At 45.9% G+C, this 72,089-nt stretch overlaps 1 protein-coding gene across 4 annotated transcripts; it reads right to left on the reverse strand.

Moving 5' to 3' along the window:
* Nucleotides 1-10,813: 10,813 nt before the first annotated feature.
* LOC122686638 (guanylate cyclase soluble subunit beta-2-like) lies at nt 10,814-46,464 on the reverse strand. 4 transcript variants are annotated; one of them, XM_043891820.1, is made up of 13 exons: nt 46,111-46,464; nt 42,319-42,418; nt 41,066-41,262; nt 39,953-40,064; nt 38,197-38,285; nt 36,495-36,711; nt 32,867-33,121; nt 31,727-31,875; nt 30,840-30,986; nt 26,762-26,916; nt 23,612-23,763; nt 21,166-21,258; nt 10,814-12,063 (listed from the first exon to the last, which is right to left on the reverse strand). In XM_043891820.1, exons 1-13 carry the CDS (start codon nt 46,375-46,377, stop codon nt 11,918-11,920), a joined length of 2,079 nt encoding a protein of 692 aa, XP_043747755.1. In that variant the 5' UTR covers nt 46,378-46,464; the 3' UTR covers nt 10,814-11,917. The 4 variants fall into 4 exon arrangements, with proteins under 4 accessions (XP_043747755.1, XP_043747754.1, XP_043747756.1 ...); XM_043891819.1 differs by having other exon boundaries at nt 38,182-38,285; XM_043891821.1 differs by lacking the exon at nt 30,840-30,986 and having other exon boundaries at nt 38,182-38,285.
* Nucleotides 46,465-72,089: the final 25,625 nt, after the last annotated feature.

Here is a 72,089-nt window from a genome sequence, read left to right on the forward strand (position 1 = left end):
TTGTAAAAAGCAAAAGGAAAACAAAAAATGAAGATTAAGTTTCCATTTTCAGGAAAAAGTAGGAGGGAGTTAAAAACAACAAAGCAGGTGGTTGGGCTAGAAAAAGCGGGGAGCAGTTAGGAGGGAGAGGAGAGGCGAGTGCCTGATTGCAGGTGTCAGAAGTCAGCAAAACGCCTTTGTGAAAGGGGTGAGGAGCAGAAGCTAAGCCTCCTGTTTACAGCGGAGGGACGACGTAAAGCAGGGCAGCAAAAACTCCCCTAGACTCAGTTTAGTTGTGTAAAGTATAGAGGTGATGGGGTTTTAAAAATCACACATTTGCAGGGAACGCCCTACTTACATGCAGCAGGGGAAAAGATGGATGCTTTTTGACATAGGGAACAGACTTGGGGGCACAGCAGGTGAAGAAGAGAGTGGGACTAACAGTAGCATTGCCGTATATACAGTGCCATGTGAGAGACGGCAGTGAGAAGTTGCTACAGAGAACAGGGAGTTCAGCCTGGTGCTCTGTGACCGAGGGGTGGGGGAAAATTGGGGTGTGGGGGCATTGGAAGGGAAGGGGGATGTGGGTGGGAGGTTCAAGAGGGAGGGAATATATGTGAACTTATAGCTGGTCCATGTTGCTGTAAACCAACATAACACTGCAAAGCAATTATCCTCCAATTTGAAATACATTTTTTTTTTAAAAAGAAACCAAAAAAGATGCTTTTTTTAAAACCCCATAGCTGCTTATCTTCACTGGCTGGGGAGAAGACATTAGTATCTATAGCCAGCAAATAAACCTTGGTTCATAACGACAATTCCTACTAGGCTAGGATGTGGTCTGCAAATTTCTGGTCCAAGAAAAACTCACCTGCCTCAAAGGTGAGACATCAAAAAGAACAAACCCAGCTTTTTCAAAGATATAAAACCAGAAAAGATCAGGAAAAGTAAATGGCAGATAAAATATTGCCAGAGAGCAGATGGAAAAACAGTAAAATATTTTACTACAAATGTAAAATATTTAATGAAGCAGTTACAACTACAAAGGCTGGGCACAAAACAGAGACACAAATCTATTGGCAGTGATAACAAGGAAGAGACGGTGTGTGAACTGGCCAGGTCCAGGATAGAAATGGGAGGAAAAGAAAGAAACAAGGGTGAATTGGAAGGAAAGAGACAAAAATAAAAGTAAGGAACTTAGAGAATCAAAATGAGAAAAACCAAGCAAAATGAAATGGATATGAGTATAGAAAAGTTATTAAACAGGACACAAAAGGTGGGCATAATAGTGATATAAACACCTGGTAATGTGTACAATTGAAAAAAAAACTTACGCAAAAATATGATCAAAACATTACCAAATGTGAGAATTCCCTGGCGGTCCAATGGTTTAAGATTCCATGCTCCTAATGCAGGGGCCTAAGTTCAATCTCTGGTTGGGGAACTAGGATCCCACATGCCTTGGGTGCCCTGCCTGCCAAACGATAAAAAAAAAAATTTTTTTTTTAAGTTACCAAATAGACTCCAGCAACTCAAAAGAATTAACTCAATGTGACAAAGTGGGGCTTTTTTCAGTGCAAAGGTAGCTCTGTTACCAAAGGTGGGGTCGGGCTGCTCGCCACTCAAAAGCTAAAAAACAGGCAAGTTTAGTGGAAAGGAAAGTTTGCTTTATTTCAGAGGCTGGTGACCAGCCTCCTGGTCTGGCCAAAGGCCGACTCCCCAACTCCCCACCCCACCCTGACAACCAGCGGGCAAGAGCTTTCATAGACAGAACAAAGGGAGGGGGCTCCATGCAGAAGCAGCAGTCAGCTCTGACCGTCATCTTGAAATTGGTCATCAGTGGTCTGACCAGCATCACCTTGATTGTTTTAAGTACAGTTAGTCCTCAGTTGCAGGGTTGGTTGGTTCCCATTTCCTTGAGGCCAGTTTTTAGAATTGTGAAGCTTGCGTCTTGGCTCCAGCCTGGTCATCCATGTCGTTAACTTCTTCCACCTGGTGGGGGTTTCAGTCTCCAGGAGACAGCTCACAGGATGTGGCTCAGAATATTCTCTCTAGCCCTTGAGAAGGAAGGTCCTTGACTTCTCTTACTGACTAAACTATTATTCTTCTGTCCTGTTTGGCCGCTTCTCCTTATTTCTGCATTTTCTTCTCTGATTAAACTTTATTCTTTGGCTAAAGTTTTTCCACAGACAAAAGGTAGGCTGAGGACATAGCGGAGATAGCGGGGAGGGCCACAGGGCCCTGCTCTGTCTCAGTTCAGCATTAGGAAGTCTAGTTATATGAATTCACCATATTAATGATCAAAGAAAAATATGTACTAATCTCTCTAGATGCCTAAAAGTAAAATTCAGTGTCCATTATTGATGTAAATTCAGCAATTAGGAGCAGATGTGTTATTCCTTAACACAAACCAAATTGAAAGTCTGCGTGTTTAAAGGAGAAATGCCAATAGCATTCCTATTAAAGTCAGGAATAAGATGTAAATTATAAACAGCAAAGAGAAATTAGACATATAAAAATTGAAAAGTAATCATAATTTTTGTACTTGGATAACACAAAGGGATCATCTGAAGAAAATTCTAAAAAGATTTCAGCAGGGTGGCTTAATAGAAAATCAATATACAATTTTCAAAAGCTTTCATGCATTTAAACAACTTGTTAGAAGATGTAACCCAAGAAAAGACTTTTTTATACTTACTTTAACATTTTTTGGTACTTACTGTAACTGAGAATAAACCTAAGAAATGTTCCAGTGTGTGTGCTGTCGTGTCCAACTCTGCGACCCCATGGACTGTAGCCCACCAGGCTCCTCTGTCCATGGAATTTTCCAGGCAAGAATACTGGCATAGATTGCCAAAACATTCCAGATCTATATGAAAAAAGCTTTTTAAATTGATCCTGAAAGATATAAAAGCAGACTTAAATGCAGAGGTACACCATATTCTTGAATAAAAGGAGTGAATTTCATAAAGATGTCAAATCTCCCTAAATTAAATGTCCCTGTGTATAATAGTACCAAGAAAATTTTGTAACTAGTAACTACATGTATGCATAAGAACAAATTCCAAGTGGATCAAAGATTAAATACTAAAAGTAACAAATTTGGAAGACAAAATTCTTTATTGCAAAAATCAACATAAGCAAAGTTCAAAGACAAGTGGGAAAAAATACGTGCCTCATATCACTCAGAAGTGATTTTCTAGAAACTGAGATGTAAAAGAACAAGCTGATAGAAAAATGGGCAAGGAAATGGACACTAAACGAATAGAAATAAAGCAGATTGCAAATGCATTTTTTGACTCAGTTTCAGTTCTGGGAAATTATATACTTGCAACAACATAAAAAGATATACAGGCAACAAGATTAACCATTACATCTTTGGTTGAAATAAAAGACTGGCAACAACCTGAATGTTCATCTATGAGGGGTTAATAAAATAAATCACATGTACCTGCATATTAGTGTGTCCCGTTTATCAACTGCTATGTGACAAAGGACCTCAAAATATAGAAGTTAGAACAACAATGTCTTCTCTCAGGGTTCCATGGGTTGATGGGGCTCAGCTGAGAATTCTCACTTAGGAATTCTCATGGAGAACAGCTGGTAGTTGAGCTGGAATCATGAGGTCTCCAGTTTCCCCTGCCCTGTCTGGGGTGTGAGCCAGCATGGCTGAAATGGCTGGGGACCAGCCGAGCATCTCTGTTCAAGGTCCCTCCACATGGCGAGCTTGGGCTGCCTCACAGCATGCAGGTTTCAGAGGCATCAGACTTCTCCCCGGGGACTCCTGACTCAAGTGATGGGAGGCAAGAACAAACAGCTTCACTCCTGACCTACAAACAGCCTCACTTGCACTGTATTCTGTTGGCCAAAGAAGTCACTAAGGCTACCACATATTCAAGAATTTACCTCTCAATGAGACGAAGAATTGGGGGCCATCTTTAATGTGCCATGATGAAATCATGCATGCGTGCTAAGTCACTTCAGTCGTGTCCGACTCTTTGTGACCGCAGGACTGTAGCCCTCGGGCTCCTCTGTCCATGGAATTCTGCAGGCAAGGATACTGGAGTGGGTAGCCATGCCCTCCTCCAGGGGATCTTCCAGACCCAGGGATCAAACCCTCATCTTCTGCATCTCCTGTATTGCAAATGGATTCTTGACTCACTGAGCCACCTAGGAAAGCATATGCAGTTATAAATCGTCTATATACCAACATGGAAAAACTCTGGGTTTTGTTGTTGAGTGAAAAAGCTGAGTGGAGAACAGTGTAAATAGTATCTTTTGAGTAACAGGAAGTGGTGGGGAATGCAAATGCCTCTGTGTGTTTACTTCTGTTTTCTTAAAATAGAAACAAAGCAATAAAATAATGAGAACAATAAATGCACAGGTGGGGAGATAGAAGAGGGGCCTCATAATGTACGCCCTCTACATTATTTCGACTTTTGAAGTGAATTGACAAATAAAATACTTGGATCTTAAATCCAAAGCTGCTCAACCTTGCTCCTTAGAGTGCTGGAGCTACATCAGAAAGTAACATCGGGTCCTACTTGTTTTATATTCCTAGATATTTTCAAAGAATCTTCTCTTTTAGTTACCTCCACAATAATTAAAATCAACTCAGAAAATGGTCCATCAGTTATGGCTAGTTACAGCTGGTAATATTGCCTACAAACTGTCATACTTGCACTGGCCTGAGGTTATGGCCATTGTCCTTCATCGTCAACCCCAAACTACCCTTTAAAGTGCAATTTAAAATGTTAAAATTGTCAAAGGGGAAGATAGCCAGCGGTGTGCTGGCTTATGAAAGCCATTTGCTAAATATCCACGGTTTCACAAGCCACTTGTTAAAAACAATTGGTAGCTTAACATCAACATGATGGCTGATTCCAGTATATAAAGAAATGAGTTTCGGGCTGCATTGAGTGTTATGAATGAAAAACACAGGGAAGCGTATCAGAGAAGGAACTGGAGGGCGTGCTCACTCATACCTGGCAATCAGGCAATGTGGCACATGAAAAGAATACAGTCCTCATCAGTGAGGCAAGATTTCCACTTTTTTCCTGTTTTTTAAGAAACCATACAGACATAGGCTGGACAATGATTTTTTTTTTTAAGTTAACTTTTATGGCATAGTTAATGTGCATGGCACTGTGTGCTTTGCTAGCATTATCTTGCTAATGATCATAACTTTTTGATGTAGGCAGTGTGATGGTTGCCATTCTTCAGAGAGCAAACTGAGCATCCAGAGGCGGGAGGTGACAATGAGCAGCAGAACCAGAATGCAAATCTGGTGGCTTGGCTCCATTCCCCCTCACTTCAATATCTCACTTGAAAGCCCATTACATTATAATTTGGAAAACTCAAACACATAAAGGAGAAAAATAAAGTCACCCATAATTCTTGTTCCTAACGATGACCACTATTAACATTTGATCTAAATCAAGAGGCTTCCAACCATTTCTCCACCCTGGTCCATCTGAGAACTGTGACACTTCCATGAGTAACCATGGCTCGGTCTAAATAGATTTTCTCCAGGGTATGAAGACAGAAATCTGAAAAATCCCACATGTGGTTTTTATATGGTCTGCCCCATCTCATTTTATTTCTTTCAATAAAGAGCATGGTTTTTCAAAGTTCACATTGCCCATGATCATGTGTGAAGAAGTTTGATATGTTTTTATTAGGATGGTTAATGGAAAGCTTTCCTGCACTGTTGCAGGCAAGTACTGATTTATCGGTACTTTCATTGGCCAACAATTTGCTTTACCTCTCCTAAGATGCTAAGGTGGGGACTTCCTCGTGGTCTGGTGGCTAAGACTCCATGCTCCCAAAGCAGGGAGCCTGGGTTCAATCCCTGGTTAGGGAACTAGATCCCACATGCTGCAGTCAAGACCCAGCACGGTCAAAAAGATGCTATAATAGAGTATGCACATACATACAGTCACAATACATATGTTACCTGAGAATTTGGTTAATATATAAATACACACACAGATGTTTTGAAAGAGCTGGGTCAAAACCAATTCTGATTTTGCCAGTCACAATCACTTTGAAATAGTCACAATCACAAGATTATAATATTTTCAAATGTGTTAAAGAGAAGGAAAGGTAAAACCAATTCCTTTTTAATCAGAGGATTTTAAATTGTTTTCTGTCATAAGTTGATAGCCACAAATTTTGAATGGTTTTCTAAATGTGTTTCGATATTTGGGAAGCTAAACTAATGATTTTATGTGTGTGTGTAAATTTCTGATGCTCATTAATCACAGGCAAATTCATAGACTTCAGGTTCAATTAATTATCCCTGGAAATTTGGGCATCTTGACCTTTCAAAATGGCGCTTGTTGAAACTGAGAAAGTGTTAGAGGCTGCTCTGTAAACTGATAGTTCTTTTGGTCAAATGCTTAATTAAAAAAAAAACTTCTTGATGTGTGAAAAACTTATAATGACAGTTTTCTTTGTGGAAAGATATACTAATAATTAATCACAGACGTTAACCAATTGAATCACATTAGTTATGATGATATATTTTGAGGCAACCTCTTGATTTATTTCTTGATTTAAAATTTTTTGTTTCTGATTTTTAATTGGTTTTCCCGTTTTCTTTGCTCTGATTTTTTTCCTTTTAGTTTGTTAGTGCTCATCAGGCCTTCCTATGATGGGAGTGGCTCAGTCTGGCCGGTTCCACCCACGAGTTGATATTCTCCTTGCTTTGTTGAGCTCCTGAGCGATCCATTTCTTGAATGATTTGTGACTGGCCTCCTTTTTGCTTGTCAGTAGTGTTTTCAACCCTTTTGAATTCAGGCCTTGAATTGAAGAAGATACTTTAATGATGTTTTTCATTCCTGCAATGCAAGTTTATAAGAGTATTTCCTAACAAATGTGTTCAATAGAGATGAAGAAAGTCAAACTAGCTTTTCTGTAAGCGGAAATTTTTTCCTGACAAAGCTAATGCTCTAAATGATTTCGGATCTCCTTAAAAGTTTTTCTACCCTTGAATAAGATAAAACAAGTCACGATTGGACTGGTGTTTATTAGTCGCTGGCAAACTAGTGGACGTTTCTGGACACGCCCTGCTTTGTTTGATTGATATATTCTATCTTGGGACCTCATTAGCATTTGTTGATCTGAGAAAGCATTAGAGATTCCCACATAAACCTATTTTGTTTATTTTATCCTATGCTTAGTTTATAAAATGCCTTTTACAGAAGATAAAATGTCTTTCCTTTTTCTCAGTTCCAGTTGGCATCAGCCTAGCCTAGTCTAAGGCCCTGACGTAGTGGGGGAACACACAGGCTGTGAAGTCCACAGCCTCAGTCCAAAGCCTGCTCTGAGTTTTTTCCTCCAGGACACTGAAGAACAATGGCCAGGATTTGGGGACACCTGACTTTTTGGTAATATGGTTCAATCCAATCCGGTTTGGGACACGTTGAGCAGTAAATCTCACAGCATGTTTCAGGCTCCAGACTAACCATTTGTTTAAACAGCTGGATATTTTAGGGGGAAAATTCAACTTCAATTTGTTTTTTTAGGTCTCTCCTGTGTATGTGTGTGTGTGTGTCTTAGTCACTCTGTCGTGTCCGACTCTTTGCAACCCCATGGACTGTAGCCTGCCAGGCTCCCCTGTCCCTAGGATTCTCCAAGAAAGAATACTGGAGCGAGTCACTCCAACTCTATGCGTGTGACTTAGGTGCTTCCTAAGGGTGCACAAGCTCTTGTGTGTCTGATGTGTTAGGAAGGTACAAACCACTGGCCAAGAGCTAAGACCAGAGTCGGGCAGGGCCAGACCTGAAGCCCAGTTCTTAACTCTGTACCCATTTCCCCATCTGTAACGTGTGGGTAATCGTGGGCCAACCTCACACACACACGATCATACTGGTGCCCAGCAAGTAACAATTACTGGCCCAGTAGCCGCCACGATGATATTACCACCATAGTTTCCTGCATAAGTGCCTGTGTTTAACGCTGACCATTGACCGGAAGCTGCTCCATCAAGTAGACACCAGGCCATGACCAGCCCCTCTTCTCCTTAAGCCCACTACAGCCCTCTGTACAGGGGAAGCCAAACAAGAGAAAATACGGCGAGGCTTTGCACTTGGAAGCTGGAAAACAGATGTGCAGAGCAGCACCTCTGTTTCAATTGCACATGTGACGGGTGGGCTGATGGCGCCTTTACAAGGATGAGTTAAGTGGTTCGCTGACATATCATTATCACGTTTTGAAGCTAAACCGCCACGGGATCCATGAACTCTCATCACACAGTTAATTATTCCTGGATTTCTCTGTGCTCTTGAAACATATTCTGTTTATTTAACCATCCCCTGGGAGTGCAGGCTGCCTTTGTCCCCATGACACAGCCAGTGGTGTAAAACCCCTGCATCTGTCAGATTTCTGTGTGTGCAGCGTAATTGCCTGATTTCCATTTGAAAGTACAGCCCTGACGTTACCACCGTACAGACCCACCAATGATCACAATGATGTCCCGACACCTACAAGGGGACAGGGGTGCGGGGGTGAGGGTGGGGGCCTGATGCCATAACAAATGTGCACCAGATGAATGCTCGCCTTCAGATGGACCAGGTCTGAGTTTACAGCTGCAGATGAAGTGTGCCTTGGGAACAACAACAAAAAAAGAAAAGACTAAAGAAAAAGAAACCAGCAGATTAGCATCAGCGTGAGTCTGGTGGAGCCAGATGGCTCTCTGTGGAAACGGATCTTTCCCGCCTTCTTCCAATAACCCTGACCAGCAGACAGCGAGCGTGCTAAGAGGAGAGAAAAATGATCTCACGCCTCAGCCAGGCACACGATTCGCCTTCTTTCTCTCACATACAACTCAAGCTGAAGGAAAGTTGGAAAAGAAGAAGGGATGAAAAAAGAAGAGGGTGGGGGTAGAGCGGGGAGGTGGTTGGGTTGCATTAAAGAATAAGCTAGCTGGTCAGAGCCCAGAGGAGGGTGAGGTGCAAGCTCCCTGGCCAGGCCGGGGCATCGGAAAGGCAGGCTCAGATGTCCACGGAGGGGTCAGCCACGCTGAAGGAGGACCGGAAGGCGGGAGAGACCCCTGGCATGTTGTTAGCCCCTCTGCACACGTCCACCAACTTGTCCACAGGGGCGTGGTGTGTAAGAGGCTGGAGGTGGGTTAAGAAGCAGTGGGATTAAGCTGCGTGCTCCCTTGGGAAGGACAGTGGATGGTGTTTTCAAATTTTTGCAAAGTCACTTCAGTCGTATCTGACTCTGCAACTCTCTGGACTGTAGCCCACCAGCCAGGCTCCTCTGTCCAGGGCAGGAAGACCAGTGTGGGTTGCCATGCCCTCATGTCCACCTCTCTCTGAGGGCTGGAGGCCAGACTTTGTAATAGTCCTTGACCAGCCAGACGAGGTCAAGAGCTGGACCAGAGGTCTGGGATTCCAGTCCATGGCATCCTGGGAAAGGGGCTGGAAAACCAGACAGAGTTACTGGGGGAAAGGAACCTTTCACAGGTTGTGGGTGTGGGAGGGGGTGCCTCCAGAGTCACTCCACCTCCCCGGCTGAGCGGAGCATTTGCTGCTCAGATCTCGGACTGCTGGCCACGAGGCGGGCCACCAGATATTGGTGCCCGCACACAGCCCTGGCAGAGGCCAGCGGGTGCAGGCGTCCCGCCAGCTAATCTAATGTGCCCTCTGAGCAAGTGTGCACACACCCCCAGCCTGGCACCAAGGGCTCCAACCCCAAAAAGGTGCCCCCCTGGGAGTGGCAGGGGCTCACGGTCAGCCTGGCGCGGTTTCCTGGGCACCCGAAGTTTGTCTCCACCAGTGTTCACTCCAAAGAATAAATAGTGGGCTCCAGGAGAAGGCCAAATGCAGCCTGTAGTCATTCGGTTACAGCTGTAGAAGATTACCTTGATCATAATAAACATGGAACAAAATCCTCCCCGTTTTCAACCAGGGCCGGGACACCTGCTTCGCCATTTCTGGCAGCCTTCGGTGAGGCTAAGCATTAGCTGGCATAGTCTGTCTGGGCCAAGGAGGCAAAGTGAGCTGCCAGCTGGGAGCCGGGGCCATAGGCTCCAGCTTTTCTCCTTCCAAAAACAAAACAAAAAACCACTACTCAACCAAGCAACCGTTTTTCCCTTCATCTCTCGGGCAGTGCTACCACCTAACCACGTTCCTAGTTCTAGGCGGGCTTCTCTCCCTCACAACTGGGCTGAAGGATTTTGAAAAGAAAGCCCACAGGGAAAGTCACGGGAATGACAAGGTGGACCAGCTCTCCTTGGCCCCACTTGGGCAGGAAGACCACTTAACAGGAGGAGCATTAAAAAAATAACGTTTACCAGAGGGATAACTAAATGTCAGTAACTTTGTGGGTATGTCATGGAATCCTCATGACACCCCTACAATGCAGGTCCTCTGATTCCTCCCATTTTACAGATGGAAACTTCAGGCACAGAGATGTTAAGCAACTTTCCCCCAACACACGCAGCTGCCAAATGGTAGAGCAAGGATTCAAACTGGGCTCTGCCTGGCTCCAGGGTCCACATCCCGGCTGTTCTGGCTTGTTGACCTTTATAATAACACTGGAATGTGTTCCACTTAATCTATCAGCCAGTGCCAGCACTGTGGGCTACTGAGTCTCCCGGAGATTCAGGAACTGGAAACCCTGGCTTATTATGGGATTGTTGCCAAGAGCAGAAGTAACGAGTCACGTATGTGCAAGGCCAGTGCCTAGCATTTGGTGGAAGATCTATACATGTTAATGGTTACTAATGTTGTAAATATCAAGGGCAGCTTTGTGCTCTTGCATTTCAATGTGAGCTTGGTGGAGCAGCTGTCCCTAACCCCATTTTACAGATGGTGAAATTGAGGTATCAAGACATCCAGCAACAGAGTCTGAACAAGAATCCACATCTCTCAAGGCTGCACTCAGCATAATCTGACTCGCTGTGAACTACGGGCCGCACCCCCTATTTCTAGAAACAAGACACTGCTGTCATCTAGAAGGACAGCAGAGCAAGGAATTCAGCTCTTGTTGCCTTCTCTTCCCCTCCTGCTCCTGGGATTGGCAGCCACAGAAATCAAGTCTGCCCTCCCAGAAGACAGTTAATGCCTCTGGGGACAAGTAAGGTTCTTGCAAGAATGAATCGCAAAATTCTGGGTGCTCGTCATGTGGGTTAAAAAAATACTTGTCTTTTCACCAGAACCACGTGCAAATGCAGAGACCCCTGGACCACTTCTCAGCCTCCCGTACCCCAGGCCTCCGAGAGTGTGTCCAGCACTCACCACCACCCAGGTGTCCCCACGCCCGCAGCTAGAAGCAGTAGAGGAAGCTGAGTCTGAAGAGGGATAAAGGACCTGGTGGGCCGGCCGCCCTCTGTCTTATTTCCCCATCTCTCCTGATTCTGCCCTTCCGGTGATTTTCACATTTTCTCCTCCCTTTTACTTTCAGAAAAACCTCTGGGGAAGGCAGCTTTTATTCTGTGGCTTCATGTTATTCCCAGGGCTGGGAATGAAAGTGATTTCCTTTCACAGCCCCTGGCTTGAGTGCCTTTCACATCCTGGCTGTGTTGCAGGGTGATTTATCAACAGCAGGGTCCAGGGCTCCTTCCTCATCCTCCCCGCTCCCGCCATCACTTAGAACAAGACCGTGCCCATGACCACCTCCGAGGCCAGGGCGTCCTCTCAAGTCGGCTCCGAGGCCAGGACTCGGTGGAACCACTGTGATGAGAGCCGGGAGAACAAACACAGCCTGAAGTCTCCAAGTGTCGGGGTTGGCTTTGAACCGAGACTGTGAAAGCACATTTTTCCAAACTTGTCGGGATCATGTTTCATTTCTAGACCTTTATTCTCTGAGGGACAATGAGAAAGAGACGCAGCTTAAGAAGTCTTGGGCTGAGAAATGAAGTTCCTTTTCTTTGTCGCTATTAAACCGAGCAGGGGAAAAATGAAGCCGAGGGCTTCGTGTTTTGCTGTCACAACAAAGCGCAGAGGCCAGACGGCAGCGGCTCATCGGGAAGGCTGCATGTCTCTGTCTGAGCTGAAGGCCGCGGTCTGTCTGCTGCCTCCCTGGGTTCCCGGCCCTCCGCTGGACTCCCTTTGGGTGTCGACCAGTCAGAAGCTGAAACACGAGGCAGAGCAGTGAGCTGAACAGTTGGCCCCGGACCAATCCCCGGTCAGGGGGGGTTCTGTCTGTGCCCGGCCCTGGGGTACAGTGTGGGCACCGTGGGGTTACCATACCACCTCCTGGGGCCGAGAATACCTTCCCAGTGAGGCCAGAAATGTCCATTCAGACCTCGGCCTTGTTGCTTCATTTTTCATCTAACACTGTATCACTTTGTTGGCCACTTATCAAATCCTGACTCCTGCATAGCTCTCAAAAGAGCCCCAAGCCTCCAGACCTGCTGCACCATGACTGTCTACCCGAGGCCTGAGCATCACCGTGCATGGGGTTCAGAGCCACGGCTGCCACTGCTCATCACTACCCTCTCCCGGCCTCATTCGTCCTCATCTGAAAAGTAGGGAAATGTTGGAGCTGAAGCCCCAATACTTTGGCCACCTGAGGCAAAGAGCTGACTCATTGGAAAAGACCCTGATTCTGGGAAAGATTGAGGGCAGGAAGAGAAGGGGACAGAGGATGAGATGGTTAGATGGCATCACCAACTCAATGGACATGAGTTTGAGCAAGCTCTGAGAGTTGGTGAAGGACAGGGAAGCCTGGGGTGCTGCAGTCCGTGGGGTCACAAAGAGTCAGCCACAACTGAGCAACTGAACAACAGCAATTAATACCCTCCTTCCAGAGTTGTCGTGTTAATTCAATCAGATGCCTTCTATAAAGTGAGTGCACCATGCCCCACACAGAGCACAAACTCAGGGATGCCAATTCTTACTTTGAAGTGTGGGAAGGAGCCCATGGAGGAGGTACTGGGAAAGAACCTGGGACTGTGAGCCTCAGAAAGGAGCGGGAGGGAGCGGGACTCGGAAGGAATGGAGGCCAGGAGGCTGGGTGGAGACACATCTCCTGTTCGCCCTGCAGTTTCATTTGGAAACGTCCGCATTGAAGATTTTAAAGTCATCCATCATTTCCGTTTCTCTCTCTCTCTCTCTCTCTTTTTACACTCATCATTGTTCCAGAAACATTCAAGTTCAGAGGGGCTCCTGTATTTGATTTGAGGCTATAATAGTCTAGAAATCAGGAAACGCAGGCGGGGCTTCTGTTTCCAGCCTTTTATCCTCAGATGAATGAATGACTTCCTTCACCACTGGGGCTGTCAGTGTCTCCCTTCCTCCCCAATCTGGATCGGTGATTACCTCTGATTTTAGATTCTAAAAGCCATGGGCAGTTTTCAGCACAAAGCAATCAGACGGCAAGTTCCATTTGCTAATAGACCGATCATTAATGAATATAAGTGATGACACACACGTGGAAAAATGTGGAACCTGTCCCCAGGCTCGCTCAGGATAAGATGAGAATTTGGCAGATCTAGAACCATGTCACTGGGGCAACTCTGAGTGATGATTCATATGGAGTATTTAACTCCTGCAGAAGCCGGGGCTAACCTGATAAGGTCCATAAACCCCTCAAACTCAGCATTTGTATAAGATGTGGCTTGAGACCAGAGCTGGCTAAGTGACAATGTCATAAACTACAGGTTCATTTGAGCATTGTGGTACAGCCCACTCCACACTCCCCTCCCCCCCGCAACACACACACATGCAAAAATACTGACTCCTGCTCAGCAGTATTTTATGGTCTTTGGAAATAAATTATTCCAATATGGGGTGGGATTTTTGCTTTGCTTTTGCTAATTCTCTGCTAGTTTTATTATTCCACATAGCCTTTATCCCTTTCACTTTGAATTACAGAGTTGATTGCTGTATTGTTTTTCTTTGACATGTAAGCCCAAGCATGATTTTAACAGAAATTGAATTTTTCAAAAAGGGAAACATTCAGGATAAATGTTAAGGACAGTGTGTTTGAAAAAGCTGAGTTCAGTTTTGTTTGGGCATCATTGCAAATAAAGGAAAAAAGGAACTGATTACAGACAGAAATTGTAGTGTCTTTTTTTTTTTTCCTACTAAGAAAGGGTAGCACGGCCTCCAGGTTGCCCATCAGCAACAGGAAAGGCTGAACCCTCCCCATCTAGCTTCTCCCTCTGCCTCAGCTTCTCCGGATGTAATGGGATCCTAGACCATACATTGTCTCCCACTCAACCCAGGGAAATGTTGTGAGAACCTGCGAGAGGAAATCTCCACGAAACAGTACTGTGATCACAGAAGGTATTTGTTCTGTGTCTTTGTAACTATACTCAAAGTAGGGGTTACCCTGATAAAAGCTGAACAAGAAGGAGTTGCAGTTGTTTGTGTGTTTTTAAAAAGTGGGGGGGGGGGGGGAGGATACTGCAAAGAAAACTTGTCTCTTGCCCTGTTAGCAGTCAGGCTCTGTTTCCCAGGTGCTCCAGCATCGAGATGGCACCAAGATTTCTTTTGTAACTTATGACTTAACCTCTCACAGAAAATCTTGGAAGTAAACTCAACACTAGGAAATAACATTTACAGACCTCTTAGTCTCCCCTTTATGCAACACCTTCCTTCTAATTTCTCTTGTCAAAAAAAAAAAAAAGTACCACTTAGCTTTTCACTTCTGATTTCCTTTTCTTGTATACATAGCACAGTTTTCTCTCATCATACTTGGACGTGTCTCATTTTCTCACTTGTGTCTTAACTGTGGTCCTCCTCCTCCTTTTCCATTTCTACTGCTATTTCCCGTGCCTATGAAACCTGTTTTCCCCTCTTCATTTCTCTCCTGGAGGAAAAGTTCCTTGATCATTAGAGAGATGTAAACAACAAACTAGGGCTGTGTTGGAGAAAGAGCTGAGACTACCTATTGAAAGCTAAACAGGCCCAATTCAAATGATGCTGCCTGACAATTTCAAATGAGAATTGGTCAGCACAGCATTGCAAGACTCTCCTGGAATCTCTACACATATGTATTTGACATTTTACCCCAATCCAATTCCACAGTCTGGATGGTGGAAGAATTTCCTTGTTTACTTGAGATAAATTCTCACCCATCATCCTTTGTTCCCACGACACCATTGCTCATAGCCCTCGAGGACTGCCTCTGTTGCCACAGCTGAATGCTCATTATTCTGCACAGCTAGGAAATGCAGCGTCCTGATTAATTTCGTGTTCTGACTATTTGAGATTACAGTGTACATCTTCTAATCTATATACCAAACCTAAATGAACTAGGTGAGTCCTTGTGTTAGGGAAGCACACTGACTGAAACCGCCCACCCTGGCCAGGCACCATAGTAACCATTTGCATGAGTTGTTTTACGACAGGAGGTCCTGATAAGGAATCAGTTCAGTCGCTCAGTCATGTCCGACTCTTTGGGACCCCATTAATTGCAGCACGCCAGGCCTCCCTGTCCATCACCAACTCCCGGAGTTGACTCAAACTCACGCCCATCGAGTCGGTCATGCCATCCAGCCATCTCATCCTCTGTCGTCCCCTCCTCCTCCTGCCCCCAATCCCTCCCAGCATCAGGGTCTTTTCCAATGAGTCAACTCTTCACATGAGGTGGCCAAAGTACTGATAAGGAATAGGGAACTAAATAAGCCTCCATCAACCAGAAGAGTTAGGGAAAGGTCAAAAGGAGACACCACCTGTCTGACCACCTCCCAGAATCCTTTTCTCTGGCATCCATCTTGGTTGAGCAAGGAAGGACTCTGAGTCAGAATGACTGGCTAAGGACAACCCGGAAACTAATTCCATCACCATAAAACTCGAGACTGCAAGCCATGTGACAGAGCTGTTCTCCTGGGTTCCCTTACCCTCCTGCTCTCCACCCGGGTGCCCTTTCCCAATAAAGTCTCTTGCTTTGTCAGCACATGTGTCTCCTCGGACAATTCATTTCTGAGTGTTAGACAAGCCCAGTTTGGGGCCCTGGAAGGGGGTCCCCCTTCCTGCAGCACTTGAGAAACTCAGAGGCAACTTCAGGACTCATGGAATATCAAGGTCACCACAGAAGTGCTGCAGATCGGCAGAAGAACAAGATAATTGGGGTTTCCATTGGATATAAAGTAAATGTAGCTTTTGGTGTGTAGCATCACGGAGCAAAAATAAGTGCACCATTTTGAGCACATTATTTATATATATATATACACATATAAAATTTGAAATATTTTGAAATGTTTAAGTGTTCAAGGGAAAGAAATTCATGACCTGCCAATTTACAAAACAATCTCTGTGTGATGATCCCAGGACTGTAAGAAAAAGTATATATGTACACACATATACACATACCCTCATGCACTCAAGTCTGGGAAAATAGCCACCAGAATTTTAACAATAGTCTCTCTGGGTGATGGAATTAGAGAGGCTTTTGTTTTCTTCTTTTGTTTTAGCTACACTTTCTAGTTATAAAAGATAATAGTTAAAATAGTCCTTCTATAATGTATATGAATAAACAAATAACCTTAGTTGACCAAACTAACATGGCCTGATAAAGGCAACACAGAAACCCATTTCAATGTAGATTAAGAATGGATTAAATGAAAAGAGTGGTAGCAGAAGAAACCTTCCTGTTCAGAAAACGACCATCACATGAGCCGTGTTGTTAAATGTGGACTTGGCTGGGGAGGGCGGTGCGGAAGTGATAGCGAGGTGGAGTTTGGGGGACTGCCGCTGTCTTGGGGAGTATACACGGGTCATCTCCTGGTTGTTACAGGCAGGGCTCTGCGAGTCATAAAGGTTATGATTATCTTGGGGTCACAAGAAGGGACTCTTACATTTGCAATGAAAACAATTCCTTGTCTGCATTTCTGCATCTGTTTCTAACTTCCTAGACAGAATCAGATATGGGAAACCACATCTTGGTTTCAATACTGATTCTCCCCCACTGAGGCGAGGGGGTTTGACTTGAGCCTGAAGTCAGACGCCAGCGGGTCTCCCCAAGACCCTGTCCTGGTCCTTCCCAGCACAGGGATGCTTGCTGGCCTTCCTGTCCCACCGGTTCCTCCTCACCCTGGCTTTTACTCTCTAGGGTCTCCACATGTGCGGGACATGTCATCTCCTCCCCCTTGGTTCCATCAGGGTTAATGTTCCAAGAGACTGACCTGCTCTGAGGAAAAAGGCAAGCTGACCACACCATAGTGTTTGTAGGTGTGAACAGAGAAAGGAGCCACAGGTTCTGGGAATATTTGTGGAGGGAGACACCATCGGTGAGGGAATTTTTTCCCGTTCATAAAAAGTGCTTGATGGAGCTTCCACGTTTAGAGTAGGCGTTGCCATTCTAGGATCGCCCACCCCATTGCTTCCTACGTCTGTCCATGAGCAAAAGAGAGCATGGCCTGGAGGGACGACGTCCCCAGCTTCCGGAAGCCCCTGCATTCTCCAGGGGTCAGAACAAAGGCCCCATCCTTGCTCTGCCCTTGCCTGCCGTCACCGCGCCTCCCCTCTGTTGTCATTGTTGTGACAGTCGCTCAGTCGTGTCCGACTCTTTGCAACCCCATGGGCTGTAGCCCGCCAGGCTCCTCAGTCCATGGAGTTCTCCAGGCAAGAATATTGGAGTGGCTCGCCATTCCCTTCTCCAGGGGATCTTTCTACCCCAGGGATCCAACCTGGGTCTCTTGCATTGCAGGCAGATTCTTTGCCATCTAAGCGACCAGGGAAGCCCACACCTCCCCAAGAGGCCCTCAGGTCCTCAGTGTGACTCAGCCCTCCTGTACTTGCTGTTGGCCCTGTAACACCTTGAGCTGGGCCGTGGTCCTGACTTCCATGGGGCTCTGCTACACCCTCTGATCTAAAGCTCCCTGTGTATGGCAGACCAGTCCTCTTTTTTTAACCCCTGTAGCACCTCTTACAGTTTTGTGCCAAGACTCACCTATTTGTTAAGTGAAAGGATTCTCAACAATAGAGTCCCTAAGTGATGAAGAATTGGCATCCTTGACCTTTTTATTTTTTAGCACTTTACAGCTTTCAGATGATACACAGTGTCTCACATGTTCCTCAAAGTGACCTCAACCTCTTAAAGCAGGCATTCTATCACATCTGCTCTCCAGATGAGAAAAATGAAGCAAAAAGGGTGGCCCAAAGCCACCCAGCTAGTTACTGGGAGCAGACCTGGGAATTCTGATTAGGGGCTAATGCTCTTGCCACTATGACAGTGGTTCTGGGGCCCGGCAGCTCATCCAACTGCCCTGGGGAGATGGTAGAGAAACCAGGGTGGGACACACCCCGCTCTGGACCTGCAGAGACACTCGGCGTGAGGCCCTGCCACCTACGTTGTCAACCACATGTGACTCTGATGCGCGCCCCCCCCAACAGCCTCCCCCCACCCCCAGCTCTGACACTGCACCTCATCTGTGACACCAAAGCTGACAAGCAGCAACTTTACAGGCTAGCCCCGACCTGGGAAGCCAGTTCATTTACACCTCCCAGGATTTTCCTTCTTTAGAACATTGCTGGGTTAACAGCTCAACTTCTAGAAAGCCTGAGGTTAAAAATTACCATGCCTGTTCATCAGTCCCCAGCAGAAGGGGTCAGAAGGTGACAGCCGTGCTTATGAAGGCCTCAGAAAAGCTGCTGAAAAGCTTTGGAGCCAAGAATAAGGGCCCAGGTTCGTCAGCCTGGCTACAAACCAGTTGGACCTCCCCTCGTGGAACAGGTCTAGGAAAGACCCTTGTGTTCTCAAGACTTTGTAAAGCTAGGGGCAAGGACCCTGGCAATTAAGTAGCCACAAACCCATCCAAGAACTTACCCATGGAGGGTGGGGGATTTGCGTATGGTAGAAAGTTCTTCCCTTTGGGAAGGAGTATGTTAAATGTGAGGGCAGACTCCCCAGAAGGCAGACTGCTAAGAGCTCAGTCAGGAGAGAGACCTTCAGCACTCAAGTCTCCAGGACAATTAGGAATTGGTGTAAGAAGTCCTCGGAGCTGACTTAACCTGCCCTGAACCCGGCGAGTGGACACCCTCAGCCCATGATTTATGGGGGAGCCTGGGCTCCCTGCCTGAGCGCCGTATGCAGGTCAGCCTGGAACCCATTATAATAATCGCCGGGAGAATCAGCTTGGAGACAAGTTGAAGCAAGCTGAAATTTGAAAAACACATTAACAGGGGTCTGAAGGGATGCCAGAAGAGCTTGCCAGCAGGGGCAGCTGGAAGGCCAATTTTTCAGTCAATACTGAAAGGTGGTTGCTTAAATCTCTGAGTCAAATACACAAGATTTTCTCTCCAGCTCAACACTCCCGTTTAATTGCTCTGGGGAGTCTCTCCACTGACGCATCTAACACCCAAATACTGAGCGGGAGGGAGAAAAAAAGCGTGTCATTGACGTGCAAATGAGGAAATGAGGTCCTGGGTGCAGCCTGGGTCCTGCTGAAGCGTCTCCTGCACTGACTGACCCGCACCCCCCAACCCCAGGGGGTCACCAAGGCCCCCATCCGTAGAGATGGCTGGGGGTGGGCGGGCGTCACCTCTCAGCTGCCCTCAGGACTCTGGGGGGGCAGCTCCTCACCCCTGCAGCTCCGGCGGGGCTGACCAGGCCCTGAGAGGGTCTTCAGGAGCCAGGGTTTTCACAGGGGAGAGAGGGGCAGGGGGCTCGGAGCCCAGAGGGAGGGAAATGTGAGCCCCCGGAGAGCGGTCCCACATTTGACAGCCAGGTGACAACCTGGTGAGGCTGACCACAGATGTGATCGGTGAGGAGAGCCTCGACTGTGGGGGGTCCTGAGTTTGGGGAGCAGAGGGGTCTCTGAGGAAGCGAGGCCCAACAGCCTGACCTTCAGAGGGAGTCCTGACAGATGGGTGGCTCCTGACAGGAGCCCTTCCCCGTGATGACGCTCACAGAGGAGACCGGGGCTGGAGCTGGGGGTGGGGGCAGCCCTCGCCCACCTCGGAGCTAAGCAGGATGTTATCAGGTATAGCGGGAACCCAGGAGAACTGCGACCTCCACCAGGATGAAAAGGCAGGCCCTGGGGGCAAGTGACACGAGACGCTCGAATTTTTTTTGTCTCCTGCCAACCCTCCGAGATGACTATGCTTTCGAACTGTGGTGCTAAAGAAGACTTTTGAGAATTCCTTGAACAGCAAAGAGATCAAACCAGTCCATCCTAAAGGAAATCAACCTGAATATTCATTGGAAGGACTGATACTGAAGCTCCAAAACTTTGGCCACCTGATGGGAAGAGCCGATTCGCTGGAAAAGACCCTGATGCTGGGAAAGATTGAAGGCAGGAGGAGAAGGGGATGACAGAGGATGAGACGGGTGGATGCCATCACCGACTCTGTGGACATGAATTTGAGCAAGCTCAAATGATGAAGGAGAGGGGAGCCTGGCATGCTGCAGGGGTTGCAAAAAATTGACTTAGCGACTGATCAACACCAACCACCATCAGAGACAAGGAAGAAGCCTGGTGAACTTGAACTCACAGTGCCTGCAGAAGCTGTTCAAAGTACTTTCCATGGAATTCAGTAGGTCTGGGTTTAGGTGGCTCGAGGGAGGCCCACAGCCCCGAAGGCTTGGTCTTCATTTCTCCGAGCCTCTGGCTCACATGGCACCGTTTCCCATTCACCCACAGCATGGGGGCCAGTCCTTGTCCACACCTCCGCTAGTCACACCCAACAATCAGAAATCCATTCACATGGGGCCCAGAGGATCTGACAGAAACATGCCTGTCCTGAAGCCAAGAAGTCCAAGTGTAGCTGCCTACAGTTGGGGGCCTTGACTGTGTCTGTTCCTCCAGGAGGGCACCCATGGTCTGCACCAGACAGACAACCTGAGGGGCAAGTCCAGCTTCACCCACTCACTGGTTGTGGAACCTTCGATAAATCGGATAACCATTCTGAAATTCAAGCTTCCCACCTCTTAGGGGATTAGCCATGTGACTGACATATCATGTGACTTGTGTGGAGGGCACCACGTCCAGAGAAACCTCATTTTGTGGGTTCATGGGGACTAATAAGTTTTTCTGAGTATTAGAGCTTCTTTTGAAGGAGGGCAGCGAGGGCCCTTTCAGAAGGAGGGGGCCCCTACTTGGGACACGGGATGGGGAGGTGGTTGAGGGTGGGGAGCATGGAGAAAACCTTACTCAAGACACGGAACACAACCGTCTGAAGCATCCCACCCAGAGGCCCCTCTCCGGCCCTTTCCCCTCCCCCGGGAGCCAGGCCTCTGGCCCAGCACAGTCTGGGGGTCTCTGCAGCCATCTGGGGTACTCACCATGGGCCGTGTCACCCTTGGGCAGGTGCCAGCTGTCCTCATACCTCATGAGAGCCAGAGTCTTGCCATCCCGACTTCCCTGATCACTTGCTTCTGCAAAAAGGCATGAGGGAAAAGGCTGTGAGTACAGGTCGAGGTGGGGCCTTTCTTTGAGCCTCTGGGGACCCCCTCCCATGCACACACAGGACACGGAAGGTGCCCAGACCCCTCCCCCACTGCACACTGGAGACGCCTCCAGTCCAACCCTATCTGGCCATGTGGGGGGAACTCCCTCAGCCCCTGGAGGTCCAGGGGTCACATTCTTGAGTGCCCCCCCCAGACACTGGGGAGCAGTGTTCCTGAGGGATCTCAGTCTTCCTGTTTCTGGTGGGGAAGGAGGGGCAGACACCTCAGAGCCTGACAACCAAGGCTCAGAGTCAGAAATCCTAGGCTGATGGGGGAAAGGTGAGGGAGATACAGAGAAGCATGAAAATCATAAGAGGTGGAGATCCCCCTGCTTCTGGGTTCCGCACACAGGGCTGTGTTTCTCTGCACAGAGATTCCTAACCAGGGGCTCGGCTGGGGGTTGGCATTCACCTAAAGTAAGGGATGACTTTCCTCTATTACAAGCCATGTCCTGCTAAGTCACTTCAGTCGTGTCCAACTCTGTGTGATCCCATAGACGGCAGCCCACCAGGCTCCCCCGTCCCTGGGATTCTCCAGGCAAGAACACTGGAGTGGGTTCCCATTTCCTTCTCCAATGTGTGAAAGTGAAAAGTGAAAGTGAAGTCGCTCAGTCGTGTCCAACTCTTAGCAACCCCATGGACTGCAGCCCACCAGGCTCCTCCATCCATGGGATTTTCCAGGCAAGAGTACTGGAGTGGGGAGCCATTGCCTTCTCCAACAAGCCACGTCCAGGGACAACCAAGCCATGTCCAGGGACCACCTAAGCCCAAAGAGTGCCTTTTCCTGTTTTACACCCACACACTGTTTGGGGTCTGAAAGGGGCTCTCCCCTCCCCTCTTTTCACAGCCTCTCTTCCTCCTCTTTCTTAGGGTCCATCATGAGATCTGCAACCAAGAGACCCTTACTCATTTCTGTTATGTTTCCAGCTCAGAACTGAAAGTGGGTTGGATTCTACTGGCCCAGGCCAGGTACTAGAATCCTGTTTCTCAGGTTTCCAGCTCAAGCACCCCCACAGGAAGAAAATGGGAAGAAGTGGTCCGGGGTTTGAGCCAGGTACACCTACTCTACTCATCCTGTACAGCCCCCCATCCTGCGGGGAGGACGTGCTGGTGAGAAGGACAGGTGATGTAGGTGGGTGAGGCACCCAGAGCCTAGAAATTCAGAAACTCTAATGAGGGTACCTCCTGGTCTTTATTAGCCAAAACTCTCTCTCCTTTTTCATTTAGCTCTCTCTCTCTCTCTCAAGTGTCTCCAGCAATAAAATTAGCCCAAATCAATCACATCTCCCAGGCTGAGCTGGTATTAGAATGATACTGCCACCAAAGCCATTGAAAAATTTATCAAATTCCCATCTCTCCATTGGTATAACCCTGCTTTTAAAAATAGGAACCGTAATTCATGCGTCCCCAAGTGACCTCCCGCATAAATGAGCTACATAAATGGGGAACCTGTGGATTTAGAGATTTTTCTCTGTAGGCCCCAGGAGCAACTAAAGATTAGTTCCAATCAGAATGAATGCATTCCCTTCACCAGTTTGCTTCAGAGGTTCAGGAAGCTTTGCCTAGTGGATTAGTTTTAACCTAAACTCACCCTCTTGCCATTCCTGGGACCAGGTGAGTCACAGATTTTATCTTTCTTCCCAGTTTTGGAAGCCAGCAGACAATGGGGAAGGTGGAACCTTCCAGTGTGTGAAGAGAAAGCCTGTCTGGAGCCTCCCTGGAGACTGAGGAGCAGAGGGAGGCTCTGAAATCCTCCCCCAGCTGCAGGAGAGGCTGAGGGGGAAAGCCCCTTTCTTAGACAGGGAAGAGCCTTGAAAGTGAATGCATGAGGGACCCTTTAGGCTGGGTGCGTCAGCCCAGCTTGAGAAACACCTTAACATCCAGGATGTAAGAGAGGATTCAGGCACACTGGTCACATGACTCGTCAGAGGCTGTGACTGAGTAAGAAGGTCATAGCCTGGGGGTGGGCAGGACGGTACCCAGGCTGGCCCTCAAATACGTTTGTTGCTGTTGTTCAGTTGCTAAGTCGTGTGACTCTTTGTGACCCCATAGACTGTAGCCCGCCAGGCTCCTCTGTCCATGGGATTCACCAGGCAAGAACACTGAAGTGGACTGCCATTTCCTTCTTCAGGGGATCCTTCTGACCCAGGGATCAAACCTGCATCTCCTGCAGGAGAGTTCTTTACCACTGAGCCACCAGGAAGCCCACTAAACAGAGCCGAAGTTGTTAGTGGAAAAAACATCCAGTAGGAGTATTGATGAGGCTTCTCTTTCTTGCTCACCCGCAGAATCAAGCCAAGCCTGAGGTTTCCCCATGATCTCATCCTCTGAGGCCTTCAGGTTTCGGATCAGAAAGTATGTGGTCATCTTCCCTTTCCCTTTCACTTCGATTTCACCCTGCTCGGTTATTTCAAACCCTTGATTCTTCAGGGCTCTGCACAGAGAAGAGAAAAAAATAAAAATGCCCCGGGTCACAGAGCTGTGACTCAAGATTGGGCTGCATTGGGCAGGGTGATGTGCAAGGAGAAGCCTGAGACCCAAGAAGAAGTGAACCGGGAGGGGCCCGTGCAAAGGGACAGGGCTGCAGGGTGACTAGGAAACTGCACGTGTTTATGCATTTACTGGCCGCAGAGAGATGCTGAGACACACCACAGACCAGTGTAGATTGACATCGCGTCCAACTCACGGTCAGCTGCCTCGGCCAGGGCTCATCACTCATCAGTCTTCCCGTGTCCTTGGATTTGGCTGGTTTCGTGGAGATTTCAGACCTTCACCAGGCTCCTCACATCCCCTCATTAGGCACCTGAGCTCCTCGCCCACATGCTGCTGAAGGTGCACCCTACTGAGTGACTTGTTGTTTAGTTGCTCAGTCAGGTCTGACTCTTTGTGACTCTATGGACTGTAGCCCACCAGGCTCCTCTGTCCATGGGGATTCTCCAGGCAAGAATATAGGAGTGGGTTGCCGCGCCCTCCTCCAGGGGATCTTCCCAACCCAGGGATCAAACCTGTGTCTCCTGCATTGCAGGCAGATTCTTTACTACTGAACCAACAGCGAAGCCCACTTTGTGACCTGATCCATCCACAAACTGGAACCTTTAGAGCTGAGACCCTGCACTTTCTCATCCCATTGACATTGACCTGCCCTTTCCCCCAACTTCAGAGGTTGAAGTATCTTGTTGAAGGGCACCCACCCAAGATTCATTCCCACCTGCTCAAGGCCCAGCCCCGGGACCACCTTTTCTTTGATCTTCAGCTTCCTCTCCATTTGCCTCCTCCCCTAAGCCTAACCAGCTTGCTAAGGTCTCTTCTACCCTAAATAGAAGTAAAAATCTTCTTACTTGTTCGTCTTATGCTTTAATGCCATACGAATGCTCGTTTCTTTTATCCTTCAACCCACAATCCAGTGTCTATTCATTCCCCTGCCCGCTATTGACCACAGTTACTTCTGACAATGTTCCCAAACCTCTGACTATTTTTTTCACTCCTTGCCATGGAATCCATCAGAGAGCTACCAGGGAAGCCCAATTATAGTTGATATTTTTGTTCCATTCTTCCTCCATAAGAAGAGCCAGAAGGGTGCTTCTCTTCCTGAATTCTCTGCTTCTCCTGCCTTTTCCATGACTGCTTCCTCCATCTGCCAGTGAAATGTTAGTTCTTCCCACTGTCCTTCCTCACATGGCATCCCTCTGCAGGTGATCTCACCAACTCTCATGGTTTAATTACCACCTCTGTGTTATTACTCCAAGTCGGGTTCCCCAACCAACAGCCCGATTCCAAATCTCACCCAGCGAGTTAATGCCACCTCTCTCTAGATGCTTCCTAGTTCCTTTTATTCAGTGCTTCCAAACCTGAGCTCATTGTCTGCCTCCTGGACTGGAATCCCTCTCCTTGTCGCATCTCAGATGATGAGATTCAGGCCCTAGTTGCCCAGGATGGAGACCTGGGAGACAGTCAAGGCTCCTCCCTCTTTCTCAGCCCCCATTTCTAGCAATTACCAAATTTAATTGATTTTATCCTCAGATTCCTACCAATGAATGTTCTGGTTCAAACCAAACTCCTAACAAGTCTTGTCTTTCCCTTCTCCTGATGCTCAAATCTGCCCTTACATGGCCTTGAGTGGTCAGTGCCAAGCAGGACCCTGACCTTGCCATTGTGTCCAAGCTCACACTCCTTAGGTGCTCACACTCTTCACCTTCGGTGTGAGCCCTGCCCCTCAGGGAGGCACACAGAGCTCTCCCCACTTTCTGCCTCACAGCTTCCACCCCAGCAAAGCTAAATCATTTATAGTTCTCTGTCCTTATTCTACATCTGTGTTTGTACTGCTGAATATTCACTCCAATATCCCAGTTTAGGCTAAACTCTGCTCTGGAACTCCTTGTTGAAGACCCAGCTTGGGAAACTCCCTTCTCCACAAAACACACAGTAACTCCCACATGGGAATGGGGATTATTCTCATTGGGAATGCATGGGGATGGACAGTTAAAGCCGACCCCCCAGGTTCTATCCAGGCCATTTCCTTTCTAGCCAACTTGCGACCCGAAGCGAGTAAGTTACCTCTTTGGGCCTGATTTTTTTTTTTTTTTTTTTTCTCATCTGTAGATGAGAACAACAATAGTAGATCTTCATAGGGTTGTTCCAACAGTAAATGGACTAACATCTGTTGACGAGGGCTTCCCTTGTAGTTCAACCGGTAAAGAATTTGTCTGCCGTGCAGGAGCCCTGGCTTCGATCCCTGGGTCGGGAAGATCCCTGAAGAAGGAAATGGCAACCCACTCCAGTATCCTTGCCTGGAAAATCTCATGGATACAGGAGCCTCATGGGCTGCAGTCCATGGGGTCACAAAGAGTCAGGCACGACTGAGCGACTAACACTTACTTACTTATGTTGACGAACTTGGAGAATGTGGCCTCTAACAAGTTCTCAGCAAACTGTAAGTATTGTTTCATGTATATCGTGACCACTGCACTTCTCACACTTTAAAAAAATAATTATCTGTGAATCTTTCTTTCTTCCTGCACTACACCAGGGGTCAGCAAACTTTTTTTCTTCATAAGAGACCAGATAGGAAATATTTTAAGCTTTAGGGACCACAGTCTCTGTCTCAACGACTCAGCGCTGCTGTGGTAGCATGATGCAGCCATGGATAAGATGCTCGTAAAGATCCCAGCTGGGTTTCAATAAAACTTTATTTACAAAAACAAGCAATGGCTGAGATAACAGCCCATGACTATAATTTGTCAGTTCCTGAACTGGACCACATGTTCTTTGAGAGGAAAAATTATCTCATGGTAGAGGCTCAACAATATTAATTGTCTGCCACAAGGTCCTCTGTAAGCGTGGCTGGAAGTATACTGCCCTCATCTGATGGCTGAGAGGCACTCTGTACCTTCTGGGAGGAGAAGGGGCAAAGAGAGGCATGAATAAGTGGTCACCTGTAGGTCGTGGGGCTGAGATGCACTTTGTTGGGAAGCCCATGACTTTCCATCCGAGAGGCTGTGTTCACAGTGTCTCCAAACGAGCAGTACCGCGGCATCTTGTCCCCCACGACACCTGCCAAGACTGGTCCCATGTGGATGCCCACTCTGATCTGCACAGAGAGAACCTGACTGAAAAGGGACCATCAGATACTCTTATTTTTACTCTTAAGTTGAGGCATAATTTACGTAAAATAAAAAAGACTTCAAGGTATTTAGCTCCACCAGTTTGGCAAATACCCCTGAGCCACCAATCAAAATCAAACACAGACTGTCTTCATCACCTTGCAAAATTATCTCGTCCCCTTTCCAGTTAAGTTCCATCTCTCCCTGCAGAGGTCACCACTTTCTTATTTCCTCTCCCCAAGAGGAATTTTCCTGTTCTCCAACTTCACATACATGGCGTCATGTACCATGTTCTGTTTTGTATCAGACTTCATTTCTCAAAATCCATGTTTCTGAGATTCACCCATAGTATATGTATCAGCAGTTCATTCTTTTACTTCTAAATACTATTCTGTTGTAAGAATTACATCACAATGTATTAGTCCAGTCTTCTCTTCATGAACATTTAGGTTATTTCCCATTTGGAGCTGTTATGAACATTCTCATACAGATCTTTTTGTGGACATACATTTTTCATTTTTCTTAGGAAAATATCTAGAAATGGAACTCTGGAATCACAAGGTAGAGGTATACATGAAGGACAAATATTTTTCCCATTCTGTGACTTTATATATACATTCTTCCTTAATAAGCAGACATTTAAAGTTTTGATGAATGTATTAGTCTGCTAGGGCCAACAAAATGCCACAACTGAATGATTTAAACAACAGAAATTTATTTTCTTATAGCTCAGAAGTCTGGAAATCCAAGACCAAGGTGTCGGCAAGTTTGATCCTGAGGTCCCTCTCCTTGGCTTGCAGATGGCTGCCTTTTTGCTGTGTTCTCACACTGTCTCTCCCCTGTGTATACACATCCTTGGTATCTCTTCCTGTCTCCAAGTTTCTCTTCTTATTAAGGACACCAGTCAGATTGGAGTAGAACTCACCATAACAGCCTGATTTTGACTTGTTCACCTCTCTAAAGGCCCTGTCTGCCAACACAGTCCAATTCAGTCACCTTCATGAGGTAGCAGGGATTAAAGCATCAGCAAGTGAGTTTCATATGTACCTTGGAGCAATGTGTCATGGGTTCTCTTTCCCTAACAGTACCCTTCCATGGGCCAGCAACTTGTGTTTCGGGAAGGCCCCATATACTTCTGGAACTGGAGATCTCTCTCAGGTCTCCTCCCCTATCCATAGCCTTTGACTGAATGAACCTATGCATTTGTGAAGATCTGTGGGGAAAATGTTGGTAAATGGGTAGAGACTCTGTGGCTAGAACTTATCAAAGTCAAGCTCTTTGGGATTCTAACCCGTCATTCCAGCTCCAAGATGGCCATGAAAATGTCACTCAACTTTAGGCAGGTTTCATCTTGCCTCCCCTTTGGTGGCTTATTTCTGCTGCTGTCTCCTAGGGAAGAACCATCATGGGTGTCCTCTTGAAAGGTCTTGCCACTTTCTGGAATTTGGTTCATCTCTATTTCTTTGCTATGTGATTTTTTTTTTTTTTTTTTTTTTTTTTTACAAAAAAACTACCCCAGTGGTTCAGCAGTAAAGAATCTGCCCTCAATGCAGGAAACACAAGAGACTTGGGTTCATTCCCTGGGTCGGGAAGATCCCCTGGAGGAGGGCATGGCAACCCACTCTAGTATTCTTGTCTGGAGAATCCCATGAACAGAAGAGCCTGGTGGGCCATAGTCCGTGAGGTCACAAAGAGTCGGACACAACTGAGCATGCATGTGGAAACAGAATTCTCTTGCAGCTGTCTACATCCCAATCAGGTTTACTTGTCTTTTCATCTTTCCATGCCAGATTTTCTTTTCCTTAAAATAAGATTTTAAACTCTTTTCTCTGAATCCTTTAAAGCACCTTACTTTCATGCAAGAGTGACCTCAGCAAATGTGGATTATAGGCTTTACAAGTGACAGAATGAAAGATCTCAATGAGTATTAATTTTAAAACTGCAGAAGTAGCAGCACAATTCTCTTAAGGGAGAGGGTGTCTCCAGCCCTTTCCTCTACTTCCTTAAATAAACTCACATGATATGCAGTTTCTGGTGGATATTTAATGAGGCTCATATGTCACTATTCTTTTTTTTTTTTCTTTTTACTATTTATTTATTTGGCTGTGCCAGGTCTTAGCTGCACATACGGGATCTTTAGTTGCTGCATGTGAGATCTCGTTCCCTAACCAGGGATTGAACCCGGGCCCCCTGCATTGGGAGCATGAAGTCTTAGCCACTGGACCACCAGGGAAGTCCCTATTCCCTATTTCTATCCTTAGAATTGATAACATCTTTTCTTCTTTTTTATCCCCCCTTGGTATGTTCACTATGCAAGTTTCCAGGAATTCATTGTTCATTTTCAATCATATTGATGTAGCACTATTACCATCTCTGTTGCCATGCCTCTTTCACAAACAGACAGACACTCTATTTACACAACAGTGTATTTTCCATATTCTTCAGTGGATTTCATTGGGGGTTTTTAGGTGGCGCTAATGGTAAAGAACCTGCCTGCCAGTGCAGGAGAGACATAAGAGATGCAGGTTCGCTCCCTGGGTCAGGAAGATCCCCTGGAGGAGGGCATGGCAACCCACTCCAGTGTTCTTGCCTGGAGAATCCCATGGACAGAGGAGCCTGAGGGCTACAGTCCATAGAGTCGCACAGAGTTGGACAAGACTGAAAGGATTTAGCATGCACAAATGTGCTCTCATTAGAATTCTTTAACCAAAACACTTATTTCTGACCTTGTCTCTTCTCTCTCATTACCTCCCTTCCTGATTTTTTATTTATGACATTGTGGGTTTTATACAACAGCTGTCTCTGTGTGTTTGCAATGGGCCGGTATCATGGACATGACGTGTGACCAGCTTTTGCTCTGAAGACTGCCACAGACACCACTGGCAGTACCTGCAGTACTTCTCAGCTTCTAAATCGTTAAGGTGATGGTGAATGTGGCACATTTCAGAATCCCCCATACAGGGGCGATCGCTAGGGAAAATCCTACTCCGTCTTATAGTTGGCTTTGTTTTTAGCTGGCTGTTTAGTTGATTGCACAGATCTGATTGACAGCAGCTGCGAAGGGACCTCGATTTTTAGAGGACAGAGACTCTGCTCCAAACCACCTTGGGACCACTGGGATCAGCCGAGCAGACAGAAGACGGCATTTACTTTTCATCATCAAAAGCGTCCAACTTTTATAGTGTGAACAAACTTCTATACTTGGAAAAGCAGCTTCCTGTGTTCCTGTGAGAAAGGCGAGCAGATGTCTCACTCGTGGCCACGTGCTGGAGGGAAAGCTATTGTGAATATCTTACGGCACCACGGTGTCTGGCCTGCTGGCTGGAGGCAGTTTCACACCTCAGCCTGAGTTCCGAACCCGTCAGACGGCATGTCGGATACACAACTTCCCTAAGTGAAGAGAAGTTGGCTGTTTAGTCAACCTGAACCACTTGTTGAAAATGCTCGAGCAAAAAGGCAGGAATTGGAAAGGAGCTGGCTTCCTAAGGATGGAGCTCCACAAAGCCAGGGTGAGGGACAAAGGAAGCCTGCGTTAACCCCATCATAACCGCGAACTCTGAAGCCTCTTCTCAAATTTGAGAGAAGCTGAGGCAATAACCTGGAGAAGAGAATGGCAACCCACTCCAGTATTCTTGCCTGGAGAATCCCAGGGACAGAGGAGCCTGGTGGGCTGCCGTCTATGGGGCTGCACAGAGTTGGACACGACTGAAGCGACTTAGCAGCAACAGCAGAGGCAATAACACCCTAATATCTCTGTTACTTTAATGTATGCACGAGAAGAGACGAGTTGGGAGAAATGACCCATTTTAATTACTGTCACATACCGAGGAGCCATCTGAGCAGACTAATAGACTTCTACTATATTGTGTGAGGTAACTGGTATTAAGCAAAGAACTCGGTTGCTCTCTACCTGGATGGGTTCTCCGGTAACAGGATTCATCACTTCTTTTGCAGAAATCCTCAGCCCCAAGGCAAAGTTTGCTACCCTCTGAGCATGGCTTCTAACAGGCACTGGTACACCCCCCACCACCATATAAGCATCTCCTATTGTTTCCACCTATAAGGGGGGAAATACGAGGGAATTCAGAGGATTCTCTTAATGCACTAAATATAACACTACATTTTTTTTTTTTTTTTTTTGGTCATTCTCTGGTAAAGAACCTGCCTGCCAACGCAGGAGAACCAGGTTTGATCCCTAGGTTAGGAAGACCACCCCCCTGCCCCCGGAGAAGGAAATGGCAAACCACTACATTATTCTTGCCTGAAAAATCCCAAGGACAGAGGAGTCTGGTGGGCTACAGTCCATGGGGTCACAAAGAATCAGACATAACTGAGTAACTAACACACACATATTGACAGAAGGACCATATTAAAAGCTGGTGGTTATTTTCTATGGATGTGAGGAGCATGAGGGAGGGTGAGGTGAAAAAAAAAAAGACTCAGGAGATGCCATGAGGGAGCCAAAATTTCTTTCTGCTTTTGGCAGAGGCAAGTCCCAGAGAGGACGAAGCTGTCTATTAGATCCACATATAATGCTATGTATTAGATACACATTTAGGTCAGACTTGCTGCTGAAATGAAGGCATAGTATTCTCTGGGAAAACAGCATGCCTCTTGAAGGCAAGCTTAGCATTGGGCAGTATAGAAGGATTTTTGAAAAATTTAAATTTTTAGTTCTTTCTCCCATCCCCTCTGGCATCCACACCAAACCCCAGACCAGAGAGGGGAGAGGAAAAATGAAGACCCAACACCAGGTATGCGCCCTGCCCTGGCACACACGGACACACACAGCCTTACCTTGTAGACCTCATGGACACTGGTTAACCTGTCAAACTTGGAGTACATTGAATTCAGCATGTTCACTATCTGAATAGGTTCGCAGGCAGCACAGATGTTCGTAAACGTCACCACGTCGCTGAAGAGAATCGTGCAGGTTTTAAATTCTCCTGCAACATAAACCAGGTGTCAGGGACAGCCAAGGATGTAGAATAACAAGTCTATTAATTCTGGATTCGAGTAGCCTTTAGGAACCAAATCTGACCGTGGTTCAGGGAGAAGGAGCCAGGTCTGCATCACCATGCACCACCCACCCACCAGACATCTGTTGCGTGTCTGTTATGAGCTGGTCATCGTGCTGGTGGAATTGTATGATATGAAGCAGACAGGGGTCCTTGCCATAAGGAGTGCCTAGTCTAGGGAAGGAGACAGAGTGCAAACAAACACTTAATAAGATGTGCAGACCACCGGGGGATGTCAGGATGGTCTGGGTGGGCACTGGCTTACCTCCATGAAGGGGAGATTACTACCAGAGGTACACCCCCTCAGAACTCAGCAGGCACCCCTTCACCATGTACCCCGTGTTTCAGGGACAACACCCTGCCGTGTTTACCCTTAGAGTGCCTTACCTTGACTATGAGTTTGGAATAAACATGGCCTTCTTCCCTCTAGAAAAAGCTTGCTCTCCCAGAATGGTCCTTAGGGGCATCCCTTTATTTATTTAGCGTGACTGTATCAGCTTCCCTAGTGGCTCAGATGGTGAAGAATCTGCCTGCAATGTGGGAGACCTGGATGCTGGGGACCTGGGTTGGGTTCCATCCCTGGGTGGGGAAGATCCCCTGGAGAAGGGAAGGGCTACCCACTCCAGCATTCTTGCCTGGAGAATTCCATGGGCAGAGGAGCCTGGCTAGCTACAGTCCATGGAGTTACAGAGAGTCAGACACGACTGAGCCACTGACACTTTCACCACCATGTCATTTCCAATTATGGTGAAGAACCCTATATGGTCACTGTATCATTATTCTAAAGATAGAAAGAAAAAAGCTAGGCTATGGAGCTTAAGTAATGAGCCCAAGACCACAGTTGCTAACAAGGATGGAGGCAGACTTCAAACCCTGACCCGCCTGGTTTCAGAGCGGGAGCCCCCGGGGCCCCCCTCACCTGTGGCGACCTTCCTGCCCTCCTTCAGCTGGTTGGCCACGTGCTCAGGCAACATGGCGTACAGCGAGGCCTCCGTCTTCTTTTCCGCGGCCAAGTGCGTAGAGAGGACCCGCAGCTCCTCCTCCTTCCTCTCCAGCTGTTTGGACAGCTCGATCTCCGCCAGGCGCTGCCGGTTGAGGAGGATGAGGTCCCTGGTGGGGTCGTGGGGGGCGGTGTCGGAGACGTGCATCCTCCAGCTCCTGCAGCCTGCGGAGCCTGGGGGAGCACAGGTACATCATGCAGCGCAGGGGCTCCATCCAGACCATCTGGCCTTCCCGCCCGGGACAGAGATGGGACAAGGCGGCATGTCACACGGCGCCGCGACCGTCGCCCCCACGGCCCGCCCTGCTCGCCGGCTTAGGCGCGCTCCTCCCCTGTCCGCCGAAGGTCCTCCAAGTCCTCTCCTTTCCTCCTGTCTCTACATCCCCACTCCTGCTCTGTCCACGGCAGCGCGCTCCAGGGCGGCTTTTCTTACCTTGAAGGGACTCCCGTCCATGACCTCCAAACGACCTTTCCTCTCTAACACCCTTTTCCTCGCTCAGCCCTTCTCCCATTGAAGGGCGTAGAGCGAATCCTGCTTACTGGAATCTCACTTCTGGGGACTTTTCTGACCCTGCTTTCACTTAGATTTCTCCTACCTCTTTCCATCTCTCCTTTAGGACTTTCACTCATCCCTTAGATCCTGGCATCAGTGCACCCCAACTGCACTCCCACAGTGAATTTATGGAAAAACCTTGTTTCTTGGACTCAAGATACCTATTACTTTTAACAATTAATGTCTATTCTCTTATTATAAAAGCAGTAGACATTCACTGCAGAAAATGCAAGAAAATGGAAGAAAATAATAAAAATCACCCACAGTCACATCACAGATAATTACTGGTAATATTTGGGGGTATATCTTTTTACTACCAAAAAATGGGATTATCAGCCATTTCTGTGTATAATCTCAATTTTTCACTTAAATTCTATAATATTCTTTCATAGCATTAAATATGGATAGGCATTATTGTTTGCTGGGTACATGGATTATACTGTACTTTATTTAAGCAATAAGCTAACATTGAGTATATTATGTCTATTTCATCATTCCATATACAGTGAACAACCTTGAAGCACATCATTGTGCATAATTGTGGCTATTTGTTAAAGGATATATTCTTAGACAAAAATATGCTCATTTCAAGATTTTTAATACATATTGCTAAATTGCCCTCTAAATTGTGACAGTTTATATAGCTCTGGGAGTTGGTGATAGACAGGGAGGCCTGGTGTGCTGTGGTCCATGAGGTTGCAAAGAGTCGGACATGACTGAGCAACTGAACTGAACAGTCCTTATTACAATGATTTTTTTTTATTATTGTCTATTAGGTGTTTATACATGGATGTCTGCAACTGGGCTCACCTTTAGTCCCATCTACAAATCTTCTCTTTTTTCTTTTTTATCACAGACATTTTTAGTTCCTACCATGACTCGGGCACACTGCTGTAGGTATGGAAGAGGATACAGCAGTGACCCAAACTGACAAAGTTGCTCAAGTTGTCAATACCATCTTTCCTTAATCACATATTTATGACCAGTTACCTAAGCAAGAAAGCTAATAATTACCCAAATATTCTCTTTTTTAACCTCTACATCCAGTCACCAATTTCTGCCTTAATTCCCTCGTGAATCTGTTCCCCCGTCACCACCCCAGACTCACTGCTTGGCTGCACTCAGCATTCTGAGCTTCCCACCTGCTCTCCAGGGCAGCATCCCCTGGCCTCCCAGGCTCCATCTTCTCAACAGCCTGGTCCATCCTTCACGTGCGTCCAGAATGACCATTCTAAACCTCAAATCTGATCATGGTAGACACGTAAAAAATGTCTCCAACTACAGAATAAAGCTCAAGTCCTCATCTTACCAGCCTCTTCTCCCATCATTCCACTCTAAAATTCAATCAGGGTTCTCAGAACATGTCAGTTTCCTCTCAGATGTCCCCACCATGCTGCCTGTGTTTATGCCTACAATACCTACTAGTCCAATAGAAAGCTCAAAGTATGTGCGCCTTGTGGCATGTTAAAAAATTAACTCAAAACGGGTCAAAGACCAAATGTAAGAGCTAAACCAATAAAACCCTTAGAAGAAATCATAACAAAAGCTTCATGACGTTGGATTTGGCAATGATTTCTCTAATGTGACACCAAAACCACAGGCAACAAAAGGAAAAATAGGTAAATTAGAGAATATCAAAATTAAAAGCTTGTGTGCAAACAATATGATCAACAGAGTGAAAAGAAAACCAAAGGGTGGGAGAAAATATTTGCAAATCATAAAGGGTTAATATCCAGAATATATGAAGAACTCTTACAACACAATAAAATCTAAACAACTTAATTGAAAAATGGACAAATAATTTGAATAGACATTTCTCCAAAGAAGATATACAAATGGCACTCAACATCACTAATTGTTAGGGAAATGCAAACTAAAACCATGGTGAGATACCATTTCATAACCATTAGGATAATATTATTAAAAAAAAAAAAACAATAACAGAAAAGAACAAGTATCCTTGAGAAAGTAAACAGATTGGAACCCTTGTGAACTACTGATGGAAATATAAAATGGTGCAGCAGCTGTAGAAGACAGTATGGCAGTTTCTCAATAAATTAAAAATAGAATTGCCATACAATCCAGCAATTCCACTTTTGGATATATACTGAAAGGAACTGAAAATAGGGACTCAATGAAACATCTGTACACCCATGTTCCCAGGAGCATTATTCATTATTCAAAAAGTGGAAGCAACGCAATGATCCACTGACAGATGAGTGAATAAGTATAGTCTACACATGTGGGAATAATATAATAATTCAGCCTTAAGGAGGAAGGGAATTCTGACATGTGACAACAAGGATGAACCTTGAGGACACTATGCTAAGTGAAAAACGACAGTCACAAAAGGACAAATACTATATGATTCCACTTATATTAGGTACCTAAATTAATCAGATTCATAGAGACAGAAAGCAGAGTAGTGGTTGTCAGGATGTGGGGTTGGGGAAAACAAGGAGTTGGTGTTTCATGAGCATAGAGTTTCAGTTTTGCAAGATGATTAACTTCTGGAGACGGATGGTGGTGTTTGCACAACTTTGTGAATGCACTTACCACTACTGAACTGTACACTCAAAAAGGGTTAAAATGGTAAACTTCACATTCTGTAAATTTTACTATAATTGAAACAAAGCCAAAACAAAAATGTGTGCCCTAGTAACAGTAGGGCAGACGATCACGTTACCAATTAAAGGACAGACCATTACTTGAGTACAAATAGTACCACCTGCATTCTGAAAATTCTGGTAACAGAGACCAGAACCTTATAATTACATATAAATATAATCAGAGTTCCTTTATGCCTAAACTAGACATGGTTTGAAGAAATAAAATATATTGCTACCAGATGAAGCCAAATGGAAAAAACATACGCTGCTGTCAAAGTAGTCCCCCACTTTTTAGCCAACTATTTTGAGGAAATTAGAAAACTGCTTCTTCCCTTTCTGTCTGGTCTCCCAGGGCAGAGAGCAACTGGGAGGAGCAAGTTACTACCTCGGAGTTTGAGCGCGGGCTGACTTCTCCAGGCTGCAGGCAACATCTCCCTGCGCGCCTTCAGGACAAATTGACTGTTGATAAATTTGCAGATGCTGAAAATGTTGAAGGCGACTTGGGGATGGACGATGGAGAAGTACTCATCTAATCGAATCTTCTGGGTTTGGAGACCCGGGACATACTTCTGAATGCTCACTCTGGCTTGTTTGACCTGCAGCTATCCACAGGGGACACGCGTGAGACCGCAGAAGAGGCGGCAACATGAACAGTAAACATTCCCCTAGAACTAGCACACCCCGCCATGCTTTGTGACTCGCTAGGGGTGAAGGGAATGGAGTAAATACCACGGTAGTAATGAAACATTTAAAAGGCAAACCTGCAGCTGACCTCTGAAAGAGAAAAGAACAGCATGGGAGTGCCTGAAAGCACATTCATTTCTTGACTCACAAGAAAGAGGTTAAAGCTGGCCATGGGGATAATAGTTCATTCCTAGCTTTAGTCCTCTCTTCTGTCTTTTTCTCTGTCTCTTTGGATTAACTAATAAAGGAACGAGAAAATTCTGTAGCTTGGACCTGACACCCAGATCAGGATGAAGAAAGGAATTCATGATGGAGATGGGGTCACCTTTCACTGACCTCTCCAGGGAACACACAGAAGGAAAAAACAAAATAAGTATATGTCCTTTACATACAAAGTCCAATGCCAACCCAGGTTATCCAGGAACACTTAAATTAACTTCACTTTGTCAGGCTATAGAAATCAACCTAACCATATGGAATAAGGGTCATTAAATTGTCTATTTCTATGCCCAAAACCTAAAATGAAAGGGAGTGTTTAAGTAGATCACAATTTTAAATGTTAATAGTAGCAGTAATAATAATAATACTAATATCCTCATGGCATTGGGGGAAAGTCATAGTACATAGCTTTATAATGTATAGTTGTTTCACACAGGGGTGTTTGATTTTCTCAGATCATAAATTCTTTGCAGCCAGAGATGACCCTCACGTGATGTTTACTCAAACATCACAGAATCTGTATCCAGCAGCTACTGGTAAGGGATCATGTGACATATATATGCATTCACATAAATATCAAGAATAGCTGAAGGCATTTTTGACTGGCAATTTTTGGACCAAATTTATTTTGCCCTTTAAATGAGTTTATAATTCAATTTTATCAATCAATTTTATCCAAGGAAACTGACCACACTTAAACGGTCACTGTCTACCACCCCTCCCACAGAACAGTGGATACAGGCCTCTCCCCTCCTTCAAGATGCAGAAAGACAAGCCTGGTGGAACTCAGCCATCCATGGTGGCTGCAAAGATGGGGAGTGGTCACATTTAGAATCCCACCCTGCCACTGCTGCTGTGGGCTTTTGTCTCTTGCTGGAGTGACTTCAGTGTCCCTTCTATTTTCTCTAATGGCAAATTTGCTCATGCACCCACTGGTTCAAACCCACTGGAACTGCTCCCTTCTGTATCCATCAAGAAGATGCTGCCTTCTGGTTTCTGGAAGATGCCACAATGAAAAGGAAGGTAGCAGTCTTGCCAGGCTAAATCCTAGCCTTCCAAACCCTGAGTACTCCTTGGGGACTTGAAAGTCCCCACCAGCTGTCGAAGACTATGAGACTTACTCCCCTCCCCAGCCTATCCCCAGTTCAAGAGAGACAAGACCCCCTTACTGATTCATCAAATACCACATGGAAGGGAAAAGCAGTGCAGAAGGTCTTCGCTTCTATCCAGAGCCGCTCGGGATAAATTGGCTCAAAGGTGTCCCTGAGATGCCCTGGATGGAGAAAAAGAATCCCATTCATTCACAGACAACACTCGGGCCACCAACCCCAGAGACTATCTCAAACGTTTTCCCTGCAAAGCGCAGTCCTGCCCCTCAGCATCTCAAGCTCCCTCAGCATCTCCAGATGGCCACGGCAATTCTGCTTCCAAATTAAAACAAACAGAAAACTTGCTACCAGGTTGAGAAGCGCCCCCCTGCCCCCTGCCAAGTTTCTGCCCGCCACTCAAGGGTTCCTGGGCCAATTGAGTGTGTCTCGCCATGAAAACAGGGCCGGCATTGAATCGCTGACAGCCAGACAATGAGCTTGCGGAGCGCAGCGCGCGCGCCTGGTCTGCATCAGGGACATTTGCCATGGAGCTCTGCAGACTGACAGTTTTGGGTGGCACATGAAAATTTCATCCAACAGCCCTATTTGGCAGGGCGTGGAGATTCGAAATGGAGCCTTTTTGATATGAAAATCTCCTAGACAAAGGATGTCAATTGCATGTTTGACTCGCTTGCGGAGGCTTGAAGGACTCAAAATACAGTCCTTTGAGCACGGTTGATCTTCTCCCAGACACATGTCATCACGACCCATGGTTTATGACTGGGGGTCTCCAGCCCCCTGTTCTGACTCAGGTCTTAGGTGCGGATCATGAGACCGGACATCAGCGGGGGTGCGCCTCCTAGAGCCTGATACCTTCTCTTCACAGGTAGAAGATGGAGCCCTTAGGCTCCCCAGGGACGCAGCCAGAACTCTGTGATCCTGGCTCCCGACACAGTGTCCTTCACACTCCTGGACATCATGGTTTTTATCTACAGACTTCCGGGCCAGAAATGCCTTGCAGTCCCGAAACCCTGAGGAGCTGCGACAAACTCCTGTTATTGATAACACGTCAGCACTCATCTGCCTCCTCTTCTACACAGTCACCAACAGGGGCTCAGTCCTGTCCCCCCTCCAGCAGCTTCCCCCGTTTGCCAGGGAGACTGTGCCCCCGTGTCACCCCCAGCACAAGTGAAAGGGGCAAAGGAAGGCAAGTTAGAGCCAGTGTTTTGAAGCTATAAAGCACACCCACCAAATCCAAGCTCTGCAGAAATCACTGACCATCCTCAGGATTCACGCCAGGTGGGTCTTCCACCGGCTTGTACCCTATCCCTAAGGGGTTAACCTTCCGTATCTGTTTCCCATTGCTTCTCAGGAAATGGTGATTTTTTTTTTTTTCCTGAGTTGATTTAAAATGTTGTGTTAGTTTCTGCTGTCACAAGGTGGGGTGAAAGTCACTCAATCGTGTCCAACTCTTTGCGACCCTGTGGACTGTAGCCCACCAGGCTCCTCTGTCCAAGGAATTCTCCAGGCAGGAATACTGGACTGGGTTGCCATTTCCTTCTCTAGGGGATCTTCCAGACCCAGAGATTAAACAGGTCTCCTGCATTGCAGGCAGATTCTTTCCCATCTGAGCCACCCTGCTGTACACCGTAGTGAATCTGTTATATGCATACATATATCCCCTCTCTTTGAGATTATTTCCTCTGAAATGCTTTCAATTGATTTAATAAACCAGATGAATCCAGGGTTGAAAAAGAAATCAGTGGCATCCTGATGATAGAGGTCTTGGCCCATTTGTGTGCAAGAAACAATTACCGTGGTCTCAGAGCTGAGGTCAGAAGAGCCCACTCACCTTTTTTGAACATGACTATGTTCCTCACAACTTCCCAGCGGGACTTTTTCACGGCATGAGTAGAGACACTCAAGTATTTCTCTTTCATCCTAAGGAAAGCTGCCTCCGGGGTCTGCAGATAGGAGGGAGAGAAGCGTACACTGCTGGTCATGTGACTGGTCATGTGACAGGAGGTGCACGTGCCCCTTTGGCTAGGATGGGGCCAGAGGAACAATGGGGCCATGCAAGGTCAACTTTAGCAAGATTTCATAAGCCCCAGGGCTGTTATCCAATTAATCCTCATGCTGTTCCTCCACCAAAGGCAGCAAGAACTTTTTATAAAATCTAGGGGGGTGGTGGTGGTGACAGGAAAATCACCTGGTGACTTCTCTTCCTGTGGGTGAGCAAAGCAAGGTTTGAGCACTCCGAGATGCAAACATTGTGTGCTCCAGGAATCTCAGACTTCTCTGGATATTCCTATGAGCTCTGTGGACACAGAGAGCCATGCACCTGATAGATACGGTACCTCAACTGATAATAGTCACTCCACAAGCTGCAATCAAGGCAGCCAATTGCAGGCTTCTGACTTCACTCCAGCCCCCAGCCTGGCCCCAGCTGCAGAAATGGGCACTTAGGACTTGAAAGGTCAATTTGCATCATGGGAATTGCAAAATAAGCCACGAACTCCAAATTTCAGGGCCTTTACGTTGATATTTTTTTAACAGGCAAAAATGTTCCAGGCTAAGGTCCATTCCCAAAGACCCTCCCAATTTTTATTCAAATGACCTTAGCCCAGTGGTTCTAACCAACAGTAACTTTGTTCCCCACTCTTACCCTGAGGACACTTGGCAGGGCCCAGAGACATTTTTGATTACCACAACCTGGGATGGGGGGGAGAGCTGGGTGCCACTATCATCTAGCAAGTAGACCAAGGATACTGCTAAACTCCCACAGGACCGCCCATCATAACGAAGAATTATCTGGTCCAAAATGTCAGCAGGGCTGAGACTGAAACTCCCTGCCCTAACTCCACTTTTAGAAGGCCCAGTTGATTCTGTTCTTCGCATCAGTTGTTCTGAGACTGGTCGCTCCACAGAGAAACTGTGCTTTCTGAAAACACAGCACACCCGGTACCTCTTGGTCTCTCTGGCTGTCCTGACCGTCTTGTGACCCCTTTGGCTTTGCCCTTCTCATCTGTCCGTGTGACTTTTGCACAATCAAAAACACAACGTGCTCCTTCTTCCCCATCCTCTCCTCCTCCTGATTCACGTCAAGGATGTCCATGGTCATGTCAGTGTCGAAGAAGTCCTTGGCCACAGCTTCAATGATCCCTGCAGCAGAAGGGCAGGTGAGGGATGGCAGAAGGCAAAACCTTAAAGCAAATCAAGTTATACAACTTTTGATAAATATTCCCGAGTCCACCAAGCCCAGGCCCTGTGTCAAAGCAGGCAGCACATGACAGATTAATAAACTAAAAATAATAAAGGTGGAGATGTCTATAACTAGGCACTAAATGTATCCCCACCACTCTTATTTCTAGTTTGGCATCTATTCATTGGTTTGTTTTTTCCAGGAAGGCATGCAACTCATTAAACAAACTCAAGAGAAAATATAAGAAAAAGTCAACTATAAAAGTATTAACTATCATGTTTTTAAAAGTGTTCCTCTGGGACTCTATTCCAGGGTTTTAATATAAAACATCAGAAAAGCATGCATGAAGATGTTCATTTCAGCACTGTTTGCAATAGCAAAAGAGTAGAAGCCACTGAAAATTCAACAACAGGTGACTAGTTAATTATGATATGGAATATGGTTCAGCCATTGAAAATGTGGCTTTAAAGACTCTGTGAGGGGCTTCCCTGGAGGTCCCAGTGGTTAAGACTTTCCCTTCCAATGCAGGGGGTGTGGGTTTGATCACTGGTCTGGGAGCTAAGATGCCTCTTGGCCAAAAGACCAAAACATAAAACAGAAGCAATATTGTAACAAATTCAATAAAGACTTTAAAAATGATCCAGAGCAACAACAACGACGACAAAATCTTGAAAAACATTAAAGACTGTGAAAATCTGAAAGGATGCCTTTTCTGTAACACTGAATACAACAAAAGGATACAAAATAATATGCAGAATTATCACAATCACGTGAAAACTCACATGATGAAAATGCCAAAATGAAAATGAAAATCAGTCCTTTGGTACTTGGAAACTTATTTTAAGGCTCAACTTTGGGAGTTATGGTCAAGATAGCAAATAGTCAGGCTACAAAAGAGATGGGACTTGAACTTCCTACCCACAGCCGACTTTCACTCATCCTGGGGAATCTGTGGGGAAAGACATCCTTACTCCATAGACCTCACAGCTCTGGGTCTGGTTAAGCCATCCCCATACCTGGTACAATGTGGCACAGACCGCTTCTATCAGAATAGTAATGGAGAAGCATCTTCCCCTCTGCCCCTCTCTCCACACGAAAGGATGGTGCGTTCATCTCCTGTTTAAAAGACACAGCACATTTTTCCCGGTGGATACAGGTTGTCTAAATTACGCTCTTGAGACTTTGTGAAGCAACAGTACTTACTCATCACGTCGCATAGAACTGTATCCCCAAACCCTTTCCAATCACATCCAGTGGAGAGTGGCCTAGGTCCCTATAGGTCCTTGAACAGTCAGGGAGGAACTTTCTACACCTCTAGGATAGGCTAGGGTCTTCAACTCTTGTCTAGCAGGAAGAAGTTTCATAAGAAAAGACCTCCAGCCCCATACCCATAAGAACAAGGGTATAGTCTCTCTCCAGGGGAATGAGACAGGCTGGAACCCGTTGCTGTAGTTGCTGCAATGCTTGCACCTATACACACCTCTCCTCAAGGAGCAAAATACAAAGAAACTATATGGGGCTAAAAATAACCATGTGCATGCAAGGTTGGGGCCAATTCTGGACAAAAGATAGGAAGAGACCAAAAATCCCCTACTGCTACTTCTGAAGAGCCAGGAGCAGAAGCAGGGTCCTGAGCGTGCCCCTTCACTCAACACCACCAGAGGGGTGGGCAAAACGCCTAAGCCAGCCCCACAGCTCGACCCCTGGACACACCCCTACCCTCACCTCATATGAGGAACAAGCTTTCCTCCCTTTAGGGAGCAGGCAAGCAAGGGAACCTGTTATTTGTTCTTGCTCCCCCCTGCTTCAGTGTTAATAAGTTCAGTCGTGTCTGACTCTGTGAGATCCTATGGACTGTAGCCCGCCAGGCTCCTCTGTCCGTGGGATTCTCCAGACAAGAATACTGGAGTGAGTTCCTCCATGCCTTCCTCCCCTGCTGCAGTAGGGGCTCCAATAAAGCCTTGCCCCCTCCCCCCAGAAAAACCCACGATTTTTTAGCCCCTTAAAGTCGGGAATTTTATATTACACCTAATCACCTAACCAACTCTATATGCAAGGATTGTTGCCGTTGTTGTTTAATCACTAAGTCCTGCACAACTCTTTTGTGACCCCCTGGACTGTAGCCCACCAGGCTCCTCTGTCTGTGGGATTCTGCAGGCCAGAATACTGGAGTGGGTTGCCTTTTCCTTCTCCAGGGGATCTTCCCTACCCAGGATTTAAACCCATGTCTCCTGCATTGGCAGAAGGATTCTTTACCAGTGAGGGACCAGGGAAGCCAAGTGCAAAGAGGAGGAAATTGAGGCTCAGGGAGGTTAAGGCCAGATTCACTGTAGAACATTCTTGACCCCCAAATGAGTCTTTCCACCATGCCACACTGCTTCCAGCTATACTCCAAGGTGTGACCAAGTGACCATGAGCATCTTCAGTCTGAATGATCAGGAGCTTGGAGCGATTGGCAAGTGGAGAAAAGTTCATCTCTTGCTCTGGAAATATAAGGCCATCTGTGCTGCAGTGTTGCACATCTGAAAAATCAAGGCTACATCCGAAGAGACCATCTTGCTCTGGGAATAAATGTTGACATCCAAGTATGTACCATCTCACAATAGATGGTGCCAGGATGTCAGGATAATGCCTAGGGATGTGTGAAAAATTGTGGGTGTTTTTTTTGGGGGGGGGAATGTCTAGGGGAATCCCTGAGAGAAGCTCTTTTCTTGCTCGCTTGGGTAGTAAGCATCTCAGCACCCAGGTTCACAGCTTTTGGCCTGAGTGAGGGAAGAAATTAAGGAAGTGGGTTCCTTCTGAGATTTTTGTTCTCTTCCATAGTGGTGGTGGTAGTGGGGGGTGGGGGTGAGAGAGTCAGAAGGAGGTAAAGAGGGGGTGCTAGTTAAAGTGAGGGTTTATCTATCTTTCCAAAAGCATATACATAGAGTATGGATGGACATGCTCTGAATATGGATAGGCTTGAGTAATCTGAAGAAGATTTGAGGCAGCGCGATGTAAAAATATGATAAAACAGAAAAAAGTTACTTTAAAAAATTGTATCCAAATCCTACCTAGTGAAAAATAACAATAATAATAGAATGCAAAAGGACTGAAACGAAACAGAAGCTTTTGCTACCATTTCTGCCCTCACTCTGCACCCAAGCCTCAGCTACTTCCTAGACACAGTTCTTGAAGATGGTGTTTTAATCCTTCTGGTCATGTCTCCAGCTCTCTAAATATTAAGATTGTGCTTCTATATTTTACTTGAAATGTGGTTTTATGAAAGTGGAGAATCAGGGCCATGGGAAAATACTGAGAAGCCAACCAGAACGTTGTTTTTGGAGACAGACACACCTGGGGTTGGGTCCCGACTCAGCCCCTACAACCTGGGCGATTTGGGGCAGTTTGCTTTCTGCACCTCGGTTTTCTCATCTGTATAATGGGAAAAACGAGAATGCCTAATCTTAGGGGTAAGAGGGTAATCCAGTGTTTATACACTGCTTAGCCCAACATCTGTCTCATAATTGGCACTCAAATGAAAGTCAGCTAAAAAATAACAAGATTAATGGCACAGTTAAAACCCAAAATACAAGCCTAAAGATTCCACCAAATTACTAGAGATAGACATAAAGAAAAAGTCAGATTTATCTTACTGTATTTTTGCCTAAAGAGATAATCTATAATCTTTTTGCCTGGAAATCTGTCAGATATCATTGCATACATTTTATTTCAGCTCATATAACATTTATATATTTTATTTATCTCATTATGTGCAAAGTGTCCTCACTGACGCCAGAGAAGTTCTAATCTATTGCTTCTCTCATTATTGTTTAGCCGCTAAGTCATGTCTGACTCTTTTGTGACCCCATGGAGTAGCCCACCAGGCTCCTCTGTCCATGGGATTTCTCAGACAGAATGTTGGAATGACTGGCCATTTGCTTCTCCAGAGGATCTTCTTGACCCGGGGATCAAACCCTCATCTCCTGCACTGCAGGCGGATTCTGTACCACTGAGCCACCGGGGAACTCCCTCAAGAGTGGTCTGAGCATTCAATATAGAAATGGTGAAGAAAAAGCTTAGCACTGCAAAGGGCCCTAAAAACAAACATCAACTCTTTTTATATAAAATAATAAGCTATTATTATGACATGTGCAAATGCCACTTTGCCTCTTTAATACAGCATTTTCTTTTTTAAAAAAAGGAAAAGTGAGTCTGGCCATTTAAATTTCCACCAATGCCTACAAACAAGAAAACCAAGAACTGAACTCCAGCAGGACAGATCCCAGTAGGAAAATCAGTTTAGCACCTCAGGCAGTCACGCCATGGGTTAGTCAGAGTTGGGTGGTATCCGATTCCGGCTTTTGGCCCTGTCAAGACATTGCGTCTAATACATGAATAGATGAATCTGGCTGCACAAGTTATTTATCAGCTCCTTCCAGGCCAGGAAACCTGATGAGAGGTTTTGCAAATCCCCTGAAACCTGACTGGTTCCCAGTCTTTGTTCCTGTTGTGATCAATCTTTAAATCTTCTGGACTTAATGTCAAATCCCCAGCAGCTACCATCAACAGGGGCTGTCCCCCAGCACAAAGTCTACCTCTCCAGCTTGCTCTTCTTTGATCATTGCGGCCAATTTATAAAAGCAGCCATCAAGGTTTCATTTGCCATTCATCCCCCCAGAAAACTCAGCCCACTGATGCCATGTACCAAGAATTCCACAAGCCCCTGGCAACTGCAGCCTCTGAGTGGAGCTGGCGAGATGACCCAGGACTGCTAGAAGCACCTGCTTCCCCTCAGGGCCACTGAGCTCTGACCTAGATGGGCTTACCTGATAGGAGTGAGCCAGGTAGCTGTGGAGGGCGTCGAGGTTTTCAATAAACTCTGTGAGGTTTCCTCCCAGGGTCCGTAACATCCTGTCATAGCCAGACATTTTGCAGAATTTAAAGAAGTATTCCCCAAAGAGTTTCAGAATGGCTTCCATGGAGACCCCTGTGGAACGCAAAATACAAGTCCCGGCCAGATGAAATACTAAATTCCACTCGTGTTTTTTCCAAAGGTGACGGGCCCCTGGGAAGAGACCTTCTGAAAAGTGCATGGACACATGTGGAATTGTTCTTTCCTCTTTCCTCCTCCCACCCCTCCTTTCCTGCTATTAATAAATCTAGCCTGTTCAAGGTGAGAAGAAAACAACTGTGTTGTGGGCCCCCTAGGCTGGAGCTCTGAGCAGGTGCATCCTGTCACCTGCTGGGAAAACACAACCCCAGAGGCCTACCCGTCCCCAGGACCTCTGTCAGGAGGGCTGGGCTGTTTGCAAAACAAGCAAAATTGGGTCTTAAAGTGGCAGTGTGCTCTGGGCTGGTGCACTGGGATGACCCAGAGGGAGGGGATGGGGAGGGAGGTGGGAGGGGGGCTCAGGATGGGGAACACATGTACACATGTGGCGGATTCATGTCAATGTATGGCAAATCCACTACAATATTGTAATTAGCCTCTAATTAAAATTAATAAATTTATATTTAAAAAAAGTAAAAAGCAAAAAGTTTTTTTAAAAAAGTGGCAGTGGCAGCCTTGTGCAGAAACACTGTCTGCTTGACTCTTAGGTTCTTTAAAGGTGCAAAAATCCATGAAGTTGCTGTTCCAGACACTGGTTATTTCATTTCTGGCCATCCCACTCTGTTCATAGGAAAGGGACTATGAACTGTTCTGAGTGTTCCTTGAGCAAGCATCTTGGCTTTGGGTGTGGTCTTTCCCATCCCTGCTGGGCTTGGAGCTTCCTCTAGGATTCGTAGTTGAAAATGCTTGTCTAGTAGAAGACAAAGGTCACTTTTCAAAACCAACCCCTGGGTTGTGTAGTTAGACAGTTTCCCCTCAGTGAATTTAGGATTCCCCTGAGTTTTGTAAGTCACAGGACATTAGGAATATGTAGGAAATGACAAGACAATGCAAGAAAGAACTAAACACGAGTCGTAGATGCCTTAACATATTTTTTGACAGTGTAGGCTGCTGCTGAGCCGCGTCAGTCGTGTCCGACTCTGTGAGACCCCATAGACGGCAGCCCACCAGGTTCCTTCATCCCTGGGATTCTCCAGGCGAGAACACTGGAGTGGGTTGCCATTTCCTTCTCCAATGCATGGAAGTGAAAAACGAAAGTGAAGTCGCTCAGTCGTGTCCAACTCTTAGCAACCCCATGGACTGCAGCCTACCAGGCTCCTCCATCCATGGGATTTTCCAGGCAAGAGTACTGGAGTGGGATGCCATTGCCTCCACTGACAGCATATAGGAGAGTCTAAAACATGCTTAGTATTATGTCTTTTGTATAGAAAACAAGGGGCAAGAAGGAAATACACATCTATCTGCTTATTTGTGCAAAGATAAACACCAGAAACTACTGAGATTGGTTACTTACAGCAGTGGTCCCCAAACTTTTTGGCACCAGGGACAAGTTTTGTAGAAGACAATGTTTCTACAGACCCCCCCAGGAAGGGTGGGATGATTTCAGGTTTATTCAAGCGTATTTGAAAAGACCCTGATGCTGGGAAAGATTGAGGGCAGGAGGAGAAGGGGACAACAGAGAATGAGATGGTTGGGTGGCATCACTGACTCAATGGACATGGGTTTGGGTGAACTCTGGGAGTCTGTGATGGACAGGGAGGCCTGGCGTGCTGCAGTTCATGGGGTTGCAAAGAGTCAGACACGACTGAGCAACTGAACTGAACAAGCACATTTATTGTGCACTTTGTTTCTATTATTATTACATCAGCTCCACCTCAGATCATCTGAGATTAGAGCCCGGAGGCTGGGGATCCCTGACCTCCAGGGCACTAGGAATGGGTGGAAATAGAACAATCGTGGAGTGTGTGTGCACAGGGAGGGGCACTTCTCTGAGCACAATTTTTGCACAGTTCTGGTTTGGGGCATCATGTTCATGATTCTTACACTTGAAGAAATAAATAAGGATAGGGAAAATTCTAAGATGGAATACAAACAGAAACAAATGAATGAAATAGTATTTCAACAGAATAGTTCTGAAGAACCTGATACCCCAGGGGGCAACCAAATAGCCCAGGCAGCAAAAAAATAGTGACCTCTGAACATAAGATTTCGACTCTGTCCTTTAGGCTAAAGACAAAACGAACTTTAAATAATATTTGACCATAGTGAGTAGGCTTCCTTCCCACAGCGATGTGAGTTAGCAAATCTGAAATGACTTTCTGAATGCCCAAGGATTAAACCTGTAAGTAAATATGTGGGAAATGAGGGGAACCAGGTTTCTCTTTGTATAAGAAAGAATAAGAGTAGAAGGAAGCCTGTGGTGTAGATTAGGAAAGCTACCTAAGAAGACCACAGAACCCATCCCAGCTTCAGACAGATATAGACAGATAGGTAGGTAGATAGGTAGGTAGGTAGGTAGAAGGGAGGGAAGGAGGGAGGGAGGGAGGAGAGCAAAGAGAGAAAGGAAGATGGGTGGCTGGTGTGTGTATTCAGGGTTCCTTGAAGAAATGGCAGATTTCAGAGCTGGGGCAGGAAAATGATGACTTTATAGCTTCTTGTCATGCCAGAAAGTAAAGAAGTGATCAGAGAATGATGGGGACATGATCAAAGGACGTAAAGACCAGCCTGGAGGGGCTTTCACTGGCTAAATCTTGGAGAATTTGAGCACTAGAATAACAAAAATATAAGAGTATAGCCTATTAAAAAAATAAGAGTAAAGAGTTCACACTGGTATAGATAGGGAAAATTCTTCCTTATAGTAGAAATTCAACTAATTAAAAGGAATGATATGACTAGAAAAAAAAAATCACCATTTGACCATAATTATTTATTTTTTTTTATGGATGTAGAAGCATGTTTATTGTAGTTAACAGCATCACCTACAGTAATTATTGTTATTACTGAAGAAGCTGAAAATTATGTAGAGGGAAGTGTCCAGTGCCTGGCACGCAAAAACTATTTGGTAGCTGTTTCTTGAATGAATGCCTCACAACGCTTTCAACATTCCACTGACTTCTCCACCGGTATACTTAATGGTGAAAAGCATTGCAAAGGCAGCTCAAGACAAAATAACAAATACTTTATATGAGGAGATTGTAACTAATAGTCCTGAACTATAACTTTCACCAATATGTAAGTATCTTAGATTTGACCATAATTATTGATTCAAATAAGAGTCACCAGTGAATACTAAAATTAGGGAAGGGAGAGTTTGAGAAGCAACACCATACAGACATAGTCTGAAAGTATCTCTCACAAGACACTAATTTCAAAGGGGGAAAAATAATAACTTTACAGTGGAGAAACCTGGCAAATTCCATGTCAACCAACCAATCAAATTAGCACCATTAGTTGGACAAATAGGCATAAGACGTCTCCTATGATGAACTGGGAGTGACAAAACATGACCCTCTGATCTTCCTGCCAAGAAAGTATAGCCTGAACTGAATCACGAGAAGACAGCAGATAATCCTGAATTGAGGGACATGCTACAACAAAGCTGACCAGGGGACTAAAAAAAAAAACAAACTCATAAAAACAGAAGTAATATTGTAACAAAATGAAAAATGACTTTTAAAAAAATGGTCTGCATTTTAAAAAAAATTTTGTTTTTAATAGCTAACTAGAACTTTCTAAGGATGTCAATGTTACAAGACACAAAGACAGACTCAGGGACTGTTCCAAACTACAGAAAGTCAAAGACATGTGACAGCCAACCTGACCCAGGGTTTTCTTTTGTCCTACAGGACATCACTGGGAAAGCTGGGAAAATCTCAATCAACTCTGTAGGTTTGATAATAGCACCAGAGCAACATTCATTTCCTGAACTGAACTGGTTACATAAGAGCACTTTTGGAATAAAGAGACATCATTTTCTTAACATACCAACGATCCAGGAAAAAAATATAGAGAGAAGGATAGAGCCAACGCGGTAAAATGTTAACATTTCGGGAATATGGATGAAGAGCGTACGGCAATTCTTTGTACTATTCTTACAATCCTTCTGTGAGTTTGAAATCACGTCAAAGTAAAAAGGTTTCACTGATTGTCCTGAAAAAACCTTAGGAAATCTAACATCAGACGACCACAGTTCTCCACCACCAGCTGAGGTACAACTGGCTCTCGCGTCTCTGGAACATTCTGAATTTTGCTAGGTAGAATCAGGGCATTATGATTATGCCTTAAAATATCTTTTTATCTTTTTAGAGATTTATACTGAAATATTTACGGGTACAATTATGGGAAACCTGAGATTCGCTTGAAGATTTTCCAGCAGAAACAAAACCAGAAATAAGGGTGGAGGAACCACAGAGAAGAAACAAGATTGGCAAAATATGAATACAGGTTGAAGCTGGGTGAAGGGGATGTGGGCTTCAGTGTGCGATTCTCTTGATTTGTGTGTGGGGGTGTGAAAAATTCTATTAAAAAGTGGTGGTTTGTTTTTTTTTTTTTTAAATAGAAGTGTTCTTTGATGGCAGGAAAATAACAGTCACTGAGTGTCTGTGCTTGGCTTCCCAGGAGAGAGCGAGCTGTAGGGCTTCTGGGAAGCTTTTCAGTTGGAATGATGTATAAGCTCAAACTCTCTGACTTAACAAGCTTGGCTCTCCGGCATCACCAGGAAGTGTTTACTGCCTGCTGGGCGACAGCTCAAGGGACCAGAAAGAGCAGAGGTAGGATGCGCAGGGTGGGTGGTGGGAGGGGACACCTGCTAAGGCCCAGTGGGGGCCCAGAGCCGCCGCCACCCGCATGGGCCTTCTCTGGGTAAAGGGCCCCCACAACCTCTGCCCGCCTCCCGTCACCCAGAAACAAGTGACAAGAGCTGCTCTTCACGGGGACCCACCCAAGGCACCCAGAAAAGCACGTGCTCTTCCACAAAACAGAGAAGGGACTGCCACGCATTTTTGAGATTTTTCCTTTGAAAATGGGTCTTTTCCCCGCAAAGCGTGGGTATCCAAAGGAATAAGCTTCAGATACTTGGAAAGAACAATTCTTCTAGAGCACTCGTCTTCTCAATCATATTACTTCAACCAGGCTTGAGATAACGGATGGGAAAATCTTCTGTGAGGAGGTAGAGGCCTTTAAGAAAGGGAGAGGGGGACTGCCCTGGCAGTCCAGATGATTAAGACTCCAATGGGTGGGGCACAGGTTCGATCCCTGGTGGGGGAACTAAGATCTCACAAGCCACAGCCAAAAAATAGAAGGCAAAAAAGAAAAAAAAGGAACAGCTCTCCATGTTGGTACCGTAGGTTACAAGGAGAAAAGTAAAAGTGTTAGTCACTCAACCATGTCCAACTCTTTGCGACCCCATGGACTGTAGCCCACCAGGTCCTCTGTCCATGGGATTCTCCAGGCAAGAATACTGGAGTGGGTTGCCATGCCCTCCTCAAGGGGATCTTCCCGACGTGTAGGGACTGGGCCCATGTCTCCCACATTCAGGCAGATTCTTTACTGAGTGAGCCACCAGGAAAGCCCCACAAGGAGGAAACAGATTCTTAATTGGGGGGGGGGGGGGGCGGTTGATTCCTGGTACAGCAATATGTTTATCAGATAGTAGAAAGAAAAAAAAAAGACTGGGAAATGGATGCAGGCAGCTCAGGTGGGAGACTGTCTATAGCCGAGGTGCCGCTTCACTCATGCCTGGTATGAGCTGCCGGCTTCCTGGTGAGCTTTGGAGCAGAGCAGTCTGCCCAGCAAGGGGTCCACCAGTCGGGCTCAGGAGGGAGAGGCTTGCTTTGCTGAGGGGAAGGTACTTTGCTCACATTGTCAAACTTCATCTTTAGGATAACCACCCCATGTAGGTGCTGTAGGTACCAGCAATGTTTACCGATGAGGAATTTGCCCCAGGTTACCCTATTAGGAGATGATGCAGCCAGGGAGCGCACCCAGGACTGACCAGTTCCAAAGATCTTGCCAGGAACATCCCTGGCGGTCCAGAGGTTAAGACTCTGAACTCTCAATGCAGGAGCCCGGGTTCCATGCCAGGTCAGAGAACTAGATCCCACATGTCACAGTTGAGACCCAGCACAGACAAATAAATAAAAACAAATACTGTTAAAAAAAAAACAAAACAAGAGATCTCATGCCCACCCAGTCCACTGCTCCTCCCGCCACGGGCTGCAGTGCTGGCCTGGGCATCAGGACACCCATTTTTGGTTGGTTGCAGGATCTGGGCTGTTTATTCCACCTCAGAGAGTTACAGTAAAGATCAAATGATAACGCCTGATTTCAGGACCTTGTAAAATGTAATGTTGTTCCTTTTCTTTTTAAAGAGCTAGGTGCAGAGAAGGCTTGTTGGCACTTGCTGATGGCTAACTGTTGAAATGCGTTTTACTGCTGGTTTCTTAGCGGGTGAAGTCTAGACGGGCACAGCTGTGCCAAATGGCTGTGGTGTGTTGTTTTGAATTTTGTCACTTCAGATCACTAATAACCCACTTACACACTAAGTAGGCACTTATTCATACACAGAACAATTCTTATGCAAGGCTCAACCTGCCATCTGGTGCCTTCCTGAATTATGCTAATTAGAAAGCACAGAGCTATGCAGTGGCAGAGTGGCCTGGAAAAGTCCCAACAATTGCTTAAAGGTAGAGAGATGGCATTCTGGAGCCCGTTTGGAAGGCAAAGTACTAGCTAGTACTTTGTAATGGAGCATGCGCTTATCCTTTGTCTAAGGGAAGAGTTTGTCTCGATTTACCAGTGTCTTTTGGTTAAATGATGAAATGACCTTCCTGCAGACTTCTCTCCTCCATCAGGGCCTTGCTGTCTCTGATTTATGGAAGATAGACAGACAGACAGACAACACATTCACCCAGACCTATCTGACTCCAAAGGCTTTTCTAAAGACCTAGTACCCACCCAGTAGGTGGGTACTATTTATATATATCTATGGTGGGTGCATGCATTTACATTCAGTCATGTCTGACTCCTTGTGACCCCATGGGCTCCTCTGTCAATGGAATTTTCCAGGCGAGAATACTGGAGGGGGTTGTCATTTCCTCCTCCAGGGGATCTAACCCATGTCTCTTGCATCTTCTGCACTGGCAGGCAGATTCTTTACCAGTTGAGCCACCGGAAGCCCCAGTATCTGAATCTATATTGGTACCTCTATAGCTATACCGACATTGTACAGGAGACAGGAATCAAGACCATCCCCAAGAAAATGAAATGCAAAAAAGCAAAATGGATGTCTGACGAGGCCTTACAAATTGCTGTGAAAAGAAGAGAAGCAAAAAGCAAAGAAGAAAAGGAAAGATTTGAATGCAGAGTTCCAAAGAATAGCAAGGAGCGATAAGAAAGCCTTCCTTGGCAATCAATGCAAAGAAATAAAGGAAAACAATAGAATGGGAAAGACTAGAGATCGCTTCAAGAAAATTAGAGACACCAAGGGAACATTTCATGCAAAGATGGGCTCAATAAAAGACAAAAATGGTATGGACCTAACAGAAGTAGAAGATATTAAGAAGAGGTGGCAAGAATACACAGAAGAACTGTACAAAAAAGATCTTCATGACCCAGATAATCACGATGGTGTGATCACTCACAGTAACCTAGAGCCAGACATTCTGGAATGTAAAGTCAAGCAGGCCTTAGAAAGCATCACTACAAACAAAGCTAGTGGAGGTGATGGAATTCCAGTTGAGGTATTTCAAACCTTAAAAGATGATGCTGTGAAAGTGCTGCACTCAATATGCCAGCAAATTTGGGAAACTCAGCAGTGGCCACAGGACTAGAAAAGGTCAGTTTTCCTTCCAATCCCAAAGAAAGGCAATGCCAAAGAATGATCAAACTACCACACAATCGCACTCATCTCACACGCTAGTAAAATAATGTTCAAAATTCTCCAAGCCAGACTTCAGCAATACATGAACCATGAACTTCCAGATGTTCAAGCTGGATTTAGAAAAGGCAGAGGAACCAGAGATCAAATTGCCAACATCTGTTGGATCATCAAAAAAGCAAGAGAGTTCCAAAAAAACATCTATTTCTGCTTTATGGACTATGCCAAAGCCTTTGACTGTGTGGATCACAATAAACTGTGGAAAATTCTGAAAGAGATGGGAATACCAGACCACCTGACTTGCCTCATGAGAAACCTGTATGCAGGTCAGGAAGCAACAGTTAGAACTAGACATGGAACAACAGACTGGTTCCAAATAGGAAAAGGAGTACATCAAGGCTGTATATTGTCACCATGCTTATTTAAATTATGTGCAGAGCCCATCATGAGAAACGCTGGGCTGGAAGAAGCACAAGCTGGAATCAAGATTGCCGGGAGAAATATCAATAACCTCAGATACTCAGATGACACCACCCTTATGCCAGAAAGTGAAGAAGAACTAAAGAGCCTTTTGATGAAAGTGAAGGAGGAGTGTGAAAAAGTTGGCTTAAAGCTCAACATTCAGAAAACTAAGATTATGGCATCTGGTCCCATCACTTCATGGCAAATAGATGGGGAAACAGTGGGAAGAGTGGCTTTTTTATGAGCTCCAAAATCACTGCAGATGGTGACTGCAGCCATGAAATTAAAAGACGTTTACTCCTTGGAAGGAAAGTTATGACCAACCTAGACAGCATATTAAAAAGCAGAGACATTACTTTGTCAACAAAGGTCTGTCTAGTCAAGGCTATGGTTTTTCCAGTAGTCATGTATGGATGTGAGAGTTGGACTATAAAGAAAGCTGAGTGCTGAAGAATTGATGCTTTTGAACTGTGGTGTTGGAGAAGACTCTTGAGAGTTCCTTGGACTGCAAGGAGATCCAACTAGTCCATCCTAAAGGAAATCAGTCCTGGGTGTTCATTGGAAGGACTGATGTTGAAGCTGAAACTCCAATACTTTGGCCACCTGATGCAAAAAGCTGACTCATTTGTAAAGACTCTGATGCTGGGAAAGATTGAAGGCAGAGAGGAGAAGGGGATGACAGAGGATGAGATGGTTGGATGGCATCACCAACTCAATGGACGTGGGTTTGGGTAGACTCCAGGAGTTGGTGATGGACAGGGAGGACTGGTGTGCTGTGGTTCATGGGGTCACAAAGAGTCAGACACAACTGAACGACTGAACTGAGAACTGGAACAGATATATCTATCTATACTTATAGATCAATAAATAGATGTGAAGAGAGAGAAGCCACACAGTCAATGCTTCCCAGGGTCATCCTGATTCCAAGTCTCATACATGTGTTTACTCAATTTTGAATCCCAACTTTTTATTTGAAAAATGCACTCACCATACCTATACACCCTTTCAGGGATAGGCCAACAGATGTTACTGAGATAAAGAAGAGGAAAATACCCTTCCGATTTTCAAAGCTAGACAGACAGAAATCACAATGGCTAGAAATCACAATGTAGCCAGCCTACATGTTGGTCTTCTACACTTGTTGCTGCCCTTAAACGTGTTGGTTGGTTTGGAAGGGTGAGTGCACTGGAGCAGGCATGTGATGGGATCTCTCTGCTAAAAGAACTGCTCCACCACAATGGCATCCACAATCACACATAGTCACCAAAACAGCCTGGGTGTGACAGTAGAGGTATGTAGTATTTCTTTCTGGACATACAAACACTAATTAGAATTCCTGTACTGGTCTGCTAGGACTGCCTAAGCAATGTACTGTAGCCTGGTGTGTGGTCTAAAATAGACATTCATTTTTCTCAGTTCTGGAGATTAGAAGTTCAAAGTCAAGGTGCCAGAATGGCAGGTCCTAGTGAGAGGTCTCCTCCTGGCTTCTCCCTCTCTCCCTACATTATGTGTGTGTGCGGTGGGGGAAGACAGAGACAGCCAGACAGACAGGAGACAGAGAGAAAACAAGCTCTTCAGTGTCTCTTCCCATCAGGGCATTAATCCCATCATAAGGATCCCACCCTCATAACCTCATCTCAATTATCTCCCCAAAGGCCCCCTCTCCAAGTCCATCACATGGGGGTTTGGATTTTAACACAGGAGCTTGAGAGTGGACACAATTCAGTCCACAGCAGTTCTCAATTTAAAAGAGATTTTCAAAATCTTGAAAAATACCCGTTTCTTACAGCTCCACTCTCCAGATCATGAGATGACCAAACTTTCCCTGGAAAGGGCAAAGAGTTGATAGTTTCTGTTTTGCAGATCATGTGGTCTGTAGGGTAGTGCGTGTTTGAATAAGAGGGGATCTGCCTGCGTGCTTTGATATTTAACTTCGTAAGTGAAAGTAGCTCAGTCGTGTCCAACTCTTTACAATCCCATGGGCTATACAGTCCATGGAATTCTCCAGGCCAGAATACTGGCGTGAGTAGCCTTTCCCTCCTCTAGGGGATCTTCCCAACCCAGGGATCGAACCCAGGTCTCCCACATTGCAGGTGGATTCTTTACCAGCTTAGCCACAAGGCAAGCCCCAAAATACTGGAGTGGGTAGCCTATCCCTTCTACATCTTCTGTAACATCGTAAGCACACATGTAAAAGACCTAAGAAGCCATGTTTAAGGAGATGACCACCACCCTCCCCGCCCCAGATCTCTTGGGCAGGTATGCTAAACAAGAAGATGGAGAGGCGGCACCTGGGGCAGGTGTGCGGCTGCTCAGGAGCGGATTTGAATCTGGCAGCCGATCTCCGGGCTCCCAGCCCAGGGGGCGGCCCAGCGCCTTGTAAAGAGCGCTTGCCCTGGGGACAGACTCCCTCAGGAAATTCTCGCCCCACCTGCCTCTCGACAGCCCAAGCCCCACACAAACCCCCACCCCACCCCCGGCATCGGCTGCATGATGACAGAGGGTTCTGGGAGCCCGCCACCCGCAACAGGCAGAACAGGGTAGGAGTTGGGTGTGAACCAGGAGGTACTGGGCCACATTTTCTCTAGGAAGTCTCCCTGTGAGCCGCTTTAGACAGGGGATTGGGTGGGGGTCGCTCAACTGTGACCAGCAGGAGGCCTCAGGAGCCCTGCCTGCTGGCCGCCCGCGTCCTCTGTCACAGGGTCACTGCCCGGGGAGGTGGGGCACTGGCTTGGGAAGCTGTCTGGAGATGATGCTCCCTGGAGCCCAAATTCAAGGAGCCGAAGGATCAACCGCACATTTTACTTCCTGCACCTTATTTTCAGCCTCAAACAACTTTATCAAGTTTTATCACGGGGTGCAGTTGACAAGTGACTGGGAGCTAACAGACATCTGGCTGGACCAGTTGGTACCCAGAATTCCTCCTCCCTCCCATCACCATCGTCCCCCCAGTTCTCACTGGCACCCCTGGCCCCTGCTTGGCTCAGACAAATGGCCTGATGAACCAGAGGCAGCAGGTGATCACCCTTGGCTGGGGCGGGTCTGCTCATCACACATGTCAGCTCCCTAAACCTCAATGGGTCCCCGCCAGGCTCAGCAGACACTCCTGGCTTCTCCCAGGTGTGATGCCCAGAAGGGTTTTCTGCATCCAGGAGTTGACTGGGGACAGGAGAAGAGACGCAGATGTCAATCACATTGCTATGTGAAAATCCAAGCAAAAGCCTTCTTTTCTGTTGGGTCCAGGTGTGTGAGATTAGGGCTGGCGCATTTGCTTTTTTTTTTCTTTCAATCAGAGAATTCTTCTGAGATTCAAAGGAAGGGGAAATAAACACAGCACCTCACCTGACGCAGGCACGTTACACGTTCCTGCCGCATTCTAGAGGAGCCCCTTGTCCCTGTGGGTTGAGTGGGGCCCTGGTGTGTGCCTGAGCATACCTGCTGGGCTGGTCATGCTGATGTTCAGTTCAGTCACTCAGCCATGTCCAACTCTTTTCTACCCCATGGACTGCAGCACGCCAGGCCTCCCTGTCCATCACTAACTCCTGGAGCTTACTCAAACTCATGTCCATTGAGTTGGTGATACCATCCAACCATCTCATCCTCTGTTGTCCCCTTCTTCTCCCACCATCAATCTTTCCTAGCATCAGGGTCTTTTCAACTGAGTCAGTTCGTCCCATCAGGTGGCCAAAGTATTTGAAGTTTCAGCTTCAGCATCAGTCCTTCCTGGCCTTAATCTATAACCATCTCAGAAAGAGGTCCCTAGGATGGTAGATGCTTTGGCTGGGCCCTCAGGGGTATCGTGAAACAGCTAGAAACCACCTTCCTGCCTCCTGACCCTCTTGGGGGTTGCACAGGAACAGGCCTGAAGGCCCTGAGCTCCTGCCTCACCCACATTTCCAACACATCTGCCCCAGGGTCTTAGGTGCCAGGTGATGATCCTGATGCCGTGTCCACTTGCAAAAACTCCTAAATGCCATCCCAGCATGACCCAAAGCTATGCTGCCTGTGAGGAATGGGTAAGGGAAATTTAACTTGGATTGAAAGAAGGGTGTTATCAAAGAGGCTGGAAGTTCTGGAGGGCTTCCTTGCCTCCCTGCTGGCAAGCCCCCTACAGCTCGGGGCCAGAGAGGCCACCTGCCCCTCCTTCCTCTCCAGGCCCTGGCTCACTCTATGCTCCAAGCAGGGGAGAAGGAAGGAGAAAGGAAAAGAGGGTGGACTGGGTTGAACAGTGTCCCCATCAAAATCTAGGTCCACTGGAAACAGACCCAATAAGAAAGTCCTATTTGGACTTACCGAGAACCATGCAGGCCTCTTGAATGAGCTTAATGGTGATGATGTCATCATACACTGTGTAAGTCATGAAGGTGTCTTGCACGTCTGCAGAAGCTCTGAAAGATAAATCACAGTGCCATGGAAACCCAGCAACTGGAGTTCTGCCCCAGGAATACATCCATCGACCTGGCAAGATACAGCAAGAACATTCCTGATTGTAAGGAATGGGAAGCATTGGTGTGTTTGTGTCTCAGCTCTCCAATGACACTTTCCCTGGGCCCTGGTCCAAGCCTAGAGCTCCCTTCTCGAGTAGAAGGTAGCTCCCTTCACAGTAGATGATGTGTTTACCCAACTTCTGTTAAGAACATTGGTCTTGCCCTCTAGCCTGGGCTGCTAGATCATGACTTATTGTGAATTATCTTTGCATGCTCATGCTCAGTCACTTCAGTCATGTCCACCTCTTTGCAATCCCATGGACTGTAGCCCACGAGGGTCCTCTGTCCATGGAATTCTCCAGGCAAGAATACTGGAGTGGGTTGCTATCCCCTCTGCCAGGGGATGTTCCCAACTGAGGGATCGAACACTTGTCTCCTGCATTGCAGGTGGATTCTTTACCACTGAGCCACTGAGGAAGTCCAAGCACCTGCAAACGGCACTGTCTTGGCATGTGTTAAGAACCTAATACATAGTAGTGAACTTGGAACTCAGTGGTCATGGTCTTCTGAAACAGGTAGACCAGCTGCTTCAAAATCTCATAGTTTTGCAACGTACTTGGTTGGGTTGTAGGAGTTACTGCTGGACTTTGGTTTTGTAACATCTGACCAGATCTGGTGGAGAGATACTGAACCTGGGAGTCAGAAAGCCGGTATTCTTGGCTTGGCTCTTGTATGGATCGCTAAGGTGTAGTTAGCAATTCAGTTAATGTCGGGGGAAGAAGGCAGGTCAGGGAATGCTTCTCTGAGAAAGGGAGGTTTCATCAAAACTGAGGAATGGATAGGCAAAGAGGAGCACTCTGGACAGAGAGTCTATGCTTTGAGGCAGCAGAGAGCATCTCTGAAGAGCAGGGATGAGTACAGAACATGTGAATCTATCCCAGAGCACATCACAAAATCTTGGAATTGGGAGAGGTGAGAAATTTTCTGATTGTCAAATTTCCCACCCTACACAACTCAGTTTCCTCTTAACAAGAAGCTCACTGCTCTGTAAGCGAAACATGGTATTCAGAGACTGCTCTCTCTGATAAAAGGTTCTTTCTCTCTGATAGAAGGTTGAGCTGAGACCTACGTCTGAGCCCCATTTTGTTGAGCATCTGCTTTTGGATAGAGATTATTTCTAATCACCCCTTGTCCTATTGAGGAAACTGATGCTCAGAGAGGTCAGCGTCTCGCCGGCATCAGCTAGTTGAGAAATGAAGGATCTGGGCTCTGAAGCCCATAGAGCTCCTGCATTTTGCTGCCCCCTGCATATGCCTCCTGCATAGTTCTGCCCTTTGGGGAAATGCAGACTGGGCTAGTCCCACCTCCAGATACCAAGCCCTCTGTATTTGAAGATCCTTTCTCACTCCTAAATCTTCCAGTTTTTCCTGGGTTGAACCCTCCTTTATCTTTCTAGAACTCACCTTCCTCACTGCAAAATGGGATAACGATCCTTGTCCTACATTTCTGTTTCTGGCGGAAGTATGTGAAAGTGAAAGTCACTTTGTCATGTGCGACTCTTTGTGACCCCAGGGACTATACAGTCCATGGAATTCTCCAGGCCAGAATACTGGAGTGGGTAGCCTTTCCCTTCTCCAGGGGATCTTCCCAACCGAGGGATTGAACCCACGTCTCCTGCATTGCAGGTGGATTCTTTACCACCTGAGCCATGAACGAAGCCCCACAGGAGTATGGATGAGGATAAAATAGAATGAGTCCTGTAGACTGAGCTCACAGTGTCAAAGGTGGATGTGGTTTGTGTATATGTTACACGTTTGTGGAATGCCAGACATGCCCAGGCTGAGAGGATTATTCGGAGATTGTCAGCCTTGTTTACTGATCCCAGAATCTTGCATCTAACACCTCCCCAGAGTCAGTGCACACTGGCATACAGAGTCATTCGAACCACTTTAGTGAAACAATACGTTCCCCAAGAATTTAAAAAATAACAAACTAATCGATATCTTGCCAATGAGATGACAAAGCCTCTGGTAAGAAGAAGAAAAGGAGAGAGAAATGGCCGTCGGAAAACATGCTGACGAGATTGGGGGTTGGAAAAAAATCAATGAAGTAAGAGGTAGATGACCCCGGCTTAAAAAAATGCCAAGCATGTAGGTAGCCACATGGACACACATTCAGGAGTTCCGACAAGTCAGTATTTACCTAAAACAGTCAGCCATTAAATGTATGTTTCTCTTTAGTTGGTTCCAGCTAGTGACACCCAAAACATCTGGGCAGGAGACTAGGGCCAGATCGCCTTTTCCACAATAACTTGGGAAGCAAAATAAACATACAGATTCCTGGGCCCTGGGGGTGGGGCCTGGAAATTAATATTTTTTTAACCACTTGTCTCCAATGACTCTCCAGTCTTGGACACCACTGCTCAGTAACACTTTCTAGGATTCGGTCTGGCAAGGCAAAGAATTACAAATTATAGATCTTACATTGTTCGACATGACTAAACTGATGTAATGGTTTCTAAGAGTTCAGAGTGAGCTGTAAAGCCCACAGGAAAAATAAATAGCACTTTGTAGCAAGTTTCAGGCCAAGAGAATGGGATTGGTTCTAAAGCCTGGGAAACCGTTCCTTCAAGAGTTCCCTTATGGCAGGTGGGGAATTCATATAACAGATTTGAGTGTCACCATGTGACCCAAGGGCTTTGCTGGTGGCTCAGACGGTAAAGAATCTGTCTGCGATGCAGGAGACCCAGGTTTGATCCCTGGATTGGGAAGGTCCCGTGGAGAAGGCAATGGCTACCCATTCCACTATTCTTGCTTGGACAATTCCATGGACAGAGGAGCCTAAGAGTCAGACATGATTCACTGAGAAAGACTCTGATGCTTCAGCCAGCAGCTCTCAAGCTGTATTCCAGGGAACCCCTATGGGTCCCTAAGATGCTTTAAAGGGCCCATGAAGTCAAAACCACTTTCATAATAAAATGAAGATGTTATTTGCCCTTGTCACTGGTTGATATTTGTGATAATGGTACAAAAGCATTGGTGGATAAACTATTGGTGCTTTAGTTTGAATAATAGTGGTATCAATCTGTACTAACTGGTCACTGTATTCTTCATTGCTATATATTCATGGTTTAAAAAAGAAAAAAACAAAAAAAGACCAGCTTCACTTCAGATTGTTCTTTGTGATGCAGTAAAAAAATGACAGCTTTATTAAATCTTGGCCCTGAGTCTACCTGTTCTGAACATTCTTCATGACATGGTGGGAAGCACATACACAGAAGGCCCTTTGCTGTATACAGAAGTGTAGGGGTCACCTCGGGAAAAAGCACAACTACGATTGCTTTTGTGAGACGAATTAGCCACTTTTTTCATAGGACATCATTTCTACTTGAAAGAACCACTGACAGACAAATAACGATTACTCAGACTTGGATATTTGGCAGACATTTTCTTAAAAAAAAAAAAAGAAAGAACAAAGTTAACTTGTCATTTCAAGGAAAATAACTGACAGAATTTGTTGCCAATGATCAAACTCAAGCTTTCAAGTGAAAATTGGAATTTTGGAAAACTTGCATCTGCTACTGTGAGCTCATTAGCTCCCCAATTCTGAGGCTCTGGTGGGACTGTGGTGATATTGACAAATGTGATTTTGATATTGTATAATGTACTGTATCATGTCAACATTCATAAGATCTGCATAACTCAGGGAGCTAGTATTTTTCGAATGACTAGCGCATGACAGCTCAAAATGATGGTAAAAGATTTATTTCAAAGGGTAACACAGGCCACGGAACTTTAACTTAATGGAGTATGGAAAAGGTCATTGGTGTTTGGTTTCAAGGTCACTGAAACCAAGGTCATTGGTTTCACACTCAGTATTCTAACTGTGGGCTTCCGAGGTGGTGCAGTGGTAAAGAATACTCCTGCCAATGCAGGAGACACAAGGGACGTGGGTTCCATCCCTGGGTTGGGAAGGTCTCCTGGAGGAGGGCATGGCAACCCACTCCAGTATTCTTGCCTGGAGAATTCCAAGGACAGAGGAGCCTAGCGGGCTACAGTCCATGGGGTTACAGAGTCAGACACGACTGAGCACACATGCACACAGATTGTAACTGATTTTTGAGAAACGACCACTGGTGGAGCTTTGGTGAGGTTTAGATGAATCTCCACAGTTATCTGAAATGAGTATTAAAGTCTTCCTCCTGTGCTTTCTTCACATCGCTCAACTAAAACCTCAGATCACAACAGACAGGGTGCAGAGGAGAACATTTGACTGTTTTTCAGCAATTCAAACATGAAAGTGATTGCAAAAATCTAAAAAGAGTGACGTTTCACTCTTTAATTTTTTATTTGAATAATATAATTATTTTTCATAAATATAAATGTTATTTGTGCTGACATGTAATAAGCTTATTACATTATTAAGTAAATTAAAATTAATTTGCTATTAATTTTAGATGAATTTATAAGCAGCCATTTTTAAAAGTTTCTCAGTTTAAATTTCTAATACGGTAAATACTAATAAATAAACAAAAGTTCTTGGGGTTTTCAATTGTTTTTAAGAGCAAAAAGGTTACCTAACCCACTGTATAACACGGGGAACTCTGCTCAATGTTATGTGGCAGCCTGGATGGAAGGGGAATTTTGCGGGAAAATGGATACATGTATATGTATGTCTGAGTACCCTGTACTTTTATATAGTACTTAGCACAATCTGAAAGACTTTCATTTCATTTATTTTTTACTTACTTGTTTATAGTCTGCCACCCCACCCTGGAATACACATTCCCAGAGAACAGAGCCCTCATCTGTTTCCTTCATCACCATTCCCAAGGCTGGGAATTCTGGCTGGCACATACTAAGGACTAAATGAATATTGTTGAGTAAATAAACTTGCCCAAGTCAAACAGCTAGTAAGTGATCTAGGCAAAAAGTAAAAGTTTATATGACTCCAGGGACCTTACTCTTCTTAATCTATTAGTTGCTTCTCACTGTTAAGTCTTGATAAAGGTTTTAGCCAGGAGGTTATGAAAGAGTGGTTCATAATTAGAAATCTATAAATCTAGGGTATATGAGAGAGCAATAAACAATGCAGACAAAGGAGGAGAAATATCTGTTTCTGATTATTTCATACAAAGTAAAATTTATGTCTTAAAGTCTGGAGACATACTTCATTTCACCTGATTGTTGCTTCTTAAAATTTGTGTAGGAATTGATGGGGTTTTCTTTTTTTGCTAAAATTCTATTTTAAAAGCACCAGGGAACTTGTTATTTAAATGTAGCCTGAAGGAGATCTTTGCACACAAATAATCTTGCCTTAATTTGCACTTGATGAGTTGAGTTTTCTACACTACAGTTGTTTTTTTTTTTTTAATGAGTTCTAATATGCAATTTTTGTTGGGGGCTGAGTTTGTTAGATAGACTTTTTGCTTTGGGTTTAAAGATGCCTTTCCAATGCGATCACATAGGTGTCTAGTGCTCAAACACATCCTTTGAGACTTCAAGATTAAAGAGGTGAACTCTAGCAACACAAACTCGGGATATGGCCCCACCCAGTTCTCTGTCCCTGGACACATTCCTCTGATTCCCTGGCACCTTTCCCCACTGCTTGTTCAAATATCTCAGTCACCTTGGCTTCCTGTGGATACCAGGGCAGCCTGCTTGTTTGGGATGCTGTGAGGAGTGCCCTTCTGGGGCAGGAAGAGAAAATGTACCATTTTCAGTGAGGTCACACCAAAGATGGAAACTGGGAAAAGCTTCTTGTATAGCATCTACTTGCTATACATGTGGGAAGCTGGGTTTTTTCCCCTCTAGATTTACAAAGATACGTTGAATATCTCAACCAATCAAAGTCCTGACATTTAATAGCTGGTCATGCTATATCTGTTCCATGCATAGGGGAAGGCAAGAGGCATTCCGTAAGGGGCTTCCCGGGTGGCTCAGTGGTAAAGAATCCACCTGCCAGTGCAGGAGACACGGGTTCAATCCCCAATCTGGGCAGATTCCACATGCCTCAGAGCAACTAAGCCTGAGCACCACAACGATTGAGCCTGTGCTCTAGAGCCCAGGAACCACAATTACTGAAGCCTGTGAGCCCTAGAGCCCAGGCTCTTGAATAAGAAAAGCCACCGCAATGAGAAGCCTTCATGCGGCAACTAGGGAGCAGCCCCCACTTGCTGCAACTAGAGAAAAGCCCGTGCAGCAAAGATGACCCAGCACAGCCAAAAATAAATAATTAACAAATAAAAAGAGCCCTTCTCCAAATAACACCACTCAGCTGCCTGTCACAGGCAGACAACACCTTGCTGTTTTATCTCCACTGATGTCTAACTCCGGTTATTTCTGGTTATTTTCAGTTGTTTCCAGAACCCTGCCCACTCTCCTAGTCAGGATAGACTCTTCTGGGCCAACCAGCCAAGCGAAGGCTCAGACGGTACAAGGTTCACAGTCAAAAATCAATCAACAAAAGCTTGTCCTTCTCTCCCTCCCCTAGGCTGGTCACTGGCGAGTATGGGGGTCCTCCAGGCAGGTCTGGACAGTGGGTGTCAGGGAGATCAGTCTGAAGACAGAAGCAGAGGCAACGCCATCCACCAAATGATGCTCGTTTTAGGAGCCAGGTTTCCTCTGGGCAGAGCAGACACCCTAGAGGAACGTCTGCCTTTTCCAGATGGAAGGCAGGGTTATCCGACCAGAGGCAAAGTAGTGCCTGTGAACGTCGAATATGACCTGATGCCAGCGCCGCACCTGGATTCTGGAGCGGAAACGACACCTCCTGGGTACCTATTGTTTACTTTGGGTGCCTTAGGAGACCCTAGGAGACAGGGTCTTCACCTTTTATCAGTGAGTTTCAGAGGAGTGAGATGGCCTGCCTGCCATGTGCAGCAGAAAGTGAACATGTTAGTCACTCAGGCGTGTCCGACTCTTTGGGACACTATGGACTGTAGCCCACCAGGCTCCTGCATCCACGGTGATTCACCAGACAAGGATACTGGAGTGGATTGCCATTCCCTTCTCCGGGGGATCTTCCCGACCCAGGAATCGAATCCAGGTCTCCTGTTTTGTAGGCAGATTCTTTACCATCTGAGCTATCAGGGAAGCAGCAGAGCCAGGACTCGGTCCAGCCCAGTGGGAGGCAAACCCTCCCTCCCCTGGACCTCTCCCCAGCCCACCCAGCACCCGCCTCTGGAACACAGTGAGCATTGGCTTCTATCACACAGCTTACATCTGTTCAGTGCTCGCCACTGACCAGGCATTCTTTTTCTAAGTGTCTTGCTTGTATTGTCTCATTTAACATGTGAAACAACCCCTACGAGGTTAGCTACTATTTTTTTTTTTTTTTTTTTTATGTTGAAACACCCAGGTCACATCCAGGTGCATCTGGGCTTCAACTCCAAGCATTGTGGCCTCAGAGCCCCTGCTGAAACTGACCTGACTTCCTGGGACATGCAGCCACATCCAGTACCCTTGAGAGTGCAAACCCCTAATTCCCCGAGTTGGTTCCTAACCCCCGCTCCCGGCAATGTCCACCCGATGGTCTCTGCTCACCACCTGTCCTAGGACTGACCACGCCCTGGCAGGCAAAGGGGGCAGGGCTGTGGTGTGTCCACCCCCGTCCAGTTATGGCAGAGCAAATGATGCCAGTTTCTGTCTGCCAGGGGCCTTAAGCAGTAGTCCCCATGTCCGAGATATACAGGCAATTTCTACAGACTACAAAACCATCCAGGCAAAATGGCTTATCTCAGTTATTCATCCTACAGTGTTTTCCACAGAACCAGGCATTCTACAGGAGCTCAGGAAAACCAAGTTTAAAGAAATATACCCCTTGCTTTTCACTCAGACAGGTCTTCCCTGGTGGCTCAGCCGGTAAAGAATCCGCCTGTAATGCAGGAGACACAGGTTTGATACCTGGCTCAGAAAGATCCCCTTGAGAAGGGAATGGCTACTGACCCAGGATTCTTGCCTGGGAAATCCCGTGGACAGAGGAGCCTGGTGACTCCGTCAGACACGGCTGAGCGACTGACATTTTCACCCAGACTCTCGGTATGAATCGAAATCCAGGTCGCCAGTCGCTCGTCCTTGCTTCAGGCAGCGTGGCCTCTTAGAAAGAGGAGCTTTCACAGTCACAGGTCTGGGTGTGAGTCCCAGTCCCGGTAGGTAAGTAACCTTGTGACCTTTGGCAAGTTTCCTTCTGGACGCAATGAGACAAAAACCTGCTTTGTAGTGTTCTTATTGGGCTACTAGGATCAATGATGGTAGAGGTCCAGCCCAAAGCAAGGGTTAATCTAAGACTATTCTTTTCCTTCCCCTTCTTACTGAGTTCACCCTTTACAATGTAACATCATAAAAACAATAAATAAATAAAATCTTCAGATGTTTCTGTTCCCAAGACAGGTTAGTGTTACAGCCACTCAGTCGAGTCTGACTCTTCGTGACCTCATGTACTCTAGCCCGCCAGACTCCTCTGTCCGTGGAATTCTCCAGGCAAGACAGCTGAAGGGGCCAAAAGGGAGCCCTTCAAACGTCTGACATTTCCTCTTGGCTCTGTTGCCCACTTGCTGTGCAGTCTTGGGCAAATCCCCTAACCTCTCTGGGCTGTAAAAATGAAGAGATCTGGGCTAGGTGATCTCTCCAGCACCTCCAGTTCAAGTATTCTCTGATCAGAATTACATAAGTGTTCCTCTTGAAATACTTGGAAATGAGTTTTCTTGGCCTATCTAGTCCAGAGCTCCTTTTTCCCACCCAAACTTGCAACACTCTAAGTGAATTTCCCCAGGGATGCTGTGGGAAATGGCTCAGGCCGCCTTCCCCAAATGAGGGGGTCAGGGCACACGCATGAGCGGTGTGTGGTCAGAGGGGCTGAGGCTGTCAGGCGCGCCAGGCTTCTCAATTCAGCCTCCTGTTTGCGAGTCTCCGGAATTCTCAGCTCTATCTACTTATTTCCTTTGTAAAATGGGGGTAGGAGTGAGGAAAGTTTGCAGTAAGCATTTTCGATGGTTTTTACGTTACAGAAGCCATGGAAAAATACAGGCACTAGAGAAAAAAATCAGTCATCTGGCATTTTATCTTTCTAATTACTATTAATAATTAGTGTTTTAGTCTTTCTCTTTTTCCATTTGTATCATTTACTCAGTGGCTATATAAATCTTGTTTGGGGGAAGCTTTTTGTTTATCTGTTGTTTGTTGTTTTTACTTATACTGTTGTAAAATCTTTCAAGTTCCTTCATGATCTTTGTTATTACGCAAATAGTGGTACATGTTTTTTTTGCCATTCCATTTGTTACTTGGTTTGTTTTCAAACATTTAAAGGATTTTTTTCTTTTATTATTTATAAATGTAAGGCTGTGTTACATACACATGCACACACACACACATATACATGTGTGTCTCTAAGGGAATCAATTCTCAAGAATAAAATTACTACTTCAAAAGATCTCCTCATTTTCATAGTTTTGGTACATGTTATCAAACTGCTTTCCCAAAGGGTTGCACTAATGTAAAATGCCATCAGCAATTACCCATTTTGCTGCATCTTAACCAGAATTGGTTATTATCATTTAAAATTTTGGGCGATTTAATAGGCAGAGCAGCACCTAATTGTTTTCATTTGCATGTCTTTGAGTAACTGAGGAAGCTAATAATTTTTCCAGATTTTTCAGTTCTTCCCTCTTCATAAGACCAGGAGATTTCTGAGACCCCATTCAACCCTATCCCCTAATGTTTTAAAGCTGGAGACTCCAAGAAAGTGGAAGAGCTGCCTAAGATTACAGGAATCAGACAGGAGACTGTATGGAGGTGTAAATAACAATGTTAAGGGCTTAACAGACAGAGGCAGAGAGGAAAACTGTAACAGTTATCTAAAGAAAACCTAAGGAGAGATTCTGGCTAAATTTATAAGGGGGTATCCCTTCTTGAGTGCCGAAAAATTGATGCTTTTGAACTGTGGTGTTGGAGAAGACTCTTGAGAGTCCCTTGGATAGCAAGGAGATCCAACCAGTCCATCCTAAAGGAGATCAGTCCTGGGTGTTCATTGGAAGGACTGATGCTAAAGCTGAAACTCCAATACTTTGGCCACCTCATGTGAAGGGTTGACTCACTGGAAAAGACCCTGATGCTTGGAGGGATTGGGGGCAGGAGGAGGAAGGGGACGACAGAGGATGAGATGACTGGATGGCATCACTGACTCAATGGACATGAGTTTGAGTGAACTCCGGGAGTTGGTGATGCACAGGGAGGCCTGGTGTGCTGCGATTCATGGGGTCGCAGAGTCGGACACGACTGAGCGACTGAACTGAACTGAACTGAATGGATCCCCTCTTCTGTGGGATTTCAGCAGCTCCATTTATGTGCCATGCGAATAATGTAGATGTTTTCTCTTCTGTGATTAAAAACAGCTAGCTCATCATGAAATAAAAGCTAACACTGAAGCTCCAATACTTTGATGCAAAGAGCCAACTCATTGGAAAAGACCCTGATGCTGGGAAAGACTGAGGGCAAGAGGAGAAGGGGGCGATAGAGGATGAGAAGGTTGGATGGCATCACCAGCTCAATGGACATTAGTTTGAGCAAACACAGGGACATAGTGAAGGACAGGGAAGGCTGGTGTGCTGCAGTCCATGGAGTCACAGTCTGACACAATTTAACGACAGAACAACAATAATACAACAATGTTATATTATTCACGGGAGAGCCCTATTTTAAGCCTGGTTTGGGGAATTGATAGAGAGACCTTCCTTAAAGACAGATATAAGATACCAGGCTTTTTCTGTATTTACTTGGTATGTTCAAGGAATTTGATCACCCTAGTAACAACTGATTTAGTCAAAAGGTTAGTAAAAGCCTTATAACTTTCAAAACACTGGAGGCTTACCAACTGTACCCGAGAGTTTTCAGTTTTCCTTTCATAGACTTACTTCAGTTTTTCCCAAGTCTCTTCACCAAATTTCTCTATCACAAGCGACTGCAGACAGGTGTTGATGAATCCATACTAGAACACAAAATGAAGGGGAAATGTGGGTGATGAAGCATGGAACCCCCAGTCAGAGATATCTGAAGGGTCACCTTTAGGAAACACACAATAGCCTCCTCTTGGGGAGATGAGTCGGACCTTTACTGGTTTCTCATGAGTTTGTTGTGCTCATTCCCAGCTTAGGACAAAGTCATTTCCATAGAGAAAACATATGAGCTAAATTTGAATCGGATTAGAACTAGAAGATGTTCATTGTAATCATCTTGGAAATAGGGAATCATTTGGTTAGAACAAAGAGTTCAGAAACATAAAGGTGGCAAGGGAATGTTTAGAAGGATGAAGACAGGATCCCACCTACTGTCACATCAAAAAAGCAGTGAGAAGACAATTTTCTTTATAAAAACGAATCTAGGGCTGTGTGTGCTTGTGGCGTGTATGCATGTTCAACTGCTTAGTCGTGTCTGACTCTTTGCAACCGCATAGACTATAGCCCACTAGGCTCCTCTGTCCATGAGATTTCTCATGCAAGAACACTGGAGTGGGTTACCATTTCTTCCTCCAGGGGATCTTCCTGACCGGGGATCAAACCCATGTCTCCGGTATTACAGGTGGATTCTTTACCCACTGGGCCATCAGAGAAGACATAAAAAGTAGAGGAAAATAGAGACAGATACCAATAAGACAGAGCAAACACTGGAATTAACAAAAAGAATTTTCTACTGGGTTTGCTGTTTCATCTGTGAGATTCCTTTTTCCTTCCTCCTTCTTTCTGTTTAAAAAAATTTTTTTTTTTAATTAAAGAGAGAACCCATGAATGCCTCTGCTGAATGAAGAGCAATGCAACCCACACAGGCCACCCCACTGTCCACAACGCGGGGCTCCTAATCTAGGGGCTTGTGGATGAATGGAGTCTGCTTAAAAGCACCAGGGGCGCTCAGTTTTTTAAAAAGTATCTTCAGAGAGTGAAGAATTCTCCTATCTCACAAATATCAGCCTCAAATTGTCTTACAAGTTTGGATTTTCATCTATGGGGATTTCTTAAAAGGAACCAGGCCACTGCCACTGGGAAGGAGAGGGCTCTAAACCCTGGCAGAGGGCTTCCCTGGTGGTCCAGTGGTTAAGATGCCAAGTTCCCACTGCCAGGGACGCAGGTTCGATCCCTGGTCAGGGAACTAAGATCCAACAGGCTGCACTATGTGGCCAAAAAGTAAAAAAAAAAAAAAATACCTAGCAGCTCTTTTCTGGGAACAGAGGGTGCGTCCTGATCGGCCGTGTTTCCAGCTCCCCACCACCATATGGCTTGGTCCCCTTTGTTCATCTTCTCCTCGGTCTGCCCACCCCACTGTGTGTGACCCACTCACGAGGCCACACCCTGGCCTGTCCTTCAAAGCACCCTCTAGAACTGTCTTCATTTATGTTCACTATTACCTGTTCCTGCCGGCGTAGGCTCACCCCAAATACCTCCTGCTCTTCCCCAAAGAGACGACACTTCTCCGATCGTCCTGTCCCCCTTTGGTTCGGCCACCTGTGCAAGCCTCAGCACCGTCGCCATCCCGTCTCTGAGGCTGTTCTCGCTCCCTGCACTGGCCACCGGCTGGCCTTCCCTGGGTCCTACGCTCATCGCTCACCCTGCATCCTTGTCACCATGGGATGGTCTTGTTAAAACACCACACGCACACACCCACATTTCCTGTCTATCAACACATGCACACATATACACACACAGCACATAAAATGTTTGTGTATATACACACACACACATATATACTATTTTTCCCTCTCCTTTACTAAATTACAAGCTCCTTGGAATCAAAAAGTAGATATAATTTATCTACGTTTCAACTAAAGTGCCAAGACAGTCCATGGCACATGGGAAGTACTTAATAGACACTTATTGAATAAGTACTGAATTGAAGCCTCAAGTATGATCTCAGGAAAATCATTAAATACCTTTGTTTGTTTTTAGTCACTAAGTTGTGTACAACTCTTTTGCAACCCCATGGACTGTAGCCTGCCAGGCTCCTCTGTCCATGGGATTTCCCAGGTAAGAATACTGGAGTGGGTTGCCATTTCCTCCTCCAGGCGATCTTCCCAACCCAGGGATTGAACCCGCGTCTGCTGCTTGGCAGGCAGATTCTTTACCACTGAGCCACCAGGGAAGCCCTCTGTTAAATACCTTTTAAA

This window comes from Cervus elaphus, chromosome 30, assembly GCF_910594005.1.
Source record: "Cervus elaphus chromosome 30, mCerEla1.1, whole genome shotgun sequence".
Lineage (NCBI taxonomy): Eukaryota > Metazoa > Chordata > Mammalia > Artiodactyla > Cervidae > Cervus > Cervus elaphus.

Excerpts from the sequence above, each read along its gene's own strand:
- LOC122686638 (XM_043891819.1), bottom strand. The coding sequence starts at position 46,377 with ATGCACTTTTCAGAAGGTCTCTTCCCAGGGGCCCGTCACCTTTGGAAA. Across the intron at positions 38,286-39,952 it reads CATAGTCATGTTCAAAAAAG|GGCATCTCAGGGACACCTTT; the intron begins GTGAGTGGGCTC and ends TTCTCCATCCAG. Across the intron at positions 21,259-23,611 it reads GGCTTGGCTTGATTCTGCGG|AAGCAAGTGATCAGGGAAGT; the intron begins GTGAGCAAGAAA and ends GCCTTTTTGCAG.